Below are 72,089 nucleotides of genomic sequence, written 5' to 3' on the forward strand. Positions count from 1 at the left end.
GGCGAGAGAGAGGAGGGATTATATGAGCAAGAGATATTGAGACTATGATTGGAAAAAGCACAGGGACAAATAGCCAAACTAGTGGAAATAATGAACTATGAACCAATAGCTATGGAGCCCCCATGGAACTGGACCAGGCCCTCTGGATAAGTGAGACAGTTGATTAGCTTAACTGTTTGGGAGGCCCCCAGGCAGTGGGACCAGGATCTGTCCTTTAATCCTAGCATTCCATACGCAGAAATCCCTCTGGATCTTTGTGAGTTCAAGGTCACATTAGAAACAGCCAGGCCTGGTGACTCATGCCTTTAATCCCAGGGAGTGGTGGTAGAAAGCAGAAAGATATATAAGGCATGAAGATCAGAAACTAGAAGCATTTGGCTGGTTAAGCTTTTAGGCTTTGTAGCAGCACAGTTCAGCTGAGATTCATTCTGGATGAGGACTCAGAGGTTTCCAGTATGAGGAAACAGGATCAGCTGAGGAACTGGCAAGGTGAGGTAGCTGTGGCTTGTTCTGCTTCTCTGATCTTCCAGGATTCACCCCAATAACTGGCCTCAGGTTTGATTTTTATTAACAAGATTCTTTAAGATTCATGCAACACCTGAGTAGGTTCACATTGGATTTTACAATTTCACTATGGAATATATTTTTATGTGCTTACTCACCACCAAAACTGAAAAATTCCATAGCAGAGTTAGATTATTATAATATTAAAAGAATCAAAAACCTCAAAAAGAAAACAAAAGAAAAACATGATCTTCCTCATGTGAGGAATATAGTTAGCAATATATGTATGCATGTAACCCATTGTCCTTGTGAGTGCAGTATAACATGTAGATAAGGGAACAAGAAAGATAAAAATTCGGGGACAAAAAGGAACTGACGCAGGTAAAAGGCAGCAGGGAAAGTTGGGAAAAACTAATTGTTTTTCTACTTCTAATTCTGTAAATTGTACTTTTTAGTAATCACCGATTTCATGATTTCCTATTTCTAAAGATTTAAGAATGAACTCAATGGAAAAGGTTGTCTTCAAAATGTATTTTTAAATAGGTGCTATCTACAGTAATTAAAATAAAATATAATTCATCTGAATATACTATTTTTCCTTGTGGTCCTAAAGAAACTTATAGCAAGTGTTTTTCAATATTTCATATAGATGTGTTACTTATGTTGGCTTGGTAAATTTTAATGTAAATTGAAGATTATACCACATTATAGATAAGGTGATTTTTTTTAATTTTGTTTTGTTTTTGTATTAATTATAAAATAAATTATGAGTAAACTTCATGGATTATTTTTCTTCCCTATCATTTTGATTTTGATAATTTCAGCATATAGTTCTGAGAATGTTTGAAACTAGTAATCCCATGTATACTTATATGTGTTACCAAATGACAAGCCCAGAGCAGAAAAACTGTCCACATGCATATCAGAAAACAGTTATATCCATTGTGTCTAGAGGAGGTTTAAGGGAGCTCATGGTTTGCAGGAGGGTTATATCTGTCTTAAGATAGTGAAGTTAAAATGAAATAGCAGTTAATTTTCCGTGAAACATAAAGAATCATATGGTCAAATTCATAGCATTTGTCTGAATTAAAATATCAAAATATATCTTGAATGATGTAGAAAAATGCACAAATCAAGTCTTATGCAAGGGACTACCATGAAAAATTACATAGAAATAGCACACTATGAATTTTGAATATTGTGTGGTTATTAGTAGAGAACCAAAGGGGAGTAACAATTCATAGAGTTTTAACAACCAGTGATTTCTTTAAGCCAGTCTTTTAGCAGAATAACATGTTGGGTTTTTTTGCTATGTATGTCACAAAACTACCATTTACCTAGCATTTGCTTTTCATATTGCAAGATATTTTATTATCCCTTCTCATAATCATTGTAATATTGTCATAAATACATTTATGATTGATATGCTAAAATTGCCTCTGTTCTGTTTGAAATAGAAAAATAAGATATTTATCCCTTTGCAGAAGGTCCATTTATGCCATGGTCCTTTGTACTCCTAAACTAAAATAGTCAAGTTAGTCCTTTAGAAGGTGAATTCTGCAAGAAGCAGTCTTTGAATTTATTTGCTTGCTTAATGAAAAAGATATAGACCTTAGTATGTTGTCTAATATATAATGGAAGTTGATAAATAATAAATAATAAAAATTTATTTATTTTAAAAGTAGTTTATCAGCAACGATCCTCTTAGTCCAACATTGCTTGCCTACCAGTAGGAAGTCCAAGAATCCAGTTGTTGTTCAGTCTGCAAGGCTGAATATCTTAGTTTGTCTTCAGTATGTGCTGGAATTCCAAAGAAGTAGGCTCTTAAGCCAGTAAAAGAATGAACTTGCTAGTGAGAGTGAGGTCAAGCAGGCAAAGAGATAAAGCTTCCATCTTCCATGTCCTTTACATAGTCTGCCACCAGGAAGTGTGAGCCACATTAATGGTGGATCTTACCACCTCAAAAGATCCAGATTATCCTCAGCTCTGGAAAAAAAAATCCACATTAAAGGTGATTCTTCCAACTTCAAATGACTTAATTATGAAAAAATCCCTCACAGGTTTATCTATCCACTTTGATTGAGTTAATTCCAGATATAGTCAAGTTGACAACTAGGAATAGCCATCACAACTGTTAAACTCAAGGAGTTAGTAAGCATCCATGAGGTCATGCTGTAGTAAGGAGTTTTCAAACATTGCTTCAACATCAAACAAAAACATATATTATTTTTAAGACTTTGTATCTATGCAAATTGCCTAGAAATTTTCATCTAGAACAAGGATTCACCATTTAATTTTGCACCTCAGTGCACAATAAAGTTTTGATGGGACAGAGGTAATGAATAAAAATAACACTTTAGTTCTGAAATGTTTCCATTGAGAAGAAATGTGTTCTCAATTCATTCAATTACAACTAACACTAAGAGAGTGGGGATGTAGGATTTTTCTATAGCCCTTGAATAAAAGAACAAGGGATAATGGTGAGATTCAGTAATGCCTGCCTCACCAACAAACTATACTTACCATTAAAATTTGACAAAAATTGATTCAGGCTCCTCTAAAACATACTGGTTTTATATGGTGAATTTTAAAAACAGTGCTAAGTGATGTTTCTAATGTAAGGTGCATAAAAGAACAGATAATATATACAGAAATACATAAATAAATAGATGATAGTTTAGATGAAAGCTAGCTATATAGAGAGATGATAAGTAGATAGATGATGGATGATAGAGATAGATGATAGGTAGATATAGACAGATGATAGATAGATAATAGACAGATGGTACACACAGAGATTAAATGATACATAGATAATAGGTATGTGAATAGATGTCCAATGACAGATAAGATGATAGAGGCATATCAAGCAGATAAATATACTACATTGTAAAGAGTCAAAAGAAATAGATACAGTTCCAATTCTAACCTATGCAGTAATCTAATCTTTTGAAAACTTGATCCTCTTTAGAGTAAAGGGTGGATCATGGGTAGAAACATTCTCTTTTGAGTCTAGAATATGAGTCTAGTATGTTATTCTGAATTCTTATAACTGAATAGTTGTCAGTGGCATTCATGAACATTTCAAGCTTCCAACATAATTTATCTGTCTTTATTAGTATCAAATAAAATGTGTCATAATTTAACTGTCTTTATTAGTATCAAATAAAATGTGTATCTATTGGGATGCAATGATTTGATCTTGATACAGACTAAGGTTTGTGCTTGAATCACAAGGTGTCTGAGTCTGAACATGTGTTGACAGGTGTATAATTCTGGGGCAGTGCACAATATGTAACAGGTATCCAGTCTTCAGTGGTCTAATATTCAAGATGCACATTGAAAAGGCTCTGTGCAAGCAGGTAATTAATATCATATTGATTTAGCAATGAAGAGCATGGGGAATGAGGACTGTCACTCTATATCAGAGGACAAACAAAAAAGATCTCAAAACTACAGAAGCAACCCACTCTTCTGTAAATTAGTATAAAGAAGGAAAACATCACTGATGTGGCATCTTTATTAGAGTCTTCAGGAATTTAATGTATTGACACAATTTATACTTAGTAAAAGATAAGAAACAAAGTATAAGAAAAATGATATAAAAGTTACATTGAATCTTTCAATGTTGTGATAATCAGTGGTATACACCTTATTGTAAGATACTAGCTGTAGTTACTCTTCTGTACATAGTATATTTAAAATAGGGACAATATCATATAAGAGGATATAAATTTTTTTTATTTTTTATTTTTTTTTTTTTGGTTTTTCGAGACAGGGTTTCTCTGTGTAGCTTTGCACCTCTCCTGGAACTCACTTGGTAGCCCAGGCTGGCCTTGAACTCACAGAGATCCGCCTGGCTCTGCCTCCCGAGTGCTGGGATTAAAGGCATGCGCCACCACCGCCCGGCAAAATTATATCAAATATTTATTAGTCAATGAACACTCTTCCTCTATGCCATTTTCTCAAGCTGCTTCTAAATTCTTTCGAAATTCTGAGATTGAGGCAAATATTAATGCCTATCTTGTGATAGTTTATCCTGGTTTATTTCTTCTTCCTGTCTCTCAAATACTTGTTATCCTTCAATTTCCCATTTAAAGTCTAACAGGGAATTCAAACAACCAATGGTTTTGCTGGATTAATTTTTATAGAACATAGTTCTGGGAGAGCAGTAAATTTCAATAATACTGAAAGTTTGTGACTACACAGCACATCTTATGAGGTTCCTAGCAAGATTCCCTCTTCTACACACAAAGACAAAAACCAGACTCTAAACAGACCCAAGATAGTTTCAAGGAAGGTTCAATCACTGTAAATCAAGATTTTTTTTTTAACCTGTATCAATTGAGCTAATTCTCCAAAGGGAAAATTATCTGTTACAGGTCAAAAGTAAGAAAAAAAATAGTACTAATTACTTATCTTTACTCTCCAATTTACTGTATGAAGCATCATTTTAAGGGGATTATTTATGTGGTTTTTCTCTATGCAAATTTTCTATGCTCCCACCCAAAACCTCATACTGCTGGTAAATCACAGAATACCTTAATGGAAATGATGTGTTAGCCACAGGACATGGGTGCTTCTGATGCACTAATTTTTCTACCCCTGGTCAAGGCAACCTTGGCAACTCAAGTGCCTTCAAAGAAGTTTTGTTGTTGCTGTTTACAATCTCTCCCTCTCATATTTTCTTCTTCTCAGTGAGAGGTTAAGTTGTCAAGGAGCTGTTCTGCCTTAAAAGAATAACGAATATTTGCCTGTATGCTTGGTTGTATCAATCTTCACGCTGTCAATCACATGTTATTTAAAACACAACTCATTATTTCTCTGTTCAAAAGATTTATGTGTCTAATTTCATGTGATTAAATGAATAAGCTGAATCTAGTATTTTCTAGGTTAAGTCCAATGCTTCTATACATTTAAAATTTGCCCATATACTATGCTAGATGCTCTATCAATATCAAGATGCCATCAGCATCTCCTCTATTGTGTGCAATGTACCTTTGAACTAAAATCGCATTGCAATTTTATCCATACTGTCAAAACTGTTAACAATAAAATAATGACAACTTATCAATAATTTATTGGTTATAAATTATGTTAATATGTCCAAGCAATATTTTATAAATAAGCAAATTGAATTCATAGGAAAATATTTGAAAACGGAAAAAAACACAAGACAAAAAATATGACAATAAAAGTAATACAGATAATACTATTTAATGCCAAGTACTTGTATCTATGACAAAAGCAAAATGAAATTTACCTGGACCTCATCTAAACAAACCAGACAGTTTCAGTATAACAACAGAAAAGTAACTAACTATAAATGATTAAAGATATATTCAAATAAAGCACTGACCATTTATTGCCCATGAATGACCAGCCACTCAAGGATATGACTTTTCAAGGCAACTCTACTTGCCTGTCTGATTTTCTCAGGGGTAAAGAGAATGGAGAAAAAATATGAAAAGTTTTTAGTGTTGCATATATGTATAATTTCATGCTTACCTGCTTGAAATTTTGACTTCTTGTAAATGCCTTCATTTTTTCTAGTTAGGCCTCCACAGGTAAACGTGATAGGAGTTATCCTTATTATTTCTTTATAAATCTCTGATAGTGACATGGTAGAGAGGACTAGGTAATAGAGAAGAAAACCAGAGCTCATTCCCCCAGTAACCTAAAAGTTTGCACTGATTTAACCAAACATCATGTAGTCTCCCATGAGCACACTTGCCCACAGAAGAAAATAGAAGTTGGGATATAGAAAAAAACTTGCCCAATTATATGAAAGATCTAGACTTATAATTCAAAGAAATATTATAAACAAAAATAACACAAAAATTTGGGAAATCCAAATGACAGGAAGAAATACAAGATTATATAAGATTAAAAGTTATAAAATCTATAGACCTATAAAAAGATTTTTTTAGAAAAGCAGGGAATCTACAATTTGGGTTCACAATATTCTTTCTGATTATAATATGGAGGGAATAGCTTTTCATTTTCAAAGCAAGATTAGTAAAATGAAGTCAAAATGACCAGGGATGACTTGTGGAGTAATCTTTACATGAACAAAATGAATCTAAATATCTCAGCCCTCTACATATCATACTAAATTGCAAAAAGATATTCAGAAGTAGATGTAATTCAATGTAATGATTACTGGAGTGGTGAAGCTAAAGGATTATCTGTCATAAATATCCCTAGTTAGTTCTGATAATAATAAATATCTTAAGAATTCCAGAGACAAATTGATGACCTCATTTTTCAGGGTGATGTCTAAGATCTACTTCAGATATCTGAATTTAGGCTTAGAGGAACCATGAAGCTGAAATGGTATCTGAAAGTTATGGAAGTCAACCAGAAACATGTCTATAATGATTAAAAACTAATGGAAAATGTCATTGTAGAGAGAAATACTTTTTTTATTTTTTTTTTAATTTTTATTTTTATTTTGCAATACAATTCAGTTCTACATATCAGCCACGGATTCCCTTGTTCTCCCCCCTCTGGCCCCCCTCACCTTCCCCCCAGCCCACCCCCCATTCCCACCTCCTCCAGGGCAAAGCCTCCCCCGCAGACTGAGATCAACCTGGTAGACTCAGTCCAGGTAGGTCCAGTCCCCTCCTCCCAGGCCGAGCCAAGCGATCCTGCATAGGCCCCAGGTTTCAAACAGCCAACTCATGCAATGAGCACAGGACCTGGTCCCACTGCCTGGATGCCTCCCAAACAAATCAAGCCAATCAACTGTCTCACCCATTCAGAGGGCCTGATCCAGTTGGTGACCCCTCAGCCATGGATATCTTTCTGGATAGGTACCACATACCTAAGTTAAATCAAGACCAGATAAACTATTTAAATAGTCCAATAACCCCTAATGAAATAGAAACAGTCATTAAAAGTCTCCCAACCAAAAAAAGCCCAGGACCAGATGGTTTCAGCACAGAATTCTACCAGATCTTCAAAGAAGAGTTAATACCAATACTCTCTAAATTGTTCCACACAATAGAAACAGAAGGAACATTACCAAACTCCTTCTATGAGGCTACAATTACCCTGATTCCTAAACCAAACAAGGATACAACAAAGAAAGAGAACTACAGACCGATCTCCCTCATGAACATTGATGTAAAAATACTCAATAAAATACTGGCAAACAGACTCCAAGAACACATCAAAACAATTATCCACCATGATCAAGTAGGCTTCATTCCAGGGATGCAAGGGTGGTTCAACATATGAAAGTCCGTCAATGTAATACACCATATAAACAATCTCAAAGAAAAAAAAAACAACACATGATCATCTCACTAGATGCAGAAAAGGCATTTGACAAAATCCAACACCCCTTCATGATAAAGGTCTTGGAGCGATCAGGAATACAGGGAACATACCTAAACATAATAAAGGCAATTTACAGCAAGCCAACAGCCAACATCAAATTAAATGGAGAGAAACTCAAAGCAATTCCACTAAAATCAGGAACGAGGCAAGGCTGTCTGCTCTCCCCATACTTATTCAATATAGTACTTGAAGTTCTAGCCAGAGCAATAAGACAACATAAGGAGATTAAGGGGATACAAATTGGAAAGGAAGAAGTCAAGCTTTCCCTATTTGCAGATGACATGATAGTATACTTGAGCGACCCCAAAGATTCCACCAAGGAACTGATACAGCTTAGAGAGAAATATTTTTAACATACATGAATTTGGCAACCTCTCTAAAAAAGACACTTGATTTTTCACTTAACCTTTCATATCAACTTTCAGTGTTGTATTAGTTTCAAGGTGTCTGGAACACCTGTTGATACTCCACAGATGTAAGGGTTGCACAGAATAGTGTAAAATGAGTCTCTACAACCTCATATTCATTGTCACTGAGATGTCGACAGATGGAGGAATTCCATAAGATTTCTCTAAGCCCTCTAGCCCTTCTTAGTCCTGGGAAGACTGACTAGCATTCTTGCCTCTTCTTTGGAAGTGCACTAGCGTTTTAAAAATTTTTCGAAACATCTCACTGAAGGAAACATGTCATGCTCCATTGGGACCACATAACTGAGTGTGTGAGATTTAGTTCTGAATCATACTTTACAATGGCATATGGGAATGAAGGTCAGGGTGGCTTTTGGTACAAAATTATTAATATATGATAGTTTCTTAAAAATCTCTAGGACCTTGAGAAGTATCGGTAATAGTTTCCCACTCATGGAGTGGGCGTTAAATCCAATCAGATGTTGGTTATTCTCACAAAATTTGTGAAACTGTTGTACAAACATATCTTCCAAGCAGGTAATAATTTCTAAATGCAGGAGGGTTGGTGCTTAACTTTCTCCTTTGGCAGCATGCAGACTTCCTTCCAGTACCAGGGACACTAGTCCATAGGGTAAAGACTCTAAATAGACACCAGCTTGACTTCTCTGTGTTCAAGGAACAGTGGCAGTGTTGTCAGCAACCAATAGCCTTGACCATATCCTGGGTTCTTTGGGGGTTCCACTGGGATCCCTTTTGCCAACAACTAGATTAAACCTAACCTGTTCCTGGACCTGAAAGTTTCATTTGATGATAACAGATGTCCAGTTGAGAATCTGTCTCCCCTGCTATTTGACATTTTATTTAGATTGCCTTCATGTATGTATATATTTTAGGAACCATCAACTGTAGCTAAAGTTTTCCTGCCTGGCCCACAGTCAGGACAAATCTCTCTCACCTGCCAGTCCCACAGCCGCTCAGACCCGACCAAGTAAACACAGAGACTTATATTGGTTACAAACTGTATGGCCGTGGCAGGCTTCTTGCTAACTGTTCTTATAGCTTAAATTAATCCATTTCTATAAATCTATACTTTGCCACATGGCTCGTGGCTTACCGGCATCTTCACATGCTGTTTGTCATCGTGGCTGGCAGTGTCTCTCTGCCTCAGCCTTCCACTTCCCAGCTTTATTCTCCTCCTTGTCCCGCCTATACTTCCTGCCTAGCCAATGGCCAATCAGTGTTTTATTTATTGACCAATCAGCAACACATTTGACATACAGAACATCCCACAGCAATCAACTAACTACATTAGGTTTCCATATGACCCCTCAAATGACACTTAGTTTTAACTGTGCCTCTGTATCCCCTCTATATGCCCCTTCTTTTCTTTCCTTCTCTACATTTGATCCTACCTTTCCATTCTTTCCTCTTGTCCATCCATAATTATCTATTCTATTCCTACTTCCTATGGAGAACCATCATTCCTCCATTGATCCTTTCTCTATACCTGATCTCTGGTTTTAAGGATCACAGATTGCTTGTCAAAGATTTAACAGATAACATCCACATATTAATGAACAAATAATAATATAGCTAATATACCATTATGTATATGTACCACATTTTTAAATTCATTCATCCAACACTGCTCAGCTGGTTAAAAACCTGAGACTAGATATTGCATAGATCAAGGAAACAAAATATTACTGTTTGTTATGCTTAAGGAATGTATTAATAAAATGACACCTAAGGACATTCTGTTATACTCATAGATCAGCATCTTGCTCAATCATCATTACAGAAGCTATCTCCTACAGCAGATGGGAACAAATACAGAGACCTACATAGAGCCATACAACGTAAAGAAAGACTTTGGAATACTAAATTCTAAATAGGATGCCTTGATCAAATTCCTCCCATCAGGATTCAGAAAATATTGCAGAAGAGGAGGCAAAGAGATTGTGAGAGTCAGGGTGGATGGAGGAAACCAAAGAAATAAGGCCTTCTAAATACCACAAGACTTGGCAATATGAACTCAGAGAAATAGTATGCATAGGGACTGCATGGCGCTGAGTCAGATCGAGTCCTTGTGCTGAAAGAGGAAGTAGACACAGCCCTAACCCAGAGCTATTTCCAAACGATAACCACTCACAAATGAAAAATTAGTTTTCTCTAGTTGAGTTTCACTGAGATTGCAAACCACTCTTAATGACAGACTCCATACCTAGCACTAGATGGTCAACACAAGAAAATTGAATGGCACCTTGGAAATTATTTGACTCATAATTTTTCATCAGGACATTTATGTAATATTTATTTATTTGTATTTTATTACTCATTTTTTGCTCCCCTAAATGCCCTTTGATTTCACTTTTGTGATTTCATGGGATTTTTGTGTGTGTCTCTATATGTATATGTGTTTCTTGTGCTTTTTCTTTGACTGTTTTGATATTGTTCTGTGTAGATTCATTGGGTTTTGTTTTAGCTTCTTTTATTTTCTTTTTTCATTATTTTTACATGCTGGTTTGTTTTCTAAAGAGAAACAGAAATGGATTATCATGGAAGCAGAGGTGGGGAGGATCTAGGAGTTGGGGGAGGGAGTATGCCATGTGAGAAAAATCTATTTTCAATAAAAAAATGACAGGTTTTAAAAAAAATAAAAAAAAGAATATTTAACATCCTGATAGTCTAGGCATTAGGACCAAAACCTAGTAAGTGTGACCACAGTACTTCTGTACAGCTAAGGGCAGTATCATTCAATCTAAGAAGCAATGTACAGAATGAGAAAATTCTTTATTAATTATACATCTGACTCCGGGTTAATATCATGAATATATAAAAAACTCAAAAGAATTGAACATCAAGAAAACAAATTTCCAGGTTAAAAATGCTGTAAAAATGATGAAACAAATATGATTGTGAGACACTTGACAGCATCCAACATCCATAGCCCTCAGGGAAATGAAAATTAAAGCTACTTTGAAATTGCATCTTAGAGTAGCCAGAAAGGTCTAGATTAATAAAATGCTGATCGCAGAAAATGACAACATTTGTTCACTGTTGGTGGGAATACAAATAGGTACAGGCACCATTGAAATCAATATTATATTTTTGGTTGTGAGCCTAGCCTTTAATGGCTGAGCCATCTCTCCAGGCCCTGGGGAATTCTCAAAAAGTTGAAACTTAAATCTATCTGTACCACTCTTGGGTGTATACCCAAAGGACTCTACATATTTCTACAGGGATACTTGCTTGTCCCTGTACACTGATGCTCTATTCAAAATACTTAGAAATTAGAAATAGCAGAGTTGCCCATCAGTTGATTAATGGATAATGAAAATGTGGAACACAATGGAATATTATTCAGGTGTTTAAAAACTTGAATTCATGAAATTTGCATGGTCATGAATGGAGTGAGAAACAATCATCCTGAGTGAGGTAGTCTAGACACAGAAAGATAAACCCTGTATATTTTCTTTTATATGATTGTGTTATTTTCTAAGTTTTATATATCTGTGCCTTATTTCTGATATCTACAAAGGTTGATTGGCTAGTAAGGGACCAGAAGTAAGGAGGGGATCTTTCAAGGAAGGGGAAATAAAATATATTGTCATAAAGGGATAAAGAGGAAATTAAAATATGATGATTAGATGGGAAAGAGAATGTAATGGTAGAGGAGGGAAAATAAGTAAGGACATGTAACAATAAAAGCCTTTTATAAAGCCATATGGAAAACTTCTACTCTAGAAGCTTCTCCAAATAAACACATATATAAAAGGAATCTAAATAGAGTTACCATATAACTGAGGAACCAATGTCCCAACTAAACATGATATGCTACCAAATGCTCCAAGTATTAGAAATGTGTTACAGATTTTGAATTGTTGGCTAAAGAGTTCCCATAGATCCCCCCAAACCTTAAAAGCTGGTAGCTGTGGAGTTGCAATAGCCAGTTAGGACAGCAATGGGTTAAGGGGCAGCTACTGAATTTAATGATAAACAACTGGACATGAAGACATTGAGCTGAGACAAATGCTTTATCCCTACTGACTAGCTTTCATAGTATTCACAGGTCCTATACATGCTACAGGGGAAGAAAAGTTACCCTCAATCATCCCCAGTTATGAACCCTGTGAACGACAATAGCAACTTGCCTGCAACATATAACCACTAGTGTGATAGCGGCACAAGTGATATGGGAGGAGCCAACAACCACTGCTTGATTGGATTTAAGGCCCACTCCACAACATGGAACCCATACTTGACATTGCTAATTAGGCACAAAATCTGAGACTATATAGATCATGAGCCCTAGGGGAAAACCTCTTGCTATAATTATTCTATTACATGAATGTAGGAGTAAAATGTCTCCTAAGAACATATTGCTATACCCACACATCAGCATGTTACTCAGTCCTCCTGAGAGAAACTTCTTGCAATAAGTACTAATTGATACAATTCCATATGCAGAAAAGGAGAAACTTTGGAGTACTCAGCCCTAAATGGGATCCCATTCCTTCCTTCAAGGCTTAGGAATCTCTGAGGAAAATAAGGCAAAAATATTTTAGTAGACTCAAAGGAAGAATGACTCCAAGGAAGCACAGTTGTGTAGATAAAACAAAGCTGATAAACATTTGTACTCACTGGCATTGTGACAGCATGCATAAGTTCAAGCTAGATAAATTCTCAGCATAGAAAAAGAGAGGTGGACACAAAGCCACTTTAACCAACAAGCTATTTGAAACTGATTGCTACTGGGAGATGCTACTGGGAGTTTTTTGTTTGTTTGTTTGTTTTCAATAGACAATACTTGGATATATCCACCACACTCCAGAACAGGCCTCATGCTCAGGAATAGCTGCTCAACCCAAAAATATTCTATGTTTCCTTGTATGCCTTTTTTACTTTTTTATTTTGTCTTAAGGGAACTAGAACTTCAAGTTGGGTGGTTAGGTGTAGGGAAGGATCTGGGAGGAGTTGAGGGAGTGAATATAAGATACTCAAAATATATGAGAAAAAAAAGGTAAAAATAAAAGTATGCAAAAATCATCTGATTCCATAAGAAATTTTGTAATTATAGTCAGTGATAACTTTGAAGGAAATATTTTCAGAAATTTCACAAAGAACTTGGGTTACTCAAGGTACTCTGTCAGATCAGTTTATATGTACACTAACCCAAAGTACCAGGACAAGCTATTGTAGATGGGCAAGCCTGCCTGCTCTCTCACAACAAATGATATAATTAAGTAATTCAAGCAATAGTATATTTTAAACAAACCAATAGGTTATTACATGGCCTATTACTTAATGTCAAAAACAAAACAATCAAGTAACCAATTATCTATCAGATGATACCATGCAAGTAAAAATAAAAGAATGTAAATAACATTACCAAATAAAAATGAAATGCCAATTATTGGAATAACATAATTGGGTCAAAGAAGAATGTGATATGCATTATTAAGATTAACAAGAAGAATGTATTTCTCAGTGATGTGCAACCATTCTTTCAGGATAATATTGTTCTTCTTAATGTTACTGAAAATATTAATCATATAATAACTGTGGGACTATTTAACCGTAAGGTTCTTGTCAAATCTGCAACACATGATTACACTTGATATGCATTTGTGCTACTGCATAGAGGTGATGTGAAAATGGCGAGCTTCTGTAGTGGACATATTATCACCAACTGTGGTCTACTTGGGCTCCACCTAACTTGCACTGGCCCAGCTGTGTAAATGTCTTTTCCATTCATCCGTTCAACACTCCTCATGCAAATCCAACATTGTAGCTCGAGGATCACAGCACAGCAGTTCATGGTGAGCAGTGAAGATGAATAGTTTCTTGGTTGCACATGTCACAGGATAGGGTGCTCAGTTTGGGGGCTTTTTTTGACATGAATTGTGACTGTAATGGTGTTGTAAATCCTTTCAGGATTTTTTAAAGGCTCCATAGAACTGCTTTATCTGACAATGACATTTTAGTTTTAAAATGCCTAGAATTATTGTAGTCTTAGGTGGTGCAATCACTACTTACAATAATCACCACAGCAAGATTTAGTCAATTTCTCAATATAACCTACTGACTATGCCTTTCTTTATATTAGGTAGTGGAAGATACACAGACATAGCTCAGTATATCCTTGAATTCCATTTATTTCATTGTATTGTGAGGACTTTTCCTAAGTTTCCAGGCCCTCAGATTTTAATGTGATTTACATTTTCTCCTTTTATATATTCATACTAAAGTTTTGCATTCTAATGATATCTTCCAATTTCCATGATGTCATCAATGAACAAGAGCATGATGTTTTCTTTTGAGGTGATTGAGGTCACTGAAAGCTAAGTATTACAAAAAAATGGGTAATTGATATTCTTTACAAATAAGGAATGTTAGTTTCACTACTGTCCAATCTCATTTCATGAATGATCTGATTATCTTTATTGAAGAAGACCAAGGAAAAATCTCTTGGCAGAAATGAATTCTTTGAAAGGTTTAAATCTGTTTTGATTACATATGAGGTAAAGATGAACAACACATCTTCAGTCAGAATCTGAAAAACATAGCCATGTCTTTCTTGGATGATGTTGTAATTCTGCCACGTAGAACATAGTCATCTACAAATGTCATGTATGAGAATCACTCAATCAGGTACAAAAGAAAATTTAAAAGAAATCACAAAAATAGTCCAAAGTAAGGTTTGATGATGAAATTACTACAAATGAACACTTAACATATGTCACACCTGTCCATAAGTCGTATAAAATGGTATTATTTGTGCTGAAGGATGAACATAGAATTAATGTCAGTAAGTGGCAATTTTTCTTTATAACTCTTGGTTTTATACACAAAGAGGTCTTGTCTGCCACCTAGAAGTAATACTCTCTGATAATAACAACAGCTGACACTGACATCTTCAGGATGTTTCAATGTGTTCAGTATACTTTTGAGCATGGACAAATTTCTGAGGGAAGTGCAACATCCTACATCAGAAAAGAAAATTTCTGTACCAAACTCTTAAATCTGCCCCTTCAAATGTTCATACACAATATATTGTCATTGGAAAATTATCATTATTGGCAAACTGTGGAATTAAAAATGTTAAGCAACTTTTTTTAAAAAGAAAGAACTAATTATTTGATTGAAGAGGCATTCTGAAACTCATATGTATTTTTGTAGCATATTTTGTAGTGTCCAGACATAGGGTTAAAAAAATACTTAAATGATCATTTACCTTTGATTTGTGTTGTGTGGTGATATGAAAGCAGTTCCACAATGATGACCTATGCCAAGTGCAGACTTAAAAATAAGAATGCCAAGGCTAGTATTTGCAAGCCAACGATCAGCTTTCCAAATGTAACTGCATTAGGAGGGACACTTTGGGTGTGCCAAGTCAGCTTCCAGTTTCTGTTTTTATCCAGAAGTAACAGGACCAGTGGCCTAGCAGACCTGTTTATACCCTCAGAAAACATCCAGACACCTATTGTAACAGACTTCTTCAGGATGTTTCTATGTGTTCAGAATATTTTAGGCATGGGCATTTCTAGAGGAAAGGCAAAATCCTATATCTATAAAGGAAAATTCCATATCAAACTATTAACTCTACCCTATCAAAGAGCTTTACAAAATTTATTTCTTTTTATCAAAAGGTTGCTTAGAACTCCAGAAAATTAACCTAGCAGGAACAGAATTTCCTTAATTTCATTTCTCTCATGAAACCAACAAGGACACGGAAAAGCTGCACTGTACCTCTTCCATAAAGTGGAAGAACTGAGATCAGTGTGCAGAGCTGTCTTCCTGCCATGGTTTTACAACAAAGAGATGACCTACAATACAGCTGAACTCCCAAGGTTAGACTGAGGTGCTCCCGTTACTCCACATAGATGGCTAAACTTGCTGTGCCCTGCCACTAGCTATTTTGGGTTCTATAAAGTTGCAGGAGGTCTCAGCTCTACTACTCTCTTCTCTGAGGTTAGGGCATTCAATAATTTATTGTTTGACAACTGTGTGCAGATTCTGGCCTCTCTCCCCTGAGGGATTTTCCCCTGCCCTCTCATCCTTATGACCAAAAGGAGATAGCCACCTTCCTCTCACTTCACACTGTGCAAGGGACAGTGTTGAAAGAGGTGTTGTTCACATGTTGTGTTGAAGAAAAAAAAGCTTACAGACCTGCTACTTGATAGATCATTTTGGAAAATCCTTTCCCATAATTTAACATAATGTTCTTTGTAAATATGATTTCAAAACTAAACCATTTGTTTAGGTTGATTTCCTCAGTCATGTTCAGTGGCAATTGTATGTAGCTCATTTTAGGTGAAGGAAAGCAAGAAAAAAATCTTACAGAAATAACATCTCGAGTTGGCAATTAGCTAATAAAACAGCAGGGATAATATGGGAAGTAGTAGCAAGGAGCAGCTGCGTTGAGTATGCCTGTGTTTCAAAATTACATAACTAAGAGGCCACATATAGTCTGTTTACATTTCCAAGGGCTAAAAAATAATTCACAAGGCTTCTACGCTGCTATTTCACTCAGCAACAAATTACACTCAGGGTTGTTTCCCACATCATAATCATTTTGATAACTTATTTTTGGCCTTTCTTTCTCTTACTGTTAAATCTCTTGTGCAAGTAGACATCATATAAATGAAAAACGATAGAAGGTAAAACATAGGAAACATAAAAATTGTTAGCTTTCAAGGCTTTGAAGAAGAAAAAGATTAATTGAATGTTGATCTTATCACAAAGTAAATGTTAACTATCTTTGCTTTAAAAAATGTATACACTGGGAAATGAAATAAATTACAAGGACAAATGCACTTTATTAAAATGTTTTTTTAAACAAATGACCTCTACAAATCCCAACTTTCCCCATTTATCTCAAACACCATCTAGAGGAGAATCCATTTCTCTACTACAATTGTGCAGTTTTTCTAAAAATACCATGCTAGGGAAACTTCCCTTCTGAAAATTATAATCAAGAATATATAAGAAGACTTTCATCATAAAATAGGAAAATATATCATTAATGTCAACAGAAATAAAGTCACAAGAATGATTCAAGTCATACATCTTAACTATTAAACCACAGTCAATTACTTAAATGGTGTCAGCAGGTATTTGGAAAATGTCTTATTTGAAAATACGTATTGTAGTAAATTATTTTATTGAAAGTAATGCTGTATTATTCACTCACTCTACAAAATTAGAACAAAAATAGATCAAATTTTGATGATTGATTTGTCACTCTTTAGTGTGAGTTTATAAGAAGCAGTTGCTTTAATTCTGTTTCCTTTCACTGTCTCAAAGTGAGCTCTTCCCCAGCCACTGATGGTCTCTTCAGAAGTGACCAACAACCTTTATCCAACAAACAAATGCAGCTTACACTGAGGGGGAAAAATCTTCAAAATAACATCTGGCTTATCTGATATGCCATCTATATGCAAAAGGTCAAATAAAAAAAGCCAGTTTTTCTGTCCTGGGATTCATCAGACATTACAATGACATTATATGAAAATAATAATTATCAAGAGGCAGATGTAAGTGTGGCACAAACACTACCACCAAGCAGGAAAACTGTACACAAACACCAGATAGACATGAGACTATGTTTCCTAAAATCAATGACCTCCATTTAACAGTAGCACTTGAACTTTATGTTCAGTACAAACCATCACAATGTTATGAAAAGGAGAAGCTGTCCGGACTTGGGGGCTTGAGGGCATACCTGTTGTCTCCCACTGTATATTACCTGAAATTAAGGGCATATGTAAATACACAGCACGCCAATTTGATTGTTTGCTTGATGACTTCAAATTCAGTTATTCAGGGGCAAAAAATTAAGAAATACATATGCTATTATTAAAAATATATACTGTGCATTAGCCCTTAGTCATCTTGTGCTGTGAAGAGTATTTCCTTATATAATCAATTTGAAACATAAAATTCATTAACTATAATTACTAAAATGCTAATAATTGAATCCATGCATTCATTCTTTTACCACACAAATTTTATTAAAAAAATAAATTTTATTTGCTCTTGTAACAGGAAAATTCTGTAGGATTATTCTTATTAACCCAACAAAAGATATTTTTCCTAATTTGTGGGTATGACATTTAGTAATACAAAGATGGCATTTCCATATATTTTTATTTGCCTTTTATAGGCTACTAAACATTGTAACCTTTTATTTAGGCTAGCTTCATCAAATATGCATGCTTTTAGCAATCTGATTCCAAATGTGGACCACAGACACTGTGCACTAACAGCAGTTCTGTTCCCTCTAATGGGTCTGTAACAATGATGCTTCCAAGGAGAGGGCAGGGAAGAGGCAAAGGCTGCTTAAAATAGCAGCACACCAGACTCTGTGAAGCAATAGCCCAATAATTTATATGTGGAAAAGCTACTAGCAGTCTGGAATGTGACACTAAGATTATGCAAGCAAGGGAAATATTGAAATTTATCTTCATTTCAAGCAACACAAAGGCAGCAAGGCAGAGTGCAATCGAGCCAGCTACTTGGTCACTGCGGTGTCCTTGTCAGTGCAGCCGACCTTGATAATAGATTTTTCATCTATCTATTTGTTAAAAAAAATACACAAGCTCTGAACATGTTTGTCTTGTATTTGATGAACTATGTTGACAAGAATAATTGTGTGTCACCGACTGTTTTGGGAAAAGAAGTGGGTCAGGATAGCAAGTGCAGTTTCAAGGGGGGTGGTACGCCAACTTTTTCCTTGTCTTTGTGCAAGAGTCATTGAACTATTCAGGTGTGCTCTGAGGAGTCAGCCACTGTCATCATATCAAGAATGACCTTGACTTAGTTCCCACATCATCCCTGGTGGCACTCTGCAATGTTCACATCAGGATTTTTACAGCCAGAAAACAAAATTATGATAAAATAAGATGCATTTGCCTTCAATCACAGGGGTTACATTAAAGCACTGCCTAAAGTCATGTACAGGGTAATAGAGATCAGACAGACCCATATACTGTGATAATTATGTTTAAGTACCAACTTGATACAACTTAAAACCACCTGGAAAAGGATCCTAAAGGAAGGACTCTTCGATTAGGTTTCCCTGTCTATGAGGGCTTGTTGCTTATGTTTTGTTTTGCTGTTTGTTTGCTTGGTTTTTTTTCCTCAAGTACTTTTCACTTTTATATAATACATATATTGTATTGATTGCATTAATTGAGGCAGGGGGGCTGTCCAGTGCAATTACTGAGCTTTGGCCCTGGACTATGTAAGTTTAGAGGGAAGTCTTAGCAAAAGTAGGCATGTAATGTGTGCATTTGTTCATTCTCTGCTTGTGGCTATGGATGTGATGTGGCTAGCTGTTTGAATTTCCACCTTGACTTCCCCTCAGTGATGGACTGGAACCTGGAGTTGTGAGCCATACACACCCATTCTCCGCTAAATTGATAATTTGCCGGCATGTTTTAGCACAGCAACAGAAGTGAAACTCAGGCACACATGAAGTAAATGTTTGTTTGATACACCAAAGGATTCTCACCCTTGGAAGACTGGAGACTGGGTACATTTGGAAACAGCATTGTTTTCAAATTCTTTCTTAAATCTATTCTTTGCATTGAAGATTTACATTGTAGATTTTACAATTGCTTCAGACATTTTGTTTGTGAGCCTGGGTGCTAAGTCATAAAATATAAAAGTGAGAACAAGATTCTAAACCTGGTTCTTTTGCCTTCAAGACATAACAATTAAAAGAGCATAAATTTTTTTAGGAATGTAGATACTCATGTAACAGATAAAAATTGCAAAACTGATTTTCAATTTATTCTTGTTAAATTGCATGATAATATTGGTGAGATGGCTTCTGTGAATACTCTGATCAATTAGAATTATACAAAGAAAGGCTGGAGGTATCCTCCTGCCTTTCTAGACCCTGCCTGTGTGTTATGTTTAGTTCAGATGGAGAGAAGGGTAACTAAATAAGACAGAGTCTTTTCAAATGTATATTTCTGATTCTTAATATTTACAAATACATTTAAGTATCTGTTACAATACCAGGATGAATAAAAAGCCTTTCAATGGCATTATATATATATATGTGTATATACATATATATATGTGTGTGGGTGTGTATGTATATGTTCATGAATATATATATATATATAGTCATAGCTAAAAAATGTGAATTTGTGACAAAACATACATCAAATTACGTAAAATTATCTGCTTCTTTAATAAGACCATGGTAATCAAAATTGTTAATAACATAAAATGTTAAGATGTTTCATGTAACTGTGTGAGCCACTTATTAAAGTGTCTTAGACAAATGGAGAGTTGTACTGTTTTTGATTACTTTAAAGAGTTTTTTTTTATCATAACTGCTTATGCATTTAAACATGCTGGTAGGTCAAAAAGAGAGAATCTTAATTAATATAAGATAAACTGTGGATAGTTCATTAATCAAAGTACAATGATGTAGGAAAGCTAACCACTTGTACAGAGTGAGTTTAAGTTATCAGTAACAAAGATCGCTTTTTGAAATACAATTAAATATCTTTGCAGTAATACAGTAGGTATAACTTGAAAATTATTTTGAATTCTAATTATTACAGGTGATATTTTTGATGGTTATGTGTTTTTATTGAAAGAAAAAATTTAAAAATTGATTAAGTGATTTGCATAAATTATGAACTCAGTTAATTTCAGCATCAAGAGATAAGGTCATTTTTTTTCTCATCAAGCCAAGTAAGCTGTCCACTGCTTATTATTCATTTCTTTTTCAATATCTTTGTTAAAGTGATGTGATAATAGTCTTATTTATAAAACCCTATTAGGGAAGGTTGCTATAAAATCCAACATTCAGTAATCTCTTCTTATTTTCCTGTAGTGAAATCAATCTGAAAATCCCAAGGGAGTTCAACATCATCCTGCTTTAGAATATGATGTGACAATTACTGTATTTTAACAATTGATGTCTAGATCTTCAAATAATGACAGCCTGCATTCACAAATTCAGACAATGAGATACAATATTATATTGTAGGAAAAGTAGGTCAGAAGGCATAGGAAAGAAACATCTGGATTCAATAAGACAGTTCTTGGATTTCTACTGCCTTAGCATTTCTTCACTAAAAACTGAATGTCATTTTCAAACATGGAGATTCTGCTGTGTGTTCCACTGGGATTATTTCTGAACCCTGGATAACACCATTTTGGCAACAGTCCCCACACTGCCATACTGTTTGTGTTTTACAACAGATGAAATTCCATTTGTTCCTGCTTGTAATTTAAATTCATAAGCCTACCCTATGGTAAAACTGACAACTCATTAAAAAAAAAAGACAAAAATGTCCTTTGTTAATCAGGGGATTGGGCTAATGGCTGAAAAGGTTTATACTTTAATTGAGAATCTTCTTGCTCTTTTTATTCTTCTCAAGAACATGCAACTTGCTAAGAGAATTAAACAATAAAGTGAAGAACAACGAACATAGAAACAATTAAGCTTCCTCAATAGGATTAAAATGATAAGCACTCCATTCAAAAAGATAGACTCTTCCAAACGAGGCTGGGCCAAGAACAAAACTAACAAAGCTGACTTTGATTCAGGGATTTAATTTAGATAGCTCCCATCACATTTTCACTTCTTCCATTCAACTAAAAAGAAAGGCATGGGCATGCCTATATTCCCACCACTAGCTGCTACACTTCCTCGTTTTAGCCTGGGGCTCCTCATTCAGGATCTCACTGGTAGAAATTGTTAACCTTATAAAACCTCTGGTTCTTTTGTTAAGCTTCAGTATCTCCTAGAATTTTCATGGACTGGAATGAATGAATTGAAAGAAACTAATTCAAAATACCTCCTAGGCCTGGTGACATTTCTGAATCTGTTCTCATCAAGGAAGAGTTTTCCTCCACAGCTTTCTGAGAACTCTATTCCTACACCCAAAAGACCCTCAAGTTTCATGGGATGTTCTGGTTTCTAAACTGTTTTGTCTTTCTTTTGCAGCCCCCACACAACTCTCCTGATCTGTGCCTATTTTCTCTGACATCCCATCTATGTTCATCCCTAGCTGCTTGGTTTTTGATCTACTACCTGTCTTGTTAGTGACAAGGGGTAAATAAAATCATTGTGAACCTCCCCTGCTCTTCCTTGAGTCTTTTCTCTGACCTTGGGTAAATGGATGCAGGTCTACAATGAAGTACCCTTCCTTTCAAGTTCAGCCTTTCTTAGACCTAAAAATCTCTCAGGAAAGGGCAAGTTCTATGAACACCATTCATGCAAAGCCTCTGTCCCTTTAGGTGTGCTCAAATTTGAAGCTCTTTGCTCAAAAGAGAATACAGAATTAAGCCTGTCACCTAAATACTGATTTTTAAAATGTGATTAATTAAATACTAATGCATTTAGAGACATCAGACAGCATATGTTAATTCAGGAATCAAGCACATGAGGAGAGCTGTCTGCAGAAGTCTGTGTTATTGTATGTACTACAAATAGTCACATTTTATGCAAGAGAAAACTATTCTACCTTTCTTTTTGTCATTTTATGGTTTCATGTGGTTGTCAAATAAAATTTCAGACCTTATACTATTACTACAACGTAGAAAAGTAAGGTTTTATATTGTCTAGTAAGCTTCTTGAGCATGAATTCCAAGAGTGAATGGATATTACATATTTTGTTTTTACTCGGCAGTCTCATTGGTAGAAAAGAAATGACAGAGGGAAAGTATCCCATCTCCTCACCTGGAGTCTACCACTGTGTTTTAAAACAACTAAGTGGAGATACATGGTTGCAGATGTATCTCCTTCAATGGCATAATTAATAAAAAGATACAGAAAATGAAGGCACCATGGAAGTAAGTAGCACCGGCTAGTACTGTAGTTTTGAGCATAGATTGGCATCTTTTCCTTAAAAGTCATTCTGTGGCACACACAGGGATTTTATTCAAGTTTTTATTTGTTTGTAAACTAAGAAATTAAGCAGTTAATTACCCCTAATAAGAAGCACCAGCAAGAAGCAAGTTCAGTGTCTCTAGTATCAGGACAGAAAAATACCATAAGTAATAACAATGCTGGAGAATGAAAAGCAGATGCAGTTGTGGAGAGAAGGTATCCAGTCTACATGGAGGGTTTGGACAATCCTGAGTGTTATTTAGTAAAAATGGAAGTCTTTGAGCATTTTGAACAGGTAAAGTTTTTTATGATAATATCATTAAATATAACCTCTGTGGGAGGTTAATATTATATTGTTCTGAGAGATAACATTAGTCTTAGGAATGTACTACATAACTAATAACAGAGACATATGACATAGAATCACAATTCAAACCCGAGTTGGCCAGAAATGACAGTTCTTCCTTGTCCCATTCAGGAAGAGAAGGGCATACATGAGGGAGAAGAGAGATGGAAGGAAGCACCAGCTAAGAGATGAGTCCATCGAGTGCACTTGGACATCAGGATTCACGTAGCAGCAAGGTAGAAGATAAAAGGATTAGTAGATTATTTTGAGACCAGGAAAGTATGTCATTAATATAAGTGGGAGGCACACTGCTAAAGCACAACCAGATATTTTAACTATTACAAAGGAATAATTTAAAGCAGCATACCCATGGAATATATTTATTGTATTTAAAGTGAGTATAGTTTATATGCGATTCCTCTCTTGAAATTTATCAACTTCTTTCTGTGATTTACTGTATTTTATTCTCATAACTTCTTGACATGGACTCTACTAGTAGAGAAGAAAAATGAAAGCTTATAAAGAATAGGTAACTTCTTCATTATCATAGAATGAATACATGATGATGTTGGGACAAGGATTTTTCTTTTCTCATTTCAAATCCCATACATCAGGGCATTCTGAGGGCCCGATAAACAATCAAAAGCACTTTTAACTTCTTGGAATCAAATATGCTACTCATAATTCCAAACTAAATAGAACTATTGAAGTGCAGCGAGAGGCTTAGATAAGCTTAAGACATAAATTCTAGCAAAGCAAAGATATAAATTCTTTACCAAAGAAAAGTTGATTTATCCCATTTTCTTGAATATAAATGAAGAAACAGATGAACTGCTAAGAAACAAGACTGTAGAGGTGTTCTAGACCTTGGGGATCCCATTTAATATCATAAGTACAACATTACAGGGCATATTTAACTGTAGTCTTTAAATCTATCCCCAATAAAAATAAAATTTTCTGATTCCAAATACAGTATACAACTGAACTCCAAAATATGGAAAGGCCTCTTGGCTGAGAATTCTTGTGTAAGATTGATATGATGTTTCTCTAAGGCTGCAAGATTTTATTGCTACCTTGTGCATTGTTTTTAAAACTTGACAACCCATAAAACCATTAGGGACATTCCTGTGATGATGCTTCTCTGTTGTACACAGAAACACAAGGATGTATTAGCTCAACACTTCCATTGAAACTGTTTAGGACCATGACTACCCATTTCTCAAGAAGAAGGTGGTTTCTGGGAATCTCCTTAAGGCCATAATTATGGTAGCTGGAAGTTCATATAAAAGGACAACAACATCATGTCAAGCTTTCACTTAGTAATTATTATTATTGATTCCGGTACTTTATGATTAAGTGACATAATCAGTGTCGACAGAAGAAAAGTTTTGCATTTCACTCTGTCCTTCAATAGCTTTAGAATACTGAAAGATGAGAAAGTCCTTTCCCATTTCTTTACCAATCATTTCAGGAGATGATTGTTGGAACAGGTGAAGACAGGAAATGGATAAGGCTTTGTGCACAGTGGTAACTGTTATGTCTGCAGCTGTAGCAAAGGCACTGAAGAAACAGAATAGTCTTAAAGTGAACCTGAGGATGTTAGCTCATTCGGTATTTTACTTGCTTAGCATGCAGTAATCACTGAACTCAATTCCTGTCACAGGAATGTATGGTGCTGCATCATTATAATCGCAGGGTGCCTGGGAGGTGGAGGCCGAAGGACCAGGAATTCTGGGACAACCCGGGATACATAGTGAATTTAAGGCTAGCCCCAAAAATATAAAAAGAGGAAAGGAGTGGGTCAAATAATCCCTAGAACTTCACTGTCACTCCAGCTTTCATAAAGTCTCTTGCTACATCACAGGAGGTGGGAATTAATTTTCCATCAGAGGAAAATGGGGTTCATGCACCAGATAAGGAACTATGAACCAGCGAACAACTCATAGAATCCAAAAGACTAGAAGTCTACAGAAAATGAGAAAATTGCAAGTCATCTCTGGCTTTGCAGAAACTAGCAGACCTTAGAGGCCTGTGAAACACAGGAAGCTGTCCTCAGTTCACCCATGGACTAGATGTAAGTTCCAAAGGCCAGCCAGGCATTGGATAACCAAGTACCCATATCGCACCTCTTGAGAGGTGCTATGATTTGAAATAACATTCTCATTTAGTTATCAGCATATTATGAGTGACATACACATGAAATTTTCATAATTTCAAATAAGAGAATGAGAACAAGTTAACTTTTGCACAAGGCACTAACAGGCTTCAGAGTCTGCAGAAAGAACAGAGGGAAGATGCTATCTAAGAAACGAATGTCTGAAAATTCTGTGTATCTCCCTGTGCTTGCTACTCATTTAATGACTTCCAAGAAATACACAAAGCAGCTTTATGTAAGAGGCAATCACCTTCACCTGTACTTGTCTTTTGTTTTTGTTTTTATTTTTTTTTTATTTTTATTTTTATTTTTTTTTTGGTTTTTCAAGACAGGGTTTCTCTGTGTAGCTTTGTGCCTTTCCTGGAACTCACTTGGTAGTCCAAGCTGGCCTCGAACTCACAGAGATCCACCTGCCTCTGCCTCCCGAGTGCTGGGATTAAAGGCATGAGCCACCACCGCCCGGCTTGTTTTCATTTTTTAAAGATCACTGCCACACAATTTATTTTCAGATTATGAGCAGACGTGATACTTTGAAATATTCTAGTTTGACAAGAGAAGTAGTGCACGCAAAAAGAAGAAAATAACAACGAAATCCCTCCTTGTTAGCCTCTCTGAGGAAGTAAGCGAGGGGAGGGGGCACAAGAATCTCCCTGGGAAGGGGTAATATAATGGAATTCAAGGGTCGGCTAGGGGCAGGTAGGCTGGGTTGGGAACAGGAGGGATCAAGTTCTAGGAGAGTGAAGGAGAAAATACTTGGAGAAATGACTGTATTTGGGGCGCATTAGGGGATCGAAGGGAAAACCTATTGCATTGGAAACTCCACAGAATCTACACCAGTAACCCTAGCAAAGGCTCCTAGTAATGGGGGACATGGAGCCTGAACTGGACATCTTCTGTAGCCAGTCACGGCTTCAAGTGGAGGACCTAGGACACCAACTCATTCAAAGAACCTGCGACCTACAATTTGACCTGCCCTCAGAATGTTCTGGGACCAGAGCCTAGCAGAATCCTCATCAAAGAAAGAGACCAGAAAGACTTCATCCACTAACTGAGAGAGCAGATGCAGAGTTCCACAGCCAAACCATTAGGTGGAGCTCTGGAAGTCCTGCGTGGGAGAGGGAGGAAGGATCTGAGGAACCAGAGGAGTCGGCTACACCATGAGAACAAGGTCCACAGAATCGACTGCCCGGAACTCATGGGGCCTCGCAGAGATCAGGGAGCCCTTAGGGGTCTGATCTAGATCCTCTACATACATCTTACGACTTGGTGTTCCTGTGAGACTCCTAACAGTGAGAGCAGAAGCTGTCTGACTCTTTTGCCTGCCTGTGGGACACTTTTTCTTGTACTGGGTCATCTCATTCAGCCTTGATCAGAGGGTATGTGCCAGGTGTTATTGTAGTATGTTGTGCCATGTTGGGTTGATGGTCCTGGAAGGCCTGCTCTTTTCTGAAGGGAGATGGAGGTGGGGGTGAATCTAGGGGAGAGGGGCGTGGAGGGGGCTGGCAGAAGGGGAGGGAGGGAAGCAAAACTTCGGTCATCCGGTAATAAATGTGAGGGGAATAAATTAAAACAAACAAACAAACAACTAAATCCTACCATGTCATAAAAAGCTATACATATGCACACAATTTTACTGACTTCTTATTTTTAAATTTTTTTCTACAATATATTTTGATTATATTCTTTCCTCTCTTCAACTACTTTGAGATCCTACCACTCTCTACACATACAAATTTATTTTCTTTCTCTCTCATAAAAGTAAAATGAAACAAAAACAAACCTAAACAAATAAACCATGGCCTGGTCAAATACAAAAAAATATGGAGTCTGTTTTTTTTTGTTTGTTTGTTTGTTTTTAACTACTTCTGAGTGTGAAGCCTGGCCTGGAGTGTGGTTGCCATAACCAATGTCACTTCATTGAAGAAAACTGTTATTCCTTCTTCCAGTATGTCTCAATTATCAATAGCTTTTTGGTTAAGTATAGGGGTTTGTTTCCACTTCACCTTCTCAGTGCTGAAATTTTGTCTGGCTTGAACTTATGCAGGTCATGTGAATGCTATCACAGCCTCAGTGAGCTCATGTGTGCATCAGAACTGCTTTGTTAGGAAATGCTATTCCCTTGGAGTTATCTACCACTTCTGGCTCTTATGATACTTCTACCTCCTTTGATACATAGATCCCTGAGCCTAGAGAAGAAGGCTGTGATAAAGGCATCCCACTGAAGGCTGATTCCAAAAGTCTCCCATTCTCTGTGTATTATCCAGTTGTGGGCATCTATGGCAAGAAGTTTCTCTGATGAGGATGAGCAATACACTAATCTATGGATATAAATAATAAAATAGGGTCAGATTTTTTTATTTTATCTAATTGACTTTTTTTCATTTATTTTACATACTGACCACAGTTTCCCCTCCCTCCTCTCCTACAAGCCAACCCCGGGTTCCCATCTATACTTCTCCCCTTCCATTCCTCCTCCATCTCCATTCAGAAAGGGGCAGGCTTCCCATGGGCTTGAGCAAAGCATGACCCATCTATTTGAGGCAGGACCGAGCTCCTTCCCTTTATTATTTTGATTTGTCTACCTGTTATTGATTGATTTCTGTTGCTTTAACAAATACCCTGACAAAAGCAACTTTGCGAAAGATAATATTATTTGGCTTAAAATTCCAGCCCATAATTCACCATTGAAACTGAATACAGTAACCTGACAAGGCAGTCCATCTAGCTATTCCTTGGACCAAAAAGCTCTCTTCACAGCCTGATGAGGTTGCCATGAGTAACAGAAGATGCTGCTTTCTGTTTCACAAGCAGGTCTTAGCTTTCCTATATAGTCCATGACTGCCTGGCTAGGGAATGATGCCTCCCACAGTGGGCTAGGTTCTTCTACATCAATTAGCAAACAAAAGAGTTTCCCAGAGATATGCCCACAGCTTAGGTGATCCTCATTTGAGGATCTTTCCTGGCAATTTTAGTCAAAAAAGCTCAACAGGACATTAGGTAACTAAACTATGCTGGGTCCTGGTGATCTCTATTTAACAGTCTTTCCAAATGAACTTTCTGCACTGAGGGAATTTTCCATTTTCTCAGCTTTTTAATATGGTACCCGCTAGCAATATATTTCTACTGTGTATTGAAATACGACTAAGAACATCCCCAGTAGTGAGTTCTACTTTAAAAATAAAATAAATTTCCATAAGGTAATTTTATAATGTTCTTTTTAAAATAATCTCCACTAATCACTATAAATAGAAAGGTCAAAATCCCATTTGATGCATTGTTTTTGACAATTCCTGATGGATGAATGTATATATTGTTTTTAACATTTAACTATTTAAGCAATACGATATTTGTGAATTTTACCAGCACAAACAGTTTAAAACAATTTACCTATAAACATATATCTTTCTCATTATTTTAATTGTTATATTGAAGTCCCCACCATTAACAACCAATGTAACCCCAGTGTTGTACATGGGGATTATATTTACTAAAACTTCTGCAAATAATACAAAATCCAAACCAACTCCTACATTGATAGGTAAACTATAATTTGACTCATTATTTAGCTTTTTTTTTCTTTTTTGATTATTTGTCTGTTATTCCTCCCCTGAATTTTTTTTCACTTACTTCCAGTGGTTAATAACAAGTATGCATACTACATACTTTTCTAATGCTGTATTTGTTTTTCATATCAAGAGCTATTTATGAATGAATGTCAACATTGTATGTTATAGGCTTCAAAGCATTTGCCAATAGCTCTACTTTATGAGTATCAGAAAATCCACACGATGCAGTCAGTTTATCACACGTCCCTGCAGTCTTTGCCTTCCCACTCAGGCCAGCAGTGTGTATCCACCCACAGTTCACTTCACTGATTCTTGGTTCCCATTCTTGACATCTGAATGTTTAATTCATCTGGATTTTATTAGTCTACATGCTGTGAGGTAGGGATTTAGTTTGTCTTCCTTTTCCACATGGATAGCCAATTGGCCCAGCTCAGTATGTTAAATAATTCATCCTTTTTCCTCATGATAAAAAATGTCATCTTTATCCAGCTGACTTCAAACATATGCACAATATATATTTGGCCTGTCCATGGACTTCCTTCCTGGTGCCATTTTTTGGTCTGTGTCATCCTACAAACACGTCTGACATCTTAACCACGGGGTAACTTGGAAGATGGATGGAGTGGGGGAGTGGGCAAAGCAGAAGGTTGGAAACCGATGGCATGACAGGATCCCACACAAAGAAGGACAGAAATCACAAGCTCCTGACATAAACGTCCCCTTTTCCCCAGAGGACCCAAAACAAGAAAACGCCACAGGAATGGTAACGAGCATAAGAGACCAAGTTTTCAAGATTTGCTCTTCCTTCGTTTCCCAATACTCCTCTAGCTGGTGACAGCGTGTGATTTCTTTGCATTCTCAGTCCATAGTTTGACCAGCACACAGTAAGGAGGTAATCAAAATGGCCAAGCTCTGTGGAGAAACAAGACTGTGGAAGGCCTGATCCAGAGTTAATAAAGGGTGATGGTCAGTTTCAAGAGCAGGCTCTTTGCCGTAAGACAACTCTCTGTTTCTTTAGTTGTCCAGACAAGGTCAAAGGCTTTCTTAATTACACATCTAAGTGGCAAATATGTGACATGATTTTTGCGTGGAAAAGTCACAAACACACATGCACTTCTATTTTAAGTTTAATATAAATTTCTGCTATGAATATTTGATGATATATGAAATGGTGGTGAGTTAAAGAATTATGAGAATACTTTATTTCTGTGCAATAAATATTCTCATTTGAACCTTAAATTATTTTACAATGCACATAAAAATGATTACCTTCATTCTTTATGGCTGTGCTAGCCAGCACAAATGTTTCACAGGGGTTTAAATATGACATGTCCCCAGGTATACCATCTATTCTACATATCAAGAGACTAACAAGACATGGTTGCCCACAAAGTTAAGGTCTGTGTAGCTCCTGATATGCATTCCTTAAATATTTGTTCTATGAAAATATCGTCTTACTGGGCTTAGCTGGAAAGAATGGAGTCACACAAGAACAAAACTCCAGTGTAAGGAAAACAAAAGAAACACAAGTGATATACATTTTTACAGTATCATAATGAGTGTTGGTGTGTCTCAGCACCATCTGTTTAGGTAATTAAGCACAAATATTGAAACGCCAGGATACCTCTCAGCAAGAAACAAAGTTGAATCTGTAGAGGATTCATGAAAATATGTTGAGACCTCACTCAAACTCCCCAAAGTATATTCACAGATAAAGACTGTTTGCTTCCTTTTTTTTCTTTAATTGTTTGCTTATCACGGGGATTACAAAAAAAATCTTGGCTTTTTGCCAAAGTCTATATAAACTTACCCAGAGAGGAAAGAGAGACTGAACAACAGGGAGTAGGTAGTGTTGTTGGTAAGGTGGGAAAATCATCACAGGTATCTGCAGAACAGACAGAGAACAGGTTAGGTTCAGGAAAACCTTAAGAGACTGCATGTGAGGGTGAGCTCATTCCTCTGGAGTAACTTCCTTGTGTGGACCTACAGGCCTCTTACAGCGGACTGCAGTACTTAGCAATCAGAGAGTTAATATCAAGTTACCTAAGTGCTCTCTTCTCCCTTGCTTTTGGTTATTTAGATATGTTTGCTTTCTCCTTTAAAAACCTTTTCTTTCTCTGCTCAAAACCAATGCTTTCCTTTTTCTAATAGTCTTTAAACAAGAATGCAACAAATTTCCCATTCTAACTGAAATTATTAAAAATATCATACTTATGTCATTCCACTTGATACTCAATACCTGTTTGACTTTCAGCATATTTGATATGTACCACACAAAAGGTAAGATGTTTTAATTCACAATGTTTAGGTGAGAGAAAATGACTAGCAAGTCTCTGAACTCTCCCCACATAGGATGAATGAGTTTCTCAAATTTTATTATATTTCATCCTGTGATTGGAACAAACACATGAGAATAAAAGTCTTTTCTTGATGTTTAGATCTGACAGCTCAAATACTATAGAAATGACAGACACATGTTGCTTGTCTGCTGTTTTATGCCCCGTGACTTATGGATGTAACCATATCTGCAATGAACACACAAGCCAAAGCACTTTATGTTTCATTGGTGGCTGTCTGCTGAGAAGGGAGATGCACATGTTCCAGGATCTCATTGTTTCAAGTGTGAACAGGGAAGCATCCACGCCAGCACGCGTGGAAAGTTCTTCAGGAGAGGTTGGTGAGCTATACCCTTGACCAGCTCATCCCAAACTACTATCCATAACATTTCCAAGTGAAGACAGAGGCTTCTGGGTCAATCTGTGAAAATGTGTGAAAAAGAACCAGATGGGGAGAAGAATATAAGAGGGACCTTGGAGAGGTGAGGTCTGGGCACCAGTCAGATCCATCAGGAATATATCTGTGGTGTATTTCAGCCTTGTTTAAAACTCCTTTGATGGAGTGCTAAATATGACCCTTGCCCAATTAAACCCACATTCCTGGGAAGAAATGTTTTCCATGAAGCTTCAATGTTCAATGCTGTTTCAATTTTTCTAAAAAAAATAAAGAAGTTTCAAAAGACAGGAGACTGAGAGAAGAGGGAAGGAGGGAAGAAGGGAGGAAGGGAGCATGAGGGCAAGATCAAGAATATCAGAGTGCCAGGAATAAGATGAATCAACCACTAAAAGATTACAATAAATATCATGACAGACATGATATGAACATTAAGATAAGAACATAGTGGCCCCAGGAAGGTCTGTGGAAAGAAGTTTTTGCTACTCAATATTGGTTGCACCCTAGTGATTGGAAAATACGTTTAATGAATTTATAATTAAAATGTGTCAATTTATTTTCTATTGCTAAGCAATCTCTGAATACAGATGTGTGGATCATAAAAGTGCAATCAAATCAGTTTCAGAGTGTTTCAGTGATTTTGAGACTAGCTTTTGTCACATTTTATCTGTAATAGGAAGACAGTAATAGAGATTTCTGCTCTTGGCCAAGATGTATTTTCCCACTTAGGAATACACACATAGCAATATAATATATATACATATATATATATATATATATATATATATATATATGTGTGTGTGTGTGTGTGTGTGTGTGTATGTATGTATGTATGTAAATCTATTATTATCAAGAAGCTAGGAGACTGACAGTGTGGCTGAATGGCAGAATAATTTGCCTCTGTAAATTATTGTCTTGACTTAAATCTCAATGCCAAAACTAAAAGGAAAGAAAAAGTTAAAGTAATGAAAAACAATATAGACATCTGACATAGACATTGTTCCTTAATACATAAGAAATAATAAACCCTCAGATGGACACAACTTTATCCCTAGAAAGCTTCCTAGTGAATCAGATAAAGGGGAGAATGAAGGATGGACCACTAGGTTTCCAGTGTTGGAGACTGAGGTGGGACTGTAGAGATCCCTGGTGGACAGGCTGACAGGAAAGAGCCCCAAAGAAGAGTAGGCCACAAAAATAAATCCAGAAGGTCAAAAAGTCTGAAAGAAGAGATCCAAGAAGCTGGGTGTCACAAGAGAGGAGAGCCACATGTTGGAATTGCAGTGAGCTGTTCCTAACACTTCAGCAACTGAAAGTGACAAACATATCCAAAGGAAAATTAGTATTTTGCAAAATGAATTTTAAAATTACTCATAGGATTACCAGAATCAAAAATTTTCAACCAAACAAATGAAATGTGTATGCAAATAAGAAGCCAAACTTAACCAATGTCAAGGAGCATCGTTACTTACTACAGAAGCAAGAAGAAACAATGCAAAAGGCAGAACTAATAAGAAAGGAGAAAAGCATGTTTTGCCATCACATTGTTCTGTTTAAAGGCACTAAAGGAGCGAAGCACCATGTTAACAGAGGACAAAGGTGAAACACAGACAAACTGTTAGGAAAAACCACCGAGCACTAATTAACCTAAACAAGAAAACTACAATGTGGACGGAAAAAACATATTCTTAATCACACTGAAAACACTAATTTTTGAATAAAAATACAAATAATGAAGGATTAAAGGAAATGATTAAAAATTTACATCCAAAGAGTTGCATAAACTACCATAGAAATATTTACACCCCCCATGTTTATCACTGATTTATTCATGATAGGAAAGAATTGGAATTAACCTAGTTGTCTGCCAACATATGAATGGGTAATGAAAATCTGAATACTATTTGGAGTGAAAGAAAAATGTAATCACAAGCTTTGGAAGAAAATGGATACATTTAGAATATATAAATTAAGAGAGATCATACAATCTTAGATAGAGGTAAAGTGCATGTTCTCCCTTCTATGTGGCAATATATGTTTATATACAAATAAACGTACATGCTGCTATATTCTAACACAAAGAATAAAGAACAAGAAGGGATATACATATTAGGGGATGAGCAGGACAGAACAAATGTATAAATACAAGTTATGAAAGACAATACAAATCTAGTTTTAACTCTGTCATAGAATTTTTGTTTTTAGTGATCTAAAAGTACATAAAATATATTCCATAATCAAATGTAAAATCCGATGCAAGACTACAAAGATTCCATTCTAACTTTATAGAAGTTCACTGAAATGTATAGACTTAGGGTCTGGATAATTTTGACATGTGATTTTTTTCTTGAAATGCATAGATGTTTTATAATAAAGTTTGTGAAATTAAAAATAAGCAGAAAAATACAAATCTAAATAAATGAGAAAGATTAGATAGAAAAAAGATGAATAGAGATAGTGTATGGTATATATAAGATACATGGCAGTTAAGAGATTGGTAGATTGATGATTAGGTAGGTAGAAACTATAGATTCAAGTACCTCACTAGACTCCAAGAATAAACACTTTCACAAAGTGAACCATAGCACAACATATCAAATTATTTGAAGTCTTATGAAGGAGAAAATATTAATAGCAGCCTTGTTTGCCTGGCAAAGGATAGGAAAAGGACTGTCTTAACTATTGGCATCATTGTTGTAACAAAATACACAATAAAAGCAACATCTGGAAGGCATAATTTTGCCTCATCATACCATGGTGCTTTCCATCATGACAGGTACATCATAGCAGCGTAAGCTTGGGGAGCCAGCTGGCCACATTGCATCAGCAGTCAAGATACACAGGGAGATGAACCCTTGTGCTCAGTTCACGTTTTTGTTTTGTTTTTTTTTAAATTCAGTCTTATATCCCAGCCCACAAAATGATACTGCCACCTCATGCAAAGCAAGTCTCCCCACTTAAACAAATCTAATCTAGATTATTCCTCACAAGCATGCCTACAGGTGATTCCCCTACTTGATCCTACATCCCAAGATGACCATCAATAACTACAAAAAAATTTTAGAGAAATTACTAAGTCTTGCAACAAACACAGGGAATAGTGTGCGCACAACTGCGCACCGCACCTTCTTCTGCCCAGCCTTGGCTCTGAAAGGCAGCATTCACTGCAGTGCTGATGCTGGGTCTTCTGTCCCATCGTCCATGCAAACTTACGAAAAGAAAATCATCAGAATCTCTAATACCTGCATTGTTAGAAGCAGCTTTTTTTATATAATTAACACAGTCTAAGTATTTTATAACATTATTTACACAAAATCCTTTGCTTTAGACTGCATTGATGTCTTGTGTTACAGCTGAAAAAAATGAAATTCTGATTGTAATTATATGCACACTAGCAGTTTCAAGTAATAAGGCCAGGAGACTTAAACTCTGAATATAATATTATTGCTGTTAATAAAATTATTGCCATTAAAATAAAAACTCAACAAATTATCAGAATAACAAGTAATCATCTAATGTCTTTGATTCTGCCTATAGATACAAATTTTCACCTGTACTTTTTTTCTCTTACATTTTGCCCCTTCAGCTGTCAGAATCAAAGTTACCAGGTGATTCAAGGCTTAATTTTCCTCGATGACCTCATTTTCAAAGACTTCATCAAAGTACAATATTCTTAGCAAAGGTACATTTTCTGCTTCTAGCAGAGTTTGAAAGAAAGAAAAAGCAGATAAAATATGAGAATCAAATTGATATAGAAATTCAATGTATATTAAATGAAACTGCTGGCAGTTCCTTCATAAAAACTTGTTGAGCTCACTCTAAAATGTGTAGAAATGAAAAGTTTGTAGAGTAGGTCAGATAACTGAAATTGTATTGGAGAACAAAAGCAAACTAATTTGTAAACCTATTATGAAATGATAATGATCTAGACAGTGTAGTTATGGGTTAATGGCATAATTACCTAGAACAGTAGAAAGAAGTAGGCTGTTTAAATATAGACCTACATGTACATGAACTGATTTTTTAACAAAGATGCAAAGTGGGGAAATGATACACTTAAATTCAATCATAAGTGTGTGGGGCTACAGGTCAGTACGTAGAATGTGTACACAGCATTTGTGAAGCCCTGGGTTCAGTACCAGACCACATAAAGAACTCATTGGAGTGCATGCCTGTTATCTCAGCAAGTGACAACAAGAAGATGAGAAATCTAACCCATGCTTGGATACACAGGGTGTGCCATAGCAGCCTAGGATACATGGGACTTTGCCAAAAAGTGAATGAATGAATGAATGAATGATGCTTGAATGATTAACTATATGTTATATTACTATATATGTTTGTATGACAAAATAAAGTTACATGACAAAAATCAACTTTTGCAACTCAAAGTGGATGATGGCTTCAATTATAACAATAAATCATCTGGAAGAAAAGCACTTGTAACCTTGGATTGTGCAAACTTTTGGTATATAAATTTTTTCAAAAAATGATGCATTTAAACGCTTCAAAAATTTAAACTTTTAATTTCTAGTAGACATCTAGTAAATAGGATGTAGAATAAAGCCATAGGTTTGTCATTCAAAGATGGTATAACTGATATCTACATAGATATCAATGTCCAATTGCTTGTATTCATACAATGTTGACTTAAACTGTGCATGTCACTGCATATATTAGAATAGCTCTCTGGAGTATATCAATATGGTATTAGAATGTTGTGACTGCAAAGAAAAAGAAGGAAATAACACATCTAACAGAATGGATGGATCTCAAAGGATTTTATCTACATGAAATACAATGGGCTTCTCATCTCTCCTCATAAAAAAGCCCACGTGGTCTAATTTCAGTACTGAATTTTCTAGAAGTTTCAGAATAATCTCTAGCAGTTGACCAGACCGGCATTTCATAGAAGAAGAAGGAGTTATCATTGGGAAAGACAGTAAGACTGAAATTTTAACAAACAATCTAAGAAATTTCTTTGAGATTATAGATCGCAATCTTAAATGGGGCAATGGTTCCATTAGTTTATACATCTAAAAACATTTTACATTGTGCATTTTCATATGTTCAGTTTATTGTTTGCTAGGGATGTCTCATTTCTCTAAATCAGAGAGAAAGACTAAGAGTTTCAGAATTTCTGGCATCATCAGTATCCTTTTCTCCATCTCTCCTCCATCTATGGTGGTATCCTTAACTTCTGGTCAGGGTGCTGCTGCATTCAGTTATACACCTTACATGTGGGGGGCAGGAGCACAGCAAGTGGAATCACCTGTGTTTACTGACATCTGCTTCTGACATTGAGTTAAACTCCTAAAATTCACAGAGGAAATATGGTACCTATTGGACATGAGTGCCTGTCAATGACTGATGACTGAGGGAATAAACAGTGATCCTTGCTGAAGTACAGATGTTGTCAGGAGTCTAACTACTCTTTCCTCCATGCTGGTGGCAGTCTGAGACTGACTGATGTTTGCCTTTGCTAACTGAGGAGGATAGAGCAGGGGCAAGTACTCTCACAAATATTTAGATTCTGTGTGCAAATACCAAGGGCCAGAAGAACTCTTTAGACCAGCAAAAGGGAACTTCACTAAAACACCAGGAGGTGATTAGGAAGGTAAACATTTCGACAAGATGCGAAGACATATTCCAGAAGGATGAGCTCCTAAGGTCAAGAGAAGAAAACTTTGGTTTGTTTATTTTAGCTAACATGGATGCCAGTTTTTGTAAGTGCTTTCTAAAGCAAGTCATTATGCCTAGCAACCAGCTTGAATAATCAATAAACTTTACATGAGAATTTTTTTATTTAAAACAATATGATTTTCAATGTCTATGTGAATTAATTTAGATTAGGGCTCAGCTTATGTTAAAAAAAATAAGAACATACACAATTTCAGTCCTTATAATTTCTCAACTAACAACTCGAGATTTTATAAGTTCTTAATTACCAAATGCTTATTTTTAAACATATTACCATATAGAATTAATCTGATCCCCACTTCAACACAAATGCACGGTTACAACATGTTCAAATAACCAACTGATATTATACTCTGAACTGTAAGTTAACACCTAGAATTGCATGTATACAATATCAATAAGGCTACACAATGACATTATTTTAAATTATAAGTTAATATAGCATTTCCAGGGTAATTTGTTGATAACATACCATTGAGTTTATTTATTTTTGAATAAAGAAATTCCAAAAATAAAAATAAACTCTTTGAAGCACTGATTTGGGGCTTCCTTGTACTTGGAGAGATATCACTAACATTCTTAATTGTCCATGCCTAGCAGTTTTCACTTTGTATTCTGTATAAAGTCACCTCAGTTTCTGAGATGGGGGACTTAAATGCATTATAATGAAGGTCTCCTTGACTAAGGAAAAACTGGGGTTTCATCTTACCACTCCTGAATCTGAACTGCCCAGAGGTATTCTATTGTTAACCCTGGTCTCCCTTCCCAGAACATCTTTGAACTTAAACACCTGTCAATGTTATTATCTCTGCATTAGTGGATTGAACTAGCATAATCTAGAAGTTAATGGGAGTAGACTTCAACTAGAAAAGTTTATGGTCTGGTGGATAAATTCTGTAGCCTGAATGCTAGAGCTGAAGGTGTCAGGAAGATTTCTAAGGTAGCTCTCCCTCTGCCAACCCTCTCCATGTCTCTACAACTCTATAGAGTATATTTCTGCCTCTAAATTTACTCTTCTGAATAACCTCACCTTAATTACCTCTTTAAATATTCTTTATGTAAACAAAACATTCTTAGGTTCTGGGTATTTGAAATTCATCATTGAAATATGGGGGTTCACAATTCAGTCTTAATGTTGCTAAGGATCAAGATTCAGAACTGATGTGTCAATTTTCAGTGACCTATTTTTTTTCCTTTCTGAAATTTCGTGTGAGAATGTGTTTTTCTTTACTCTACTAAAGCGTTCATCCAGAAATCTTGACCTTGTGTCTCTGAAGAGAAGATCAATGTTTTATTTTATTCAGAGTCCATGACTTCAAGACACAGAATTCACTGCAGATAGTTTATCAAAATGGGACATTTTAAGGGACACTAAAAAAACTCACAGAAACAATAAAATTATTAGTGAAGCTCATAGAAATGTAAGAATAGAGAAAGGTCAGCAGGTGTCATCACTGAGCAAAACTATATGCAGAGCAATGTAGCTATGGACCCCACCCTAGATCTTTACCACCTAATTACATATAAAACACCCCAAACCACACTCTAAGAACTTAAGTTGATTATTGGAAAATTAATCTCATGTATGTTTGCCTGGAAGTGTCTTCTGAGATATTATTAATGGACATTTCTCAGCCTAGATCCATATCAAAGTGTGATCATTTATCAACTTCATTTTGTGTGTGTGTGTGTGTGTGTGTGTGTGTGTGTGTGTGTGTGTTGTAGAAAACAACTGTGTAAGATGTCTTCTTCTTTGAGGCATTATATATACATTATAAAAACCCACCCCTTTCCAAGCTAACTTGATCTATATAATGGACATCCAAATACAGCTTTGATCTGTGTCTACATGCCTATAATACATACTGTGTGAAAGAATTATATGTTGCTGGAGTTTTCTCAAGTCCTGCCTGGCCCACAATCAGGACAAATCTCTCTCACCCGCCAGTCCCGCAGCCACTTAGACCCAACCAAGTAGACACACAGAGACTTATATTGCTTACAAACTGTATGGCCACAGCAGGCTTCTTGTTATCTAGTTCTTATATCTTAAATTAACCCATTTCTATTAATCTGTAAGTTGCCACATGGCTCATGGCTTGTTGGTATCTTAACATCTGCTTCTCATCATGGCGGCTGGCAGTGTCTCTCTATCTCAGCCTTCCACTTCCCAGAATTCTCTCTGTTTGTTCTGCCTATCCCATACTTCCTGCCTGGCTACTGGCCAATCAGAGTTTTATTTATTCACAACATACAGGACATCCCACAGCACTTCCTTCTCCCATTTCTCAGGTAATATTATATCCTTCTGAGGTCTTTGATGTAGTTGAAGACTAGATAGTTATAATTTTCCTTAGTTATGATAAAAGATAAGTTAGATATGAAACCTTAGACTCACAAATAAAGGAAGATAGGATATCTTCTTTAATTTTACCAAATACAAATAGACTAGGTATTATAAATAGACTAGATATTGTAACTGTAATTCTTGCTTGATAATTGTTTTGTTACATGTATTTTTACTATGTGAAAGTTAAAAACTTCCTGTTTGAAAAAAAAAGAAAAGGGGAAGTTCTGTGGATATCTTTCTGTATAAATAAACTGCTGATTGGCCAATAGCCAGGCAGGAAGTATAGGCAGGACAAGCAGAGAAGAGAATTCTGGGAACAGGAAGGCTGAGTCAGGAGATGCTGCCAGCCGCCACCATGACAAGCAACATGTCAGATACTTGTAGGCCATGAGCCATGTGGCAAGGTATAGATTTATAGAAATGGGTTAATGTAAGATAGAAGAACTAGATAACAAGAAGCCTGACACGGCCATACAGTTTATAAGTAATATAAGTCTCTGTGTGTTTGCTTGGCTTGGTTTGAGTGGCTGCGGGACTGGCGGGTGAGAGAGATTTGTCCTGACTGTGGGCCAGGCAGGACCAGAAAAACTCTAGCTACAATTATAGTTATATCATGAATGCATAGCCAAAGGCTGTCCATGGGGATTGTCAGAAAATGGGGAAAATAACCATTGACATTGTATCTAAGGGATTGTAACCTAAGGAAATAAAAGGAAGTTGTCATTTACTGAGATGAAAAAGATTGTAGGATAAACTTTCATGAGAGAAAATTGCATACATGGAAACTATCTCAAGCTGTATAACACCCTTACAAATCAGATAAAACTACTTTCCTGTAGCAGGTGAGTATATATATATATATGATATATATATATATATATATATATATATATATATATATATATATATATCTCATATATATATATATATATATCATATATATATATCCTTAGGTGCCCTCAACACTTACTTACCAGGGATGCCTTAAATGTCTTAGTGATGTTGTTGAGAATGATTGAGCTTGTTTATAAGGATCTGGGATATAAAAGTAAAACTATAAGTTGCATTTCTACCACAGAGTGAGTCCTTAATCAAAAAGTTTTATTGTAACATGAACTTAAGAGGTCTTAATAATAATAAAACAAAAACAAAACAAAACAAAAAACCCCACAGAGCTAGATTTTAGAGTAAAAGCTGAAAGATCAGAGAAGCAAAACAAGCCACAGACAACCTCACCTTGCCAACTCCTCAGCTGATCCTGTTTCCATGAATTCTCAGACTGAAAACCTCTGAGTCCTCACCCCTGAGGGTCTCAGTTAAACTCTTTCCTCACTCTATATATACCGTTCCCAACCCAGTCATGTTACTTCGGGGATTAAAGGTGTGTGCCACCACATGCCTTTCCCAAGCTAAGGCATGAGATCTCAAGTGCTGGTATTAAAGGTGTGTGCCACCACTGCCCAACTCTGCTCCTAGTGTGGCCTTGAACTCACAGAGATCCAGACTGATCTCTTTCTCCCAAGTGATAAGATTAAGTGTGTGTGCCATCACTGTCTGGCTTCTATGTCTAATTTAGTGACTGACTTTGTTCTCTGATCCTCAGATAAGTTTTATTGGGGTACACAATATATCAACACATGTTATATGTAAAATTTGTATAATATCTTACATATTAATATGAATCTATAACTATACTTCCCTATTAATCACACTGTTTAATAGCAGTTATGTTGTGGAATAATCCTCTCATACACTGCAAAGATTTGTCACTCAATTTGGTTTAATACAACTCTGATTGGCCAGTAGCCAGGCAGGAAGTATAGGTGGGGCAACCAAACTAAGAATGCTGGGAAGAAGAAAGGCAGAGTCAAGAATTACCAGCCAGATGCAGAGGAAGCAAGATGAGAATGTCATACTGAGAAAAGGTACCAAGTCATGTGGCTAAACATAGATAAGAATTATTGAATAATTAAGTGTAAGAGCTAGATAGTAATAAGCCTGAGCTACCAGCCAAGCATTTATAATTAATAGATGCCTCTATGTGGTAATTTGGAAAGCAGCTGGTCAGTATTTGGGACTGGTCAGGCATGGGAAAAGCCTCCGTTTACAAGTTAAACTTTGTGAAACAAAAAAGCTTGCAGAAAAATGATTGAGGTTGCCATTTTTGAAAAAAAATTATAGATAAGTTAAAATGAATATGATCTTATATGAAATGCAAACAAAATTTTAGATAAAAGTATACTTTGTAATAAAATTAAATTAGTTTTATGAAAATCATTAAGGTAAAATATGAATCGGTCTAATTAAAATAAAGAAGCCATGACTAAAGGATTTTTGGTTACCTTCCAAAAAGTGGAATTACTGACTGCTGTCAGTTGAGTCTTTGGTGTCTTAATAGTGTCAAACATATTTGCCTCTAAATTATTCAGTGACAGTATTCAATGTTCGGGTACTCAGAACCTCTGTACTCTTGTTATTCATCTGGAATTTAAGCATTCCCTCTAAGTTCAATAACTCAGACCTCTCCTAGCTAAAAGAGGGAGAAAATTATGTCACAGCATCAGACAAAGAACTAATGTATCAACATTTAGGAGGGGAAGAAGTCGGAAATTATGAATACCATGGATTTTTAAGAACTACTTTGCAAATTATGGATAATAAGGCTAGTTATAGTTTAAAGTTATAATCTGAAATGCTGTCTCTTAATATCCAATGTCTATGTTGAGGATGGAATGGAAAGTGTGCTGTCTCTCACTACTTCATTACAATGATTGTGCTGAAATCCTTTCCTGGACCTATTAGGCTTCCATTTCTTACAGGTCACCATTACTGGATAGCTGCTGGATTACTTTGATACTAACACATCTATTTGCTTTTCTTGCATCTCCAGTGCTGTCTGTGCATCTCAGGCAACAGCCGTCTCTTTCATCATTTTTCAAGGGGTGCCAATGAACAAGACATGTCTCTGCCAATGGCAGCAAAAGGTGAGTTGCTTTGGTGTGGTAACCTGTTTCTGTTTCCACGGAGAATCCAGTGTCTTGGGCTCACTATAGCTATGCTTATATGGACTCACTGACGGCAATGTGGCTATTGCTATCTGGGCTGTTGGTGTTATGGCTGAAAGACGGTGTGCCCCTGCAGCCTGTTTCCACTAAGAGAATTTGTGTGTGTGTGTGTGTGTGTGTGTGTGTGTGTGTGTGTGTGTGTGTGTGTGCATCAAGTTGGAACATGAGCACATTGGATCCAGGGCCCACTGGGCCCCAGAGCCAGGACAAGGATGCTTACGGTGACAATAATACCAGTATACACTGACATAAGAGAAATGGTAAGAATACTTACACCAATAAACTGGGAGCCAAATTTCTCATCAAAGGGCTGGAGAGACAGCTTAGTGAATTAACCCTCAGAACTCACACAATAGCTGGGTGGTTTTGCTCATGTCTGTAATCCCAGTACCCTGACAGAAGGATGGGAGATGAGGATAAGAAAATTTCAAGAAATTTGCAGGCCAGCTACCCTTGTGTCTACAACAGCAAACAACAACAAAAAAGACCCTGTCTCTAACAAAACGGAAGGTAAGGACCAAGGACCTGGATTGCCGTTTGACGTTCATACACAAATAATGGTACAAGCGTACCTGCACTCACACACATAAGTCATACACATAGACTCATATGATTTGCAAGTGTATAAACGCATACAAAATAGTAACAGATATAAATGAAGGTCACACTAGAAGAGTCACACACTATGATCAAGTGTGATTTTTTTTCCCATGTGGTGCCTGGATAGCTTAACATTGGCAGAACAACAAACACAATTCATTTCACCATTAAAATGAAAGACAATGTGATCATCTTATAAACTTTTTTATCTTCATGTGTATATAAATATATATGCATATATATATATATATATATATATATATATATATATATATATGCCCACAAAGGCCAGAGGAAGCCATCAGAGCTCCTGAAATTAGAGTAACAGGCAGTTGTGAGCGGCCGGACACGGGTTCTGAAAGAGAAAGAATTCCAGTCCTCTTGAAGAGCCAGAAGCACTCTTAACTACTGAGTTGTTTCTCAAGCCCCTTATTACCTTAATACACCCGGAAAAACACATATAATGAGGTCCAATAACTTTTTATGATAGAAGCAACCAAGCAACAAACTAGGTATACAAGGGTTATATCTCACAAATAACATCATATTTAATTATAAAATGTGTAAAGCATTTTCTATATCAAAAATGCAATGGTGTCCACTCTTTCATATTTCATTAAATTGTATGTATTTATTATGAATATATGTGTGGATGAACATGCCAATGTAAACAAGCAGAAGTCAGAGGACAACCTGGGAGAGTCTTTTTTTTTTTGTTTGTTTATTACGCAGATCAAACTCAGGTCTTCAGGTATGTTGGCGACTCCGTTAATCACTGAGCCATCTTTTCAGCCCATGAGACCTACCCTTTCTTCCCTCCTGAATGAAGCACTGACCAGACAAATTAGAAAAGAAGAATAAAACAGATGCATTTAGGTTGAAAGAGAAAGCATAATTTGCCTCTGTTTTTAGATGACAGAAATATATGAATAGAAATTCCTAAAGTTTACAACAGGAAACTGTGGAAAGATGTCAGTAAAATCACAAAATAGATAATAAAGATAGAAATTTCACTAGCTTTTTTATATACAAACTATCTGAAAAACATAATGAAATACATTTAAGTTGTGATAACGTCAAAAAGAACATAATCAGTGAAAGGTTTTGTCACAGAAGAGAAAGTTGTACATAGACAAAATAATATAAACTATTTCTGAATTTACTAAATAGCATTGATGAATCTTATGTATTTACAGAAAGGAAGAGAAAATATTATTAAACATTCATTCTACCCAAAGCAATCTAAAGATTCTGTGTAGTCACTATCAATCTAACAAGGATTTTTTCAAAGAAATAGAGGGTAAAAGAAAAACAAAGCAACAAATGTTGTTTGGACACAAGTAAATTATGGAAAAAATAACTGAAAGCCTTGCAATTCCCACTTCAAACCTTAGTGCAGTGTTACAGAAAATAAGAAATAGATTTCTGGGGTAAGAGAGAAGATGGTCTCCAGGTATTTACTGTGTAAGGGAGTGAGGGAGGCAAAGACTCTGGGTGAGAGAGAGAGAGAGAGAGAGAGAGAGAGAGAGAGAGAGAGAGAGAGAGAGAGAAGCAATAGGATGGATATAAAACACAGAGAAAGAGAAAACTGGCACATAGAAGAGGAGAAGACACCCCAGTACTCCACCCATGGCTCTCAGGGAAGGGGAACCCTAAAAATGGCAGGCAGAGAAGTCCATGCAAATGGTCCTGATTTATTGATTTTTCTAAACAAAAGAGTAGAATGACTGAACAATAAAATCAAGGGACAGTTGCTGTGGGATGGTCTGTATGTCAAGTGTATTGCTGATTGGTCAATAAATAAATCACTGATTGGCCAGTGGCTAGGCAGGAAGTATAGGCGGGACAAGGAGGAGAATAAAGCTGGGAAGTGGAAGGCTGAGTCAGAGAGACACTGCCAGCCGCCACGATGACAAACAGCATGTGAAGTCGCCGGTAAGCCACGAGCCACGTGGCAAGGTATAGATTAATGGAAATGGATTAATTTAAGCTGTAAGAACAGTTAGCAAGAAGCCTACCACGGCCATACAGTTTGTAACCAATATAAGTCTCTGTGTTTACTTGGTCGGGTTTGAGCGGCTGTGGGACTGACAGGTGAGAGAGATTTGTCCTGACTGTGGGCCAGGCAGGAAAACTCTAGCTACAGACAGTAAGGTGGCATAGTAGGTAAAGGCTTTTTTTTTTTTCTTTACAAGCTTATGTACTGAGCTGGATACCGAGAGCTTACCATGGAAGAGAGCCAACTCCAACAAGTTGTCCTCTGACTTCCATTCCCACACTGTAGCATGTGAGGCCCATTCCTTCAAAAACAGTGCTTTAAATAAATAAAATTATAAGTAAGTTAAGTAAAAAGTTAGAAAACAGAATGTGAACGTTTCTGTCTGCAAGGAACTTAGCACAATGGTCAAGGCATTTGAAGTTAAAGTCAAAGAATTGGAAGGGATATTTCCATAAATTAAAAAAAAAGCAGAATTTGCTAGCTTCATATCTGACAAAATGATTTAAAAAAATTATGACTACTAAGATGTAAAATGCTACCACATACAGTAAAGACAATCAATTTAAAAATATATATGGCTGCAAGTGCCTATACATTTAACACTGTTCTGCCCAGTCACTGAAAGTAAACACTACAGAAAATAGATCATCAAGACTAAAAACGAAGATCAACAAGAAATGTCATACAATAAACAAATGAAACTCTATTCAACAAAACATAACAGCAAAATTGGATATCCATCTGCTGAAGTATAAAATCCAGCTTTATCCTCCTCACTCTGTGCAAAAATTTCCTCAAAGGTAGATCAAAGACCTTAAGTTAGAACTTTAAATGCTGAAACTCCTTAAAGAAAAAGTAGTAGTATAGGCAAAAACATTTTGACCTCCACAACATGAAAACTAGTTCTCAGAATCAACTGACAGAACTACATGAAATTAAAGATTCTTCAGAGCCAAAGAAGCCATCAACAAGATAATAGACATTCCACAAGCTAAGAGAAAAACTTGATTAACTGTACTTCAGATCAAGGGCCAATATGGAAAGTTTACATGGAACTGCAAAAATTAAACACCAAATGTTATCCAATCAACAAATAGACTAATGAAATGAACAGACAGACTCAAAAGAAATTCAACTGCTTAAAAAGTGTTTAGAGTGCTCAACTTTCCTACTCATCAGAGAAAACCTAAGTGAATATTGTGAGATACCACATTACCCCAACAAGGAAGTCTATCCTTAAGCAAGCTAACAACAAATGATGGAAAGGAAGTAGACAACACAGAACCTTTATTTTCTGGTTGTGGAAATGTAAATTAGTACAGCTATTATGCAAATCAGTATGAGAGTTCCTCAAAATATTGAAAATACAACTGTCACACAACCCAGCTATAAAACTTCTGGCCAGTAGACTCTACATCCTGCCACAGAGACATGTGCACGTCGATGTCAATACTACTATATTCATAACAGTAAGGATATGGAACCAGCCCATATATCCATCAGCAGATGACTAGTGAAAGTTGGCTGTATTTATACAGTGGAATATTGATTTGTTTTAAAGAGAAATTAAATCAATTAAATTTCAGGAAAAGAGTTCTATCCGCAATTATAATATTAAGTGAGGTGAGTTAACCTAGAAAGACAAAAATCACATGTTCTCTCATATACTGTATTAGTAACCTAAATGCATATGCAAATATATGTAAACAGAAAAAGTTAGAAGCTCTAGAGTGGAGAGCAAGAGAGTGTAATACTAGGTGATGAGGAAGCACCATTGGATAGGCAAGGGACAAATGGAGTATAAAAACAGGAAACAATCATTAGGGAAACTACAAGGAGGTAATAAAGTTAAGGATTGGAGTGAGGGAGATAAAAGGAGAGCCACAGAATATATTCTGTTCAAAATTTTCATAACTGTATCTAATTATTTGATTCTAAAAAGAGAAGACATTAAAAAGTTTGCTAAAGTTAAACTTCACCATAGAAAACATGGATATAACAAATGCAAATGGATATAACAAACACCTGTAGGATGTGTCATTCAGGAGGGAAAAATAAAAAAGTAGGTGGCTGAAAAGCTAAAGGAATTCATACTATTATCTATTTACAAAAAGAAAAAAAACTGTCGAGTATGAAATCCAGTATATAAACACACACACACACACACACACACACACACACACACACACACACACACACACACACACTTTGAACCTTTCTCATCTGGCTTGATCACGCTACCTCCAAGAGCCAACAAACACTTTACAAAACTCCTATTACCAGACATGAGAAGTACTTTTTTGAGTTGTTGCCCAGGGCTGTCTAAGAGTCTAAGAGTTTTCCAAAACACACACCTTCTTACTTTTGCCTTTGATTACCTCACCAAGATAGAAGTTAAGTCCTTATGGCTGAAGACACCAAGATTTCAGAAATAGATCCCAGAGGCCTCTGAGCTGAAACTTACCTGTAAATGGACTAATCTCTCCTGCTTGCCTATTCTTGAATAACCAGTCAGAGGCTTAATATTAATCACAAACTATTTGGTCTATGGCTCAAGATTATTGCTAGCTAGCTCTAACATCTTAAATTAATGCATTTCTATTAATCTATATTTTGCCATATGACTGTGGTATTACTGGTCTGCTGACATATTGCTTCTTGGGTGGCTGACTCTGCCCTCTTCTCCCTGTCTCTCTCTCTTTGATTTCCCACCTGCCTCTTATCATGCCTTACCAAAGGTCAAAACAGCTTCTTGATTAACCAACAGTAGCAATTCATATTCACAGTGTACAGAAAGACCACCCCACAGTATTTATTTCAATGTTCTGTCCCTGTGGATTAGTGTCATGGCACCATAAGACAGTATGCAACATTCCAAATGACAGATGCAACCAGCAATCCCACCCAGATATGATGCCTATGAATCGCATCAATGATTAACATGGAATAACAACCCTACAGGTCCAGAAGTGGACCACATATATTGGTGAAAACAAACAGTTCTCTAGTTGACATTAAAACTTTCTCAACAAGGATGCCATGCCTGGTCCTGGAAACCTAGCTAATTAATCAATGCTAGAGACATCATGGGTATTAGAGGAAAATCTACAACCACTGATTTACTAAATAAACATAATTTCTAACAACAACATATAAACATTTGTTCTTATGCCCACAGAGAGTTGAAGACTCCAATTCTCATTAAGGAAACTTCTCTTTGTAGCAGATAGAGACCACAGCAGAAAACCACAACCAGTTAAGTGCAGTTGTAGAGTCCAGTCCCAATGGATACATCTGTAAAACACCCCACACCTCAGGCTCTGGTAACATTGCAGAAGAGGGAATAAGGGATTTTCCTGTGAGATTGTGTCTCCTAGTAATGTCAAAAGTTACGCCCAAAAAATTCTCACCAATATGACCATACAAACATGAGCTGAACAAGGGTCATACCATTAAAACTGCCAAAATGGACATGGAAAAGCACACGGGGCCTCAACCCTATACAAAGTACAATCGGCAACTGAGGAAAGCTGGGAGCAAGAGATTTGACCCTCCCCAGGGAAGAGCATACCAACTTGTTATCCAGTGCCAAACAGTCAGCTCTGAAAACATACAGCATTATATTAATTCATCAGGTTACATTTGGGAATATATATGCATACACAAATACACATATTCATGCTATAACAAGTGATGAAAAAAGAGGCCATGAATTTGAAAGGGGTAGTAAGTAGACAGAAGGATTTGGAATGAGGAAAGGGAAGGAAAAATGTTGTAATTAAAATACAATATCAAAAATAAGCAACAATAACAAAAAGGAGGACATATCCCCCAAAGTTTCAGATTCAACCATTTTTTTAAAAGACCATTTTGAAGGAATTGTGGTAGCAAGAAGTGTTTGAATGAGGTTTCAGAGAAGATAATTGGTCTAGGATCCATTTTTGTTATAATCTAACAAATAATTTGGCTGTATTCTACCTGTGTCCTAAAATTTCCAGTGAGTTTGAAACAAGAGAAATAAGCAAATTACATCGGTGTTAAGTTCTAGACAGCATAATGTTCAGACTGTTGCTGGATCATCCCTGGCTACTACTCCTCTGGTATATAGTAAGAATTCAATGAAAGAGGAAGAGTAGAAGGTAGGGTAATACACAGTCTAATGAAGAAAAGAGCATGAAGAGATTTTTAGAGTAGAGGGCAAAACAGGAGTTGAGACTATTTCCCCATCATGATCTTGATGTCCCTAGCTCATAGAATCCCTCTTCATAACTGGGGTGATCCAAAAGGCCAGTACCATTAAAGGGAAGCCCTATCCTTTGCACTACAATGGTAGAAATGATGTCTTCCAGGCAAGTCTAAATAAACACACTGAGGGCTCCAGGGTGTGAAGATGTAAAGCTTTCCTTGAACATGAGATGTCTGAGAAGATAGACTCTCCCAGGTTATATGCTCAAACAAGGGCTAAGGAAGCATTTTTCTGGTGTGAGTATTTACATACTATGACATTGTCAATGCCCTAAGCCACAAGGTACAAAAAATACACTCTCATCTAAGGTTCTGGAGAAAAGTATATCAGGCCAGGCAATGTGTAGCAGGGCTATATTCCCTTCAGGAAGGCCCATGAAGGGCTTGTGTGTTGATCTCTGAAGGTGATGGTTAAATTCTAGTAAGAAGCTAAGGATGTTGGAGAAGCAGGAAAAGTTGGGCATCTACTGAAGAAACAGCAATCACTGAATGGCCTCGTACTACAGAGATGTCATGTGTATTTCAGGGGTCTGGGCTGTAAGGATGTTGTGGTGGTTTGGAAGAAAATGGCCCCCAGAGGGTGAGGCACTATTAGGAGGTGAGGCCTTGTTGGGGAAAGTGTGTTACTTGTGGGGCGTGGGGGGCAGGTTTTGAGGGTTCATATGCTCAGGATACTGCTCAGTCTGTCAGTTGACCTCCTGTTGCCTACAAGAGGTAGCGCTCTCAGCTCTAGAACCATGTCTGCCTACATGCTTACATGCTCCCTGACATAATGATAATGGAATGAACCTCTGAAACTGTAAGGGAGCCACCCCAATTAAACGTTTATCTTTATGAGAGTTGCTGTGGTCATGGTGTCTTTTCACAGCAATAAAAACCCCAACTAAGACAGATGTGTTGCCCAAACCTGTTAGAGCACAGATGATGGACTCATAAGACCTAGATATTGGGCATGGACATACAGATGTTTGACACTTGTCCTTAGGGGTTTCAGGCTTGATTTTGTGGGTTTCTCTTTGCTATTGTCTCCTTCTTTGGTTTGAGTAGGAATATTTTATTCTGTATCTGCATAATGGAAGTTTACACCTTATTTTTCAAACTGAAACTGGCTCATAATTAATGTTTGCCTTGAGTCTCAGAAAACACTTTTTGAACAATATTGTGGCTCTGAAGACAGTGGAGACTTTTGAAACTGAACCAGGTGAATTTTGCATTGTGAGATGCTAACAAGTCTATGTGGGCTAGAAGAAGAATTATTTTATAGTTTGAATATGAAATTTCTTCCAAAGGTTCACATGTTTCAACTTTTGTTTCCCAGATGGAGCTAATGTTCTGGGATGTTGTGGAACCTTTGAACATGGGGCTTACCACACCGATATAGGCCAATAAGGATGGGTCTTGAAGGTGACAGCCAAGTCCCACCTCTCTTTCTTCCTTTTGCTTACTGATCATTCTAGACCAGTGGTTCACAACCTGTGGTTTGCAACCCTTTGGCAAGTCAAATGATCCGTTCACAGGAGTTGCTTAAGACCTTTGGAAGATACACGTATTTACATTACAATCATATCAATAGCAAAATTAGTTATGAAGTAGCAATGGAAATAATTTTATGCTTGGGGTTACCACAACATGAGGAACTGTATTAAAGGGTCACAGCATTAGGTTGAGAACCTCTGTCCTAGACATTGACAAGCACCACATTATAAGCTCCAGCCTTCAAATGGGCCAGATTCAGTGTCTTTCCTGGGTGATGGACTTTGCACTCTTGAGCTATCAGTCCACATACGACCTCCTCTCTTAAGCAGCTTGTGGTAGGTATATAGTGATAGCATGAAATATGGGTTGACTATAAAGTGTTTTGCATATTTTTAGAGAATTATTTCTGTAAAAATTTGTTATCCTTGTATCCTTCTAAAGGGGACATAGTATTAGATTTCATTAGAATTTAAGGGGAGGGAAAATTCTTAGAAGAAGGCCCTGGCACAGTTGATTCTATGAACCCATTTTATTCTATTTTAAACACATAAATTTAGTAGAAAATACAGTTTGTAAGTTTGTATTTTACTCATCAATGACAAAATAATAAAAATAAACATGAATGGATTATACTTTCCTGTGATGCTATTCTTGATCATTTATGCTAGACTTTGACCGAATAGTAATTAAAATGATACATTATTTCTTCATCTTAGAATACCATGATCTTTTGAGGGGTTACGATGTGGTCTGTATCCTCCCACACATTTATGCCTAGTGGCATTGGTTTGAAGGGGTTGTTCTGTGCTACTATCAGTGTAACAGACATAGCATTAGATGCTGAAAAAAAAGTGTCTGTGTCGGGGAGTGCATCTAAGTGTGGAGAGACTGGAGAATGATGAATGATACACAGCAAATTCAGTAAATAGGCTGTTTATTCCAAATACTTCACTTATTACCATAAAGTAAATTAAGCAATGTGGAAATTACCTAACCTGTTCTAACACCCTGCTTATCTTAATGTATTGTCTCAATATCACTTTCAAATAAAGATGTTTGAAATAGTATCTGCAATCTACATTTTTGATCTGCCTAAATAGCTGCTGGCTTCAGCAGAACATTAATGCAAATCTAATGTACCTGCTGGTATGATTAGCTGAGTCAAATGATGGCATTTAAGTAACACCTAAATAATCTTAATTAGGATCTTCAACTCATCTTAGCACTTAGAACTCTACAGATGGATAGTCTTAATTATCAGCCTTTTGATTAGGATAACAGCTCTAATCAAGATGATGTGGGCTGATAGACAGGGTATCAGTAAATTAATGACTGCCGTTAAGGGGAAGCATGAGCAAAAAAATAGAATCGCTTTCTATGAGACATGATGATGTGTGTGCAAGGGATTTGTGGTAGAAGGAAGGAGATCTGAGCAAGTAATCATGGATTGGGATTAGTATCATACTCAAGTATATCAGAGCTGTCACTGGCATTGGTTACATTGTATTATTATACAAGTCTTATATTCAAATCAAAACAATAACATGTAGGTTATGTTAATAGTGTGCCTTAATTCCATATTGGTATCTTAGTAAAATAGGGTGGATTTGCTATGTGCCAGTCAAAACTATGGAAAATACCCTATTAACCTGTTAAGGAAGCAAAGATCTGACAAGTGAAACTGGAAAATCTCATAAGCTTAGCTAACTTTTCAGTAAATATAAATTTCTGGGTTTTAACTTCCTACACAAGGAAATATGTGGTTAATTAGGCATACATAAATATTGGAAAGTGCTTTCTTGAAGCTGGACATGGATTTCTTGACTTCAAAGCTCTGCTAGCATTTAATAAAGGTAAAACAAAGCAAGCATTGTATTCACATTCTTTTACTTGGGACTGTGCACTGATGTAGAGAAAAGGAGACATTCTCAAGTTTTCATTTTTGTTTTTAATCATCTCAGATCTCCAACATGAAGGACACTATACCTTTTTAGTTTCTACATGGCCTGTGTCATAACTTGGCGTCTCTGAAAAAGGGCCTTTGGGTCTACCAAAGAAGAGTGAGAAGAGGAGGAAGGGGAAAGGAAGAGAGGGAGTAAGAGGAGAGAGGAAAGGAGGAGGAGAAACAGAGGGACCTGCATTGAAGATACTCCTTTAGGTATTTTCTTTTGAGTATTCCTGTTAAAGCTCCCATACCCTGTGTGAGTCCTATCAAGACTAGACATTGGAGAACTTTCCCAAACTTCCTCACTTACTACTCGATCTATGTGGTATCAGTTTCATATCCACAAATTCCACACATTCACTAGATATTTTGAAGATGATAACATTGGAGGTTAGCTGTGTCATCCATATCTACATGCAAAGCACAAGAGGATGATTGGGGTCTAAGTGAGAAGAAAACAGACCAGTCCTTAGCTGATAAAAAAAAGCATGAAGAAGACAGTTCTAAGTGTTTGCCATTATGTTCACATTTCCTACATGGATTGGACAATTAGGAATTCAACAATAGTTTGTATACTCTTATAAACCATGAATGTTCTTATAAAATACCTACTTAATATGTACCTAATCATTTTTTCTTAATAAGCAGCAACAATGGTATATATAGTGAATATATGTGACCACAAAGCCATCACACACAAATCAAGATGTTTCTCCATGTAGAACCATAAACACAGCATAAAAGATGGTTCTAAAAGTACCCGCCACCAAGTCTGATAACCTGAATTTGATCCCTTGGACCCACAGGGTGGAAAGTTAGAGAAGACTCCCACAAATTATTCTTTGACTTCCACACATGAATATATTCTTACTCATATTTTTCCCACTTCTCTTGGGAAAGGCAGTAATAGAAACCACTCTTTTCCACTCCTGATATTCTCAGCTTCAACACTGAAGTCTCTAACAATATTATCTTTCGGTTTAGCTAACTTCTCTTCATATAGCTCACCCTTAAATGGCCTTGAATATCCTATCTTGTATCATTTGTCAATGATTATGTTGCCTTCAGAGTCTCACCCTCTTATCATCAACAGCTCCTCTTTGTAAATTGGTATCTAATTCTAATGCCTCTAGATTCTCCTAACTTTTGTCTTAATATGGTGGAGGTACTCCTTCAAGGTGCAGCCCATAACAATAAATAATGCATTTGCTTGGGACTGGGAACATGACTTGGTAGGCAAAGTGCCTACTGTGAAAATGAGAAAAGATGAGTTAGGTCTCCCAAAACCACAGAGAACCTCCATGCTAGCCCGAAACATTAACTTTGGCTATGGGATGGGAGAGACATGACTCTGGGAGCTCAAGGCCAGCCATCATAACTGAATCAGTGAGCTATAAGTTCAATGAAGATACTGCTTGAAAAGAAATAGGGTGGAAAGTGATAGAGGGGACATCTGATGTCAACCTCTGTGCTCTGCAAGCACACACATGAACACACGGCACACACATGAACACAAGGCACACACACACACACACACACACACACACACACACACACACACACACACATCAATTTACATCCATTATCTTCTTTCCCATAATTATGCACCCATCAGTAAAGCTCAGAAATTTGGGATTGTGCCAGTTTGCATCTCCCCATCTTCCATCTGCAGCACGTTACCATTGTCTAGCTCTGCCTTACAAACCATCTAAGGCCAGTTTTTCTGAGTTACCCTATTTCCAACTCTTCGTCCTCAGCCTTTCCTTCTCCATGTTATCTTCCCTTGTTGAACTTCAGTCAGCATGCAAGGTCACCTCTTGGCCACCAATCACCTCATAGTCCTGAAGACTGGAGTCCTGGACAACTGCAACCAACAAAGGAAATGAAGACATTGATGGGATCGCACCCCACCCCTGGTGTTGTCTGATAGCATATGTCCAGTTAAATGCCTGGCTGATGGGAGATCTTTGCCTCTGTGTTCCAATTTAAACATCACCCATCTTCTTTGCCTTATTTTTCCTGAAAACTACAGTCAGACACAGCAATGCCTTCATGCTTTACTTTATAATGTGTGTTTACTTTACAATGTTCTTGCACTTTACTTATTCCAAGTTTTAAGGTCTGTTTCCATTCCTGCTGTGTGATCAGATTTTACAAAATTGTCTGACCATCATATTGAACTTTTGCATTTCATTTTGCATAGGAAAGTTTGTTCTCAGGAATTTCTCACTTATGCCTGTTGCTTCTATTTCAACATACGGTACAATAAAAAAAATCTACTGACTAAATTCTGAGAGTAGCTAAATCATTATACCATCATAGTATAAATAATTAAAAATGCCTTTCAAGTTGAGCAGAGAAGTCCAGACTTCAGGACATGAATCTCTCTGAATCTTGTAGGGAATGTTCTCTGGAAAATAAAATTCACAGATAACTTGAGTCCTTTATTGATACAATGATGTGTTGTTTATCAGTAACCTGTGCACATACTTTTTGAATCATAAGTCACTAGTAGAGTGTTTCTAATACCTAATGACATAAATACTAGTAACATATCATTCTATTGTATCACTGTGAGGTACAACACAAAATTAAGTTAATAATAAGTATAATTGCACGCTATGATATACTTTCTTGTCACCATATATTTTATTTCAGATGCAAATGTTTTATTTAAAAGATACTGTATAGAAGATTTATTATGAATACATAGATAAGAATAAAGTCCTTATATATGCATTGTGGTGAAATTTGGAAAGGTACTTTGGACAAAAATTGCCTTGACATAAAAATTTGTTTGCTTTATCAGTCATTATGTGAGCTATGGTTAATTGACTGGCACCATTAATGCTTGTCATTATTATCATATGCCTCTTATTGATATGTTTTGTACACTTTAAATCTTAAAATACAGCAATATTATTTTATCATTTTGAAAATACATTTTTTCAAAATTGACAACTGACATATATAAACTAATAAAGGTATACCCAAACATCTGGAAGAATTGGCAAACAAATTTTAATATCTTCTCCATTGATAAGCTGTGATTTTTCACATACATTTGAGTTAGAATCAATGACATAATTTCTGTGTGTGTGAGGGCAGATAGTAGACAACACCAAGATTTGAAAATGTTATGACTAAGATGTATGCCTCCTTATGATTTCCTGGGTGTCTACATAAGCCTTGAAACTTGCTGCATAATTGTCATTGGTCTTAATTAATAATCTGATGATATCAACATACTTGTCCAAAGCCTTTCATGATTTCCCATTGGCTAATTAATTACATTTGAACTGAATCTGGCATTCATCTCAAGATACAAGGCATATTGTGTGACACATTTGCTGTTCCCTGTGAAGATGGATTCAATATAGATTTGTGTTTTACAGCATTTTCTTTTTGAATACTATCCATATTTTTCTACCTCATTGTTTCTTTACAATACAGACTTCACTTAGATTTCCTCTCTTATCACGAATTGCTCTTTTTCCAGCATATTTCAGGATCTACATTAAATGCTTTCTTTGCATAAATATTTCCAGATATTACAAACATTTTTTATCCTAAATTTGTGTGTCGTTTAACTTGTTTATGATTCTGTACTAGGAATTATCAAATGAGCAATTTGACAATAAGGATCATATGCTATTTATCTCTATAATTTTCCTACCATAGCATTTTTATTATAACACGTGCCCCCTGTGTCTATAAAATAGACATAGAGATGTTTCATTGTAGATCAGTTAGTATTTACAAACAATGACTTGGATTTGATCATCAACATTGAAATGCATTAATAATTTGTTTGATGAACAATATAAGACAATAAATTCTTTAAGGAAAAATTCCAAAGTTTAAGTGGAATTTAAGATCTTTAAACTTACCATTTTTATTTGGAGGAAACAAATATAAATGGTTCGAAATGGTGTTAGAAATACATAATGTTTGGAAATATAAAATCTTTCTAATGTTGAATCATGTTCCAAAATAAATAAATTAATCGACAAATTCATTTGAAAAATATGGGGGGTGTCTTCGCTTACTTTCTATTGATGTAATAATACAGAATTAAAGGGTTTATTCAGCTTACAACTCTCAGGCCACACTCTGTCACTTGGGGAAGTGAGGGCAGGAACAGAAGCAGGGACCTGGAAGCAGAAACTGAAGCAGAGAGCATGGAGGAATGCTGCTGACTGACTTGATCCTCATAGCTTGCTCAGTTTGTCATATACAACCCCATCGTAACTGCCCTGTGGTGGCCCAACTGGTGGTGTGCTGGGCCTTCCCACATTAATCATTAATCAAGAGAATAGCCCATAGATTTGTTTACACACAATCTTACAAAAACATTCACTTTTCAATTTAGATTCCAACTTAACAGATACATGTGAGTGTGTGTAAAGTTTACAAAATTCAACCAACACAGGGGAACTCAGTTTAACATAGTTCACGATTTTACAAATACAAAGGAAAAATATCATTCCTATCAAACGAGTCAAAATCAAATTGAAAATTAAACAATTTAATATTTGATATTTGAAATAAATGACATAGTATTATATGTCTAAATACAAAGAAATACTGAAAAAAAAACCACCTCAGGGAAAACAAGCACATGACATATGAAACTTAGAGAGACAAATTTACCCAAAGATAGGTAAAATCATTATCATATAAAAACAATGAACTCTACAAATGATAGTGACTATTCTAAAAAGCCAAATGATGTCCTGCCATTTTAACCTTGATTTTATGTTGTTTCTGATGAAAGAAATTTAATATTACCCAAAATACTTCTATTTGAATGTTTTAGCTATACCTGCATTGCTTCCTTCTTCTGTAAACAGCTGTCCAAGACACACTCTCACCAGTACCACTCATTTTCACGCTTCCTTTCTTTTGAAAGGTTTGATACTTTGATAATCATAAGTGGCTTGGAGAAAGCAGGAGGGGTTAAGAATTAACAATACATCAAAGAGCTAATTTTGTTTGTCACTGCATCACTGGTGTTCATGAATTCAAAGAATGTATACAGTCATGCACAGAGCAAACATTTAAATACCTTACCTTATAAATGAAAGCCATATATACATATTAATTTTGGGCTCCTGTAGTATTGAAAATGTCACAGTGACTTTCATATGAAATATTTCAAAGATGAAGTTCTATTTGCTAAACATTGATAATAAATTGTTTGGCATGTGGCATCCTGTTCACTGATTATTGTTTTCAGATTTCTTTCTGAAAAAAAATCTATTTAGGGTTCTTTGTTCTCCATGGGTCTAGTAATGCCTAAGAATAGTTGACAGCAAAAATAAAGCACTGGTCATGAACTCTATCGTATAATGGGCCATTATTTCAGCAGCTAAAAGAAGGGGGAAGAGACACATTGCCAAAGCCTAAGAATTTTCCACCCTTAAGCAACAAAGAGGGAGGAAGACCAGGACATGGGAAATTTGGAGCCCAAATGCGCTCATCAAACGGCTGTTGTTGCTGGTTTAACCCACAGCTCTAGTCAGAACTCAGTATTGGCATCTGAAAATTGCTGTGAGAGTCAGTCCTAATTTTGCATACACACAAACTATCACATGTACAAGTAGCAATGAATCATTGAAATAAATATGATATCCAATTTTATCATAGTAATATTTTCACAATTAATGTACAAAATATCATGATGTATACCTTGGATATTTGCAACTTTACTTGTTTATATCACCAATTCTGGCAGGTGGGGTCTATCTTTTCATCTCTCTTTCCTGCTATGTGCCAGTCAATGTGTTGAGTGGAGCAAAAGAAAGCATCAGAGGCAAGAACGTGATAGATACAACACCCTCATCATTGTTTCTGACCTTTGTGTTACCATTTTATTAGGATGTCAAACCTTTATTTTTCTTTATTCTTTTCTTCTATTTTTAATATTATAATTATATCATTCCTGCTTCCCTTTCTTCCCTCCGTACCCTCCAATATACCTCTCCTTGCTCTCCTTCAAATTCAGGCTCTTTTTTCATTAGTTGTTGTTGCATGCATGTATACAAACACACACACACACACAAAAAAAAACCACAAGCACACATTCCTAAATATCACCTGTTCAGTCAGTCTGTATAGTGCTACTTTTATGAACAACTTAGGTTTCTTTAAAGATTTATCTTTACATTTTATTTTATTATGTATGTGTATGAGTGTTTGGTTGAATTTATGGATGTGTAGCACATTTATGTCCGGTACTTATAGTGAGAAGAGGGCTACAGATGCCCTGGAAGTGGAATTACTAACATTTGTGAGCACATCTGTGAGTACTGGGAACCAAACCCAGGTCCCCTGCAAGAGCAAGTGTTCTTCACCACTGAGCCATCTTTCCACTGGCTGAATGCCACAAATCTTTTTAGTGGGTGATATAACCACATTACACATATAATCATTACACTTATGATTCCAAACAATTTAATACGTTATCCTGCTTTCAGTCATTTTATACAAACCTCAAGATCAGAGCTGTCACAGTGATGCAGGCCACCATTCTGGTACTGATGATGCTCAGACAGGAGGATCCTGAGTTTGAAGCATGTTTGGGCTACAGAGTGAAACTCTGTTTACAAAAATGTAAAATAAATAAATAAGTAAGTAAATAAGCAAACACATGCAAAAGTCACAATAGCAAACAAAGTAACAAGCAAGCAAACGAACAAGGAAACATGATAATGGACAGTACCGACTTGCAGGGTTGATCCCAGGACACAAAACAAGTTGTTCTTAGGAATATTAGTGCTTCTTCATTGAAAAATGCTAATGTTTTCCTTTGTACTCTCACAGAGATGCATAATTAGCCAAAAGTAGTTACAAATTTAGTGAAAGCAGTACTGTATGAAGGACTCCAAAAACACACACTGTTTGTCTTTCTCCCACCACCTCGGCTCTCAGTGGGATACTAGTTATGTTGGGGGAATTACCAAATAACTTTCAGGCATTTTAAAATACTAAATAGCATTCATGATAAATATTTTCTCATTGTTACCCCTTGCCACTGTGTGGACATTTACATGCGTCCCTGCACCAGGAAGCCAAGGAGTGAATTGCACTGCCACCACCTGTCACAGTCAATTCACACACCAGGGACAAAGGGAAGAGCCACCCCTCATGACCATGAACTCACAAAGCCCTTCAAGATTCTTTTTCTAATTAAATCTTGAGCTGAAGTATGTGTGTTTATGGTACCAATGGATGTGTCTAATCCCAGTCAACAGCATCCCAGAAAGTTACCCTATCTGGAGGATGTTCACATTCCCAAACTGTGAGTCAGGTTAACACTCTTGATGGATTCTAAGGTGAATCTGAAAAAACAAGGGACAGACCCTAGGTTAATCACATCTGTGAATTATCATGTGGTGCATTTTGTATTGCTCATATACTAAGTAATAATTTTAATGTTTATCTTATTTCAATCCTAATAGAGTATATATTGTAAGACATAATTTGTAAGAATACAGGTTTTTTAAGTCCTTGAGGCATCCTTTAGAATATGAAGACCTTGAAAATTAGCCATAAGACAACAGATAATGTCTTTTTAAAAGAGGCCTTGGGGGATATGAATAAACATAAGGTTAAATTTACTCCCTTCCTTTCATTGTAGAGTTGAGTTCCAGGAAACTTGATAGAAGCCAGACTTCCTCCAAGCACCTTCTGAGTTAGGAAGAGGAGGCCTCTGTGTCTCCTAAAATGTGCAATTGGCTGTGTGAGCTTTCATGAGTCTCACTGTGACTTCTCTATGAAGACTTTCTAAATACTAATTTCTCCTTTTGTGAATTTTCTCTGCTTGTTTTCTATCAGGCAACTTACCACTTAATTAAATGTGGATTTCCATTGTTCACTATGGAACTTTAATTTTCCTTAGTACTTTCTGGTTCTTGTTTCCAAAGTTGTGTTATAATGAACTCAGTGGGGAGAGATCATGGTCTGGTCTTCCTTTGAAGACACTATACCTTCAAAACGTTTTATTTAGATGGAGTACTGAAACAGCATTTGATCTTAATTGTGAGCAAGAAAATACCAGGGGCAGAGAACATTACAAATGTATAAGTAAATAACCTCTGGTTCTTTAAACTGCTTGCTATCACTACAAATATGCATAGAGCAGTTGATTCTACTCCATATATTTGTAAACTGCATGCAGAAATTAAAACTCACTTTTTTACATAACAGTCATGATTCTTATAGTATTACATATCTGCAATATTTTCATTTATTTGGTTCAAAAGCTCCAGGATGTATACTTTGGCATATTCACATGCAGTAGTCTGTGTTAACCAGGACTTGGTGGATATATATTAATATCTAAACTGTACATATTTATAAACTGTAGTCAGGAGGCTATGATCCAAGAACTGCCACTGAAGGCATTGGAACTAATTTTGTTTTGATAACATTGAAATGACTTAATAGTAAACTGTCTAGTAAAGTCAGCCTTGGTATTTGATGTCTCTGCATTGGTTAGAAGTAGTATCTGGGTAAACAGAATATCTTATGCAGTGTGCATATATCATGACTATTGAGGCCCAAACCTTATACTCTTTGGATTGGAGACATACAACAAGCTGATATGGAGAATCCAAACAGAAAATATGGCTTGAGTTAGAAGCTGAGATCTATCTTGCTGCTAAGACACCTTTTTTCTCCTTTTGGTCTACGATGCTTATTTCCTTTTTTCCCTGTGAAAGTACACCTGCCAGCACCATTCCATCTCAAGTTGGAGGCAGAGGAGCAAGACTCTTTCTGTTGTACTATTAAACATGGGATATGCAAAAGAGTTTCTTTTCTAGAGTTAGCCTGTAATCACATATGATCAATCATGGATTTTACATGATTCTTTACCTACAAGTTTCCTTTGTTAACACTAATGAGCAATTTTTACTTGCTACATCCACCTAAATTTTCATGCAGTAATAAGCTGTTTCTTCCAATGTAGAATTTTCTAGAACTTCAATCAAAACATTTAAAAGGGAAATAAAAATATTGGAGCAAGACCCATACCTACAGGATGACTGAACACAGAAAGCAAACTCCAAAAGGAGAAATTAATATTTACAAAGTCTTTAGAGAAGTTATGATGGAAATCATGAAATCTCACATAGCCAATGCAAATTTTAGGAGACACATAGGCTTCCTTCTCCTTATTCAGGAAGTGCTTGAAGGAAGTCTGGCTTCTCTCAAGTTTCCTGGAAGTTAACTCTACCAGGAAAGTGATGATGTTGATTGTTACGTTAATTAACATGGCCACATATGTACAAAGTTGTGTATCTTACCAAGCACATTCCAGAAGCTATTTAACTACATTTAGTAATTAAAAAAAAGTTTTATTGCCAGACACTATTTCTATTTTAACCCAAAACTTTAAAATATTTCCCATGTACTTTTGTTGTATCGAGTGGTAATCAAACTGCAGTCATGTAAGTGTGCATTCATAGTGCCTGTTATTCACCTTATGTTCCCCACGTACATTTTGGATAAGATGACAAATCAGAAGTGACATAGATGGGCTAAATCAGGTAAAACTTTCTAAATATTATTGTCAAATGACACACAATTAATTTTACATCATACTTACAAACAGACAAAAAAAATTCTGCCACCCATAGAAAGGTAATGAATTGTTAGTTAGGTAAACATATATTTATAATCTATGAAATCAGTAATTAAATGGGAACTGAAATGTTCTTACATGTTTGCACACCATAAAATTGCAGTATTTTAGCACACAGTAATTAATTCATATTTAACACACACTCCTGTATGCTTGATTAAATGTCAATTAGGTGCCTGTGTGTGAAAAATCAGCCATCACAAATTTGTGGCAATATTAAGATAAATATAACAATTTTGTTTCTGTTAAAACTTTTTATATTGGTTGAAATGTCTACTCCAGTTCAGTTTTTAAAATTTTTTGGCATTATCATATAAAATTTAAAACTTAACTCATGAAATAATTCCAAACATTAATATCAAGTGCTATAACAAAAGGAAAAACAAGTTTTCTGACTAATAGGACATACTTTTGGATGAATTTATACATTAATTATTTTGTTTCCTCATACCTGTAACTACATTTTTACCATAATTATTTTATCCATGTCTTCTTTTTAGAGATCAGCAATTTGCCTCTGTAGAAATATTTCTTGATTATATCTTATACACAATTTGTATCAATACTGATCAGTTAACATTATATTTATTATATACCTATATAACACAAATCTTAAATGGTCTTATTATTAAAAAACTTGGTGACAGCCATTGGGGTAAATTCTGAAAGATCAGAGAGTCAGAACAAGCTAACTACACCTTGCCAACTTCTCAACTGATCCTGTATTGTAGCTGAAGTTTTCTCCATTCTATCCAGTTCCATGGACCTTGTAGCTGCTTACAAAATAATCACTTAAAAGTTTATATTAATTAAAACTGCTCGGCCATTAGCTCAGGTTTACCACTGACTAGCTCTTACACTTAAACTCAGCCCATTTCTGTTAATCTATATGTTGCTACGTGTTCTGTGGCTTTATCTGTGTGCTTGTTACATGCTGCTCCCTGGAAGGCGGGCTGGCGTCTGCTGACTCAGCCTTCTAGTTCCGAGAATTCTCCTTGTCTGTTTGTCCCACCTATACTTCCTGCATGGCTACTGGCCAATCAGCGTTTCATTTATCAACCAATCAGAGCAACACATTCACAGCATATAGCGTATCCCACTGTACTGTTTTGTCAAACTGGAAGCCTCTGTGTCCTCACCCAAACGGATCTCAGCTCAACTGCTGCTAAGAGCCTAAAAGCTTAAAAGTCTCTAGTTCCTGGTCCTCTTATCTTATATACCTTTCTGCTCTGACATCTAATTTGTTCTCTCTGTCCAGCTACATCACTTCCTTTTCCTGCCCAGCTCTGTCACTTCCTGTCTGTACAGACCTCCAGACCTCCATGGTTAACGAGTGTTGGAATTTAAGGCATGTGTCACTATGCCTGGCTCTTTCCCAGTGTGGCCTTGAACTTACATAGATCCAAACAGGTCCCTGCCTGCCAAGTGATAGGATTAAAGGACTGTGCTACTATAGTCTGACTTCTATATAGTGGCTGGCTGTTTCCTCTGGTCTCCAGGCAAATTTTATTGGGAGACACAGTATATTGGGAGACACAGTACATCACCACATACCTATTTTCAATCATACATGCATTCTGAAAGAATAATATTTCTTCCAGATAATTAAATATAAATAAGTCTGGGTCATATAATTTCCTTGACTTATCTATCATTATTTATATCTCTTTGGAAAAGGATATGCATGAGAGTGTGTGTGTGTGATTAATAAATGTAAAGAAAGGACATAGTGGGTCAGGCTCGGTAGAGTGTTTATTCTTGTTGTAGAGGACCCAGATTCAGTTCAGAGAATTGCTACTAGTCATCTATAACTCCATTTCTGGGGCGTCAAATACTACCTTTGGTCCTCCACAGAATCTTGAATGCATGTGGTACACATACACTAACAGGCTCACACACATACACATACTTTTAAAAATAATTGCATTAATTAATTAATTAAAATTACAAATATTAAAAGGGACAGGGACATAAGCAAACCCTTACTGACATTTTGATTATGAAACTGTTGCTCATGTGCCTCATTGTTAAATTGCTCTGTAGTTAAAATAGCTCCATTAAAAAAATCATATGATGATCTATGGGAGGAAAAAGCTGTCAATGACCTGTGACAATGGCATCTTCATGGGAAAAGCCCATAAGTCCAGACACTTAGGAATGTTGTTATACCTTTTAAAATGAAGACCAGAATCCAGAGAGTTGTAATAAAAATAAATACACACACACACACATACACACACACACACACACACACACACACACACACACACACACACACATCTTTGGATCATTGAACATTCTTTTAATCATACTATCAAGTGTAGGTAATGCAGCAAGAGCATTTTTGCCATTTCCCCCCTTTGACCTCTGTATGAGCATCAACCATCTCATCTTTCTATAATTTATAAATCATATAATCACCAGTGGAGATGAGAAAAATATATCATTTTATATTATTTTTCTTAGAAGACTTCCCTATATAGATAGACTCAAAAATGTCCTTGAGTGCCTTATGATAAGTGGGTATTTTACCAGAAGACACTTGCAGATTAAGAAGGTTGTATTATAGTAGATTGTAATGTTCTATGTTTAGCATATTCAAACCACATCAGTAAGCTACTAGTCTTCACAAACTAGCAAACCATGTTGAAATAACATTGATGTTTTTGAGATGAATAACTGTAAGGTACCTTTTGGTTTAATTTTCAATGGATTATGTCATACTGTATCAATTGCTAGAACCATGTGTGTATTTTTGGCCAGAAATCAGATATGAATAAAACATATTTTGATTTAATCTTCTTAAGACTTTATGAGATTTTTAAAAAGTTACATAATTTACTCCCTCCCTTTTCCACTTCCCAGTGGAAGACCTCCCTAGCACCCCATCGTCTTTAGTTGTTACTCAAATGTCGAGACCCGTATAGTAGAGGAATCAAAGCATTCATCATGGTTGTTCTTCAGAGCAGCAAACTACAGGAGAGGCAGAAACAATATGACAACTGATGACTGATGAGTATTGTTGACCTCAAGGACATCAGGCAAGAAGGCCGTGCCCAATCCAAGTCGCACCAATCCACATTAGCACAATTACCTCTCAAAGAGCCATTCATGTTTTCCATAATTTAATGTAAAAGCAGTCTGTCCTAGGGTAACAATAAAAACAGGAATGTATCACTGTTCTCTGCTCCACTCTCTGATCCTTTCTAGATCATCGCATGGCAGTAGAGGCTCATTAATCTTTGTTCATAAAATTATTTGGGTAGGAAAATGGGAAGCTTTGCAAGAACCAAACATTAAAGTAATTGTGTTTTATATTTAGAAACCATTTTCTAGAAGTGATAGATAATACATTATCAAAATTCTCTTCCTATATTTTATCCATTCCTAATATTTGCCAAACAATACCCCTCATTCAGTGTCAGTGCATACATTAGAAAGAAGTCTTCTCAATATTAAAGTCAACAGTTTTGGAAACAGGCTGATTGCATTATAAAGTTTTTAATGAAGATGTGTTATTAACACTCTAAGATGAAATATCCTAGTCATAAAATAAAACAATGTATTCCACTATCAGAAATTAAAACTCACTTAATACAAAATATTCAGGATATGAACTCAATGACATATAATAGAATATTTACTTCCTATTAAAAATTGTAAGAAGAAAATTATGTTTATAAAGACATGAACTTAGTATACTTTCTAAGCAACCACAATAAGTTTTTAAATTATTTTTATAAAATTTATTTTTAAATTTTGCACTTGCATTAATTATATATTGAGCGTTTTCATTATCACATTGAGTATACTAAGTTTATGTCTATATAAACATACATATTTTAGTTGTATCAAAACTTTACATATAATAATGTAAATGTCTATATATTCCTTTTAGGTATTGTCCCAAAACACAAACATCTTGCTCATTTGAATGATTAATGAGTTAAAATAAAAGTACTGGGAGAGCTTGAGATATGCTTCAAATGGATAAGAGAGATGGTAGCTCTGAAGAAGACCCAAGTTAGATTCTCAACATTCATACTGAGCAGCACACAACCACCTGTAACTCTTGTGTAGCCAGAATGTTTTCCTGTGTCCTACCCTGCCTGCAGTGGGGACAAATCTCTCCCATTAGCGTCCTGAAGCTGCTTAGTCCCAAATAAACATACAGCGGTTTACATTATTTACAAACTGGATGGCCTATGGCTCAAGATTTTTGCTAGCTAGCTCTTATAACAACCCATTTCTGTTAATCTATGAATTGCCACACAGTCGTGGCTTACCAGTATTTTCATATCCAGAAAAACCAATCCAGTCACACTCCTGCTTCAGCAGGATCTGAAACCTCTGCCCTCTGCACACGTGTAGGCATGCAGTATACCTCCCACTCATATACACACACACGAACAATCAAAAATAAAATGACGTTTAGAAAAGAAAAAAGATAAGTGAGGAAAAACATAACAAATTATATTATAGAAAAGTGCAATGATATAATGAAGCCCAATACTTTGTAAGTTAATATAGGAAATAAAAATACAGGGTAATAAATTATTCACTTGAAAAAAGGATCCATAATTTTAAGTGTTCTGTTTTGAGCCATTATCTTATTGACTTATGCATTTCTTATGTATTATAAATTTTTGAGGCTGCTTCTTCCTTCTATGAAGTAATGTTAAGTTTGATACTGTAAACTGTTCAGCTTCTCTTCAATTTATTTCCTTATAAAATCCCTTCACCTTCAAACACACAAATTTAAGAGTGTGATACTAAAGAAAATTAAATAAAATAATAAATCATGGAGAACACAAAGAATCATTCTGTAACAGAAATATATTTATTGGAAAGTGATCATCAACTGATCGGAAGATACACCAGAGTGGAAAGAAGCTCCAAAAAAATGGGTCCCCCAATTATGATAAAAATTCACTCTTGCTTTATTTTATTTTATTTCAAACAGGGTCTCAGCACACACCTCAGGATCGCCTAGCATTCACTGTGTAGCTCACTCACACTTGCTTCCAATTAGTGATCCTCCTGCCTCAACTTCTCCAGTCCTGGAAGTAAAGCACTTACTTCCAGGAACAGCTGCAAATGATCCCTGACATATTCAGCATTGTTACCATAACCAGGAACAACATGGCAGATACTTAAAAGGGAGTTCATATCTATTTTAGCTGTATTTAAAGCATAAAACATTAACATAAATAATAAAAACAATAAAATCAAATATTCTTTGAAAATAATCAATTTAGAGGGTCTGGAAAGAAGGTCCAGGGAGGTAAAGAACTTAATACTCACGTGTGAAAATGGAGTTTAGATCAAAACCAATGTAAGCTCCTGGCTGGCCAAGCTGCCCATTTCTAACTCCAGTTGCTAGGGACAGAGACAGGGGGTTTTTAGAATAGAATAGATAGCTAGACTAAGCAGATCGGGGAGCTCTGGGATAGAGAGAAGCTGCCTCAACATGTTGGGTACAGGTCCTCAAGGAAGGCAGCTGCACATAGATACACATAACAACAAAGATAGGAAAGATGACCAAAGATGATGTAATAGAGTATGTGACACTGTATCAGAATGGGGACCACTTCAGTAAATGAGCCCTGAAAAACAGTTGTCCACCCGTCTATGGGCATGTACTGGATACTCTTTCTGCATGAAATAATTGCTAGTCCTAGAGGACTATGTCAGATTTCCTGCATACTGTACAGCTGTCAGGATGAGAGAAAACTTGTATCTATGTATGCTGAAATGACCATTTTATCACTAACCATGAAGGTTGTGTTTCTCTTTACGTAAACTATTCAGTATAAAACACAATAGGGCAGCATGAGGTGGCAATTCAGGAGCGATAAAATACTAAAGTGACATGTTGAAGTGTCCTCACGTATTCTCAGTAGATTAGATGTTGTTTTACAAACGACTAATGAATAGGTTTCAATATTTCCCTCTATAAATGTAACTTGTCAAAACTGTCTACCTATCAAACAGCAGTATCATAGATATATAACAATAAAGTTGAAATAAATATTTTTCAAGGAGAAACATTTTGGTTTTATATTTTTGAAAAATGTATGTGAAATAATTCAAGTTAAAAATATAAGCTAATGTGAAATATGCATTTGGAAAAATGTGAATTATCTCATGATTTTACACAGATTTGACAGTTACATGGGCAAAGTAATAATATGGTTCTCTTAAAAGTCAGAACTCTGTCAAAATCTGTTTTTAGAGGAAGATAACCAATTTAATATGTAAGTCATCTGCTCTTTTCCACCTTGCCTAGTGATTTCTAAAGGCATCATATCTGAGGCTTCCTTAATATTTTAATAGATATAAATTATCTTATTGAATTTCAAAAATTGCATCAGGAAGACTCACACATTTCCTTTGATGTTCAGACAGAAGTATTAGAAAATCTGATGTATTTCACCAATCATTTCTCTACAAAGTATGTTTTTTCAAAATCATTTTGTTATTGTTGTTTAGCTACCCATGAAAACCGCTGCAGATGAAGCAGATTTTTGAACTCTAAGAAAACATCCACTTTTCAATTCCTCATACTCCTTTCTATAGGGATAAAGGAAGCTGTCCTGAATACAGTTCATATGCAAATTGTGAATTAGTCACATCAAGCCAGCACACTAATGTCTTAATATTCAGCTGAGTGAATTATTAAGTCAAAGGCCCTTAATGTTGCATCCTATCAAGTTTTGAAAGTCTACCAGGATACTTACTTAATTATTTTTTAACTTGAGGCTTCACATATTTATAGCAATTATCAACATTTTTTTCAGAATTTACCACAGGCTTATTTGTAAGTTTTTTAATGAAAAACAGCAAAATAAGTTTTCAAAGTCATTTTAGCTAGATTTCTAATGAAAATATATACATCATTTAATTAATATCAAATTACTATGGTTCCCTCAACATTATTTCATTATTTGTGGGCACAGCAATTTACAGTGACACTGGGAATTAATTTTAGACCTAAGAGGGACATCAGGAGATACCTGTGAAAATGTCATTAATGAGGAGAGCACAACTTCGTCCATCTGATTCACTTGGTCTTATTCAAGGTCATCTCAGCAAAAACATACGAAAAAGTAAACATATTTTTTAAACATTGAAATTCCAAAACTGTTTTTATATAATTCCATGAAAGAAAATGTTAGATACATTAGTGACTCTTGTGAGAATAGAAAATATGGTTATAAGTAGATATATATGAAATATATAATTTTTTTTTTTTCGTTTTTTTTTTTGTTGTTGTTTTTTCGAGACAGGGTTTCTCTGTGTAGCTTTGCGCCTTTCCTGGGACTCGCTTGGTAGCCCAGGCTGGCCTCGAACTCACAGAGATCCACCTGGCTCTGCCTCCTGAGTGCTGGGATTAAAGGCGTGCGCCACCACCGCCCGGCCGAAATATATAATATTTAATATGTTAATATATATAAATATATAATATAACAGACACCAAAGCTGTATGCACGGTTGTAGCTAGAGCTTTCCTGCCTGGCCCACAGTCAGGACAAATCTCTCTCACCTTCCAGTCCCACAGCTGCTCAGATCCAACCAAGTAAACACAGAGACTTATATTGCTTACAAACTGTATGGCCGTGGCAGGCTTCTTGCTAACTGTTCTTATATCTTAAATTAATCCATTTCTATAAATCTATACCTTGCCACGTGGCTCGTGGCTTACTGGTATCTTCACATGCTGTTTGTCCTGGTGGTGGCTGGCAGTGTCTCTGACTCAGCCTTCCACTTCCCAGAATTCTACTCCTCCTTGTCCCGCCTATACTTCCTCCTGCCTGACTACTGGCCAATCAGTGTTTTATTTACTAACCAATCAGAGCAACACATTTGCCATACAAAACATCCCACAGCACATGGTATTTTAACTTATGAAAGAAAAGAAGCTTATTAACCTGTCACTATACTAAGGAGACTAATTGCAAAGTACAGACACATTACAGTTCTCTCTGATCCTGTGTCCAATCTCCCAGGCACAAATACCTGCTGTCCTGAGCTCTCTTTCTAGGTTACCTGTGGGTTGGTAAATAAACCCATCACTTATATATGCATAGTAAAGAGAGTTTGGTTAGTTTTACTTCATTTGTGTTTTTCCTCCTCACTTCCATTCATGTTTTCAATGAATCCTATAGTATTTTTAGTCTTTGTATTTTCACATATTATAATTATTTTTTCATTTTCTACATTAGTTCTGACTAGTGTGTATGACAGAATGGTTCCTCCCATCCCCAAGTATTATCAATATTTTTTTCATTTTTTTTGTTTTATTATATTTTCTACTCTTCTGTTTCTTTTCAACTCTAATTGTTGATTTTTCTTTCTACTTTCAAATTTGAGTATTTAAAAGTTGCATAAGCAATACATTCAATATATTTTATATGTGAAATACATATCATACATAACGTAGAAGCCTCTGTTTGTCAGACAAATAGAGAGGTGGGGGAGGGAGAGAAAGGGAGAGAGGGGGAAGGAGAGAGGCAGGGAGAGAAAGGAGAGAAAGGAACCTAGAAATGTATGTTCAGAATTCCTTCCCTATTCTTGATAATTTCTGAGTGTCTGCCAAATGCCATTTTAAATTGTGTCACTTCCCTTCCAATAAATATTCATATGTAACTGAATTTATCTGAATATTTCAATTTTTCAGTCATTTTGGACAGTGACTTTTCTTATGATTGTGCTCTTGATGGAAATGCTTGGTCTTCATGAGTAGATGATCTATGGACCTAAGTTGGGCCACTGTGATCTTAAAAAAAATAAAGTTCCAGCCGGGCGGTGGTGGCGCACGCCCTTTAATCCCAGCACTCGGGAGGCAGAGCCAGGCGGATCTCTGTGAGTTCGAGGCCAGCCTGGGCTACCAAGTGAGTTCCAGGAAAGGAGCAAAGCTACACAGGGAAACCCTGTCTCGAAAAACCAAAAAAAAAAAAAAAAAAAAAAAAAAAAAAATTCCACTCTGAGGTCACACAGGCCACCATCCCTTGCAGCCAGTGTTGGTGGTCTCTGGAGATTTCAAGTCTGTCTCTATATCCAGCTCCATCTTCTTTGTATATTAGAGACTCAAGGCTTCCCAGATCTGTATGTGCTGCAGGATTTTCAATAGATTCCTTCT

Source organism: Peromyscus californicus, unplaced genomic scaffold (assembly GCF_007827085.1).
Source record: "Peromyscus californicus insignis strain IS unplaced genomic scaffold, ASM782708v3 Scaffold_23__1_contigs__length_62951481, whole genome shotgun sequence".
NCBI classification, from domain to species: domain Eukaryota; kingdom Metazoa; phylum Chordata; class Mammalia; order Rodentia; family Cricetidae; genus Peromyscus; species Peromyscus californicus.